Genomic DNA, 72089 nt, shown 5'->3' with positions numbered 1-72089 from the left:
AGCCGAGCGGGTCTTCCTTGTCCCTTGACTTTGATTTATCTCCTATTGGGGCCCACACTTGATCATAAATCCATTTCGCCCTCCCGGGTACATCACTACCACTCGATACTGGCACCCATTCAGGCTTATACAAATTTTATTCTGAAAATTATTTCCGATCAGACCGCTTCAAGTGTCATTACTCTCACCTCACGACGCTCACCAATCTCAAGCCCTTTTCCTTGGACATCCAAGTCCCGGGGCATTCCCAGCCTTCTATTTAACAATTTTTACTAATTAATTTCTTGAAATCAACCTTTGGCCTTCCCGGACCACCCAAGGTTCTTTCCAAATAACCAAAAATTATTTATTTTCTATCACCATTAAATACGGGGTATTACATTCCATCCCCCTTAAAAGAATTTCGTCCTCAAAATTCACTTTACCTTATAAAACTGCCCAAGATGACTACATTCCCAAGCAAATCACCGAATTCCCATACTCGAGAATCCCATAGCCCAACCATTGCTTACCTTTCCCTTGGGCTATCCCCACCTTGAGGTTTTGCTTAGGTTGCTAATCCTCTCACTCTTGAGGATATTCATCACTGATGCCACTTTTGGCTTCCACCAAATCCCATAACTAGCCGCTAGTCATGACACATGACTACTACAATAATGTCTATCCTCTTGATGGATTTCAACTTCCTTTAAACATCACTTTGTAGTCAACTTCCCATTTTCCACATCCAAGACATGACAATGCCAATCAAACTCGATAAAACTGCATCACTGATCAGTCAACAACGATTTTACGCCGATCAGACATGGCAAAGTTTCCCTTACCAATCACACATGGCCACGATTTTACACTGATCAAACATAGCAACGTCCTAGCACTGATCAATCATAGCAATGCCACTTCTGATGCTCATCAGGTAAGCTAATACCCATGCATCCATAGCATTTCGTAGTCAATCACATACATCCATAGCTTGAATCGATCCCCATGGAAACATCTTATTACCGATCGATTATAACTATGCTCGCACTATATGGGAAGCAACCATCACATGGTCTACTACCTTGACCAGTTGACCTTCACTTATCGCCATAACTTAAGCATCACCCTTATACCCATACATCTAATGGGGACTTTCATGCTTCAGCCAATAACATGTACTACCCGAGTCCACACCTCGAGCTTAACGATGCATGCGCCATAACACTCTCCCAACTAGGGATTCATTCCATATTCAACAAAATATACTGAGGCTTTTCTTATTGGCCGATACCACTCGCCAACTAGGGTCACTTACCCATATTTGGAACTCTCGTCGGGCAACCCCTCTTAAATGGGTTTGCACCCATACCTCAGTTTTCCACCTTCATGACCCATATTGAAAAAAATATGCTGATGAAACTGAAAGACTTACCTACTTATACATCGAGTTCACTTTCACAGTGAAAACGTTGTCGGATCGACGATCGAACAGCTGAGTACATGGCATAAATCGGTGATTTAGAAAGGTGTTCCTGAGAGAAAATTGAGAGAGAGGGCAAAATTGGTAGGAGAACTTTCGGCTCCCACCATCGACCCCATCCCATTTATATTTGACTCAATCTGCACGGGTCAACCTTCTCTCTTAGTAAGTGGATCCGACCCGGTCTGCTTGCCTTCTCTTTTTTTTTAAAATAGATATTATTATTATTATTATTATTATTATTATTATTATTATTATTATTATTATTATTATTATTATTTAGAGATGGATTTTCTCCCGTCTCTTCCATCTCTAAATCTGTCTAAAAAAATTTCATCTCAAAAATCCGTCTCTAAACTATTGTTTTATTGTAGTGTTATTTCGTCACAATAAGTATGTTGTCAGAATTTTCATACCTATTGTAAAAAATTAGTTTATTAGAACAAGTCTAAATTCTTGTAGTAAAAGTGTTCACCATCTTACTGTGATTAGCATTGTCGAAATCTTTAGGGGCTAAATTGAACATGTCTTTAACCTATTATCCATAAATAAATGGACAGTCCTTAGAATTCTCAAAAAAAAAATATGATTAATCGATTATAAACTAACACGTGGGTTACTACTTTTAATTAGTATGAAATATTAATGTTAAAGAATAATGAGTCATATGCCAATATTCATAAGATGAATATAGTAGATATGTGGGTAAATGTTACTTAAACATCTACTGAATGTGACACGAGTCGCATAGGTAGCACCATTTTTTTTTTGTTGATTCATATAAGAAAATTATTTATATATTTATTATTGCATGTCTATAATTTTTTTATTTAACATTTTTTTGAATTGATTTAAAGGTCTTTTAATTATTTAATCATCTGAAGTCTTAGATTAATTAACTTTTAATTTAATTATTTTTTAATATTTGATTTCCCCATTTTAAGTCCTCAAAATTTAAAATATAGTGTATGTTTAGTATATATTTTACTTATAGAGTTTTATAATATTAAAATGTAGTGTATATATTATTAATATTACTAATTAAAATTTAGTGTGTGTTTTATAAAATTTTATATTTAGTTTATATTTTTTAATATATTTTATATGTTTTTATTTATATATTTAAATAAACTTTTAATAGACTTTAAATTAAATAATTATATTTAATTTCTATTTAAAGACGGATTTAGAGACGATAAAAAATTTGTCTCAAATTTGAGACGAATATTTTTCGTCTCTAATTGGAGACGATTTTTTTTGTCTTTAATGACGGATTTTGAGACGAATTTTTTCCCTTCTCAAATTAGAGACTAATTTAGAGATGGAAAAAAAATTATCTTTAATTAGAGGTGAAAAAAAATCCGTCTCAAAATTTAGAGACGAATTTTTCCTGTCTCTAAATCCGTCTCTAATTTGAGATAGATTTTTTTTGTCTCTAAATCTGTCTCAAAAAAGTTGTCTCAAAATCTGTCTCTAATTTGAGACAAAAAAATTCATCTCTAAACAATTGTTTTCTTGTAGTGTATCATCATATATGTTAAAGCAAGATCAAAACCTCAAATGATACATAATTGCTAATTCTTAATTTATAAAATAGAAATCGTACCATTATTTGATATGACATCTTCAAAACAAAATACATAGAGACTTATCTCTCAGTAGTAACAACTAAATACCTCAAATATAGTCAAAAGATATTCTAAAGATCACCTACGTAAACAACAACTATATCTCGATAACCTCTTTTCCCTTAGCATCGCTGTTTTCACTTGGAACATTTGAATATTTCAGGGACATAATCCAAATTAGATATTGAATAATCTAAGTGAGACTTCAAAATATTTTCATGAATATATGCAAGACTATGAACAAATTGACATATCCTAACATGTCCTAGTCCAAGAGAATCACGTACAATGCTTAACCCATACCACGAGAAAAGAACAATCTCTCTAAAGGCAACATAATCACATCGACACATTGACATAACATAATCCTACCTTAAAAGGGACAACATTAACGCATCTCCCTGACATCTCGGGAATAATCGTTATCACTTCCATCACAGGAGGGTCAATATCAACGCAAGAACCTAGCACATCACAATCACGTTAAGGATTACGTTCCCACTCAAAAGCAATCCAAAAACACTACCAATTTCCAATACACATGCCAATGCCATAACGACAACATGTAATGATGCACCACATAAACGATATTTCAATGCACATGTAAATAAATATTTGGATGAACCATGCATATGAAATCAACCTATCACAGGTCAAACTATTTGTATTAAAAAAAATCAAGTGTAGGGTTTAACCATTCACAATAAACCAAGTTTTAGGTAGGAACATTCACCTTAAGCGAAACTCAAAACACCTCAAATCTCGTGCCCAACCTCGATTCTCGTGCCAATCCTCAAATAATTATACGATTACTCAATTTTGAGCCCTGAACATCATATTTAATCAAAAAAGTATCAACATATATTTTCCCATAATTTTCTCTTATTTTCTTCCTATTTTTTCCTCAATAATTCCAAAATAAATACTTCCTCATGCATTTTCTCAAATTTTCCTCCACCAAAATTCATAAAATAATATTCTAAAAATATCAAAATTAATTTTGAAGAAAAACAGTACCTCATGCACCCTTACGCGCCACCCACGCGCTCTACGCGTATTGGCCAGCATGTGCACCTCAAGCGCCAATCATCTTCTTAGGCGAGCCTCTCATCATGGACAACTAGAAAATTTCCCCAATCACACCACCTTGAAGATCTCTTCAAGTTGATCATGATGGTTTCTTCCTTTTCTCGAAAAACCCACCGAAAAACCCTCGATCAAACGGCCAAAGCCTCAACTTCTGTTGAGTTCAATTTTTCGGCCAAGCCCTATATCTTACTCATTTTCACTCCAAAACGCTCAAACTTTCTAGAATCTCTCCTCTTGATACAAGGAACAAAATCCCTCTAACCAATCTCTCAAAAACACTCCAAAACATGAGTAATTTGAAGTAGAAAATGTTTGAAACCCTAAGCCTTATTTATAGCAAAATTCGGCTGTCCCTTGGCCAGGCTTGGTCTCTAAGTTTCCTAGGCCATGATGGACCTACCCCTGGCACCCTATGACCATCCCATCGCCGAAATTCTTGACCTTCAATGGCAGCAATGCGGTGACCAAGTTTGTAGGTTTCACACTATAACTTTTGAAACGTACACTTTGGCCCCTTCAACTTTTCCCAATTGCATTTCGGCACTTTCCTTGAAGCCTCTGAGTTTTCCAACAATTCCATTAAGACCCATGAGTTCCAAACTCTTCATTTCACTCCCAAAGATTTAAAAAAAATATCTTTTTGACCACTCTCGACCAAGATTAATAATTTACACTTAGGCTTGAATATATGTAAGATTACGTTTTGATCACGAATCCCTTTGTTTCATCCCGAAATCATCTCAGGGTTGATTCTTACATAAAATCGGAGCCTTCTCGAGGTTCGATTGACTTTTTAGAAGTCTTTTACGATCATTCAATTTTTTAGGCTGAATCATAACTGTAACGAAAACTATCTCTGTTTTGATTTCTTTTAATGTTATAAATTTTGTCTCGAGATGCTCGTCAATGTCATACCCTTTTCTTTAGACATCTAAGTTTTTGGGTCCTCCATTCCATTGATTCAAAAATTAATTAACTAAATTCTTAAATTAACTTTCAATTCCTTGAACTTACTCAACACCACGCAATACGAGGTATTACAAGAAGGATAGTGTTAGAACGGGTAGGTGCTATGGCACACACCAAGAGGGGGGGTGAATTGGTTATTTTAAAAATTTAATTGATAGAACTTAAAATAAAAACTTTTTGATACAGATTGAGGTTTTAGAGTTTTAAAACGTAAACCATAAAAATGACAAATGAACAAAGATAAATATGAGAACCGAGTGAGGAATAAAGAAATGCTTGGAAAGATAAATATATTAAAGAACACAAGCATAAGAAAACACAAGGATTTATAGTGGTTCAGCTTAACCAAGCCTAATCCACTACCTTAGCTCCTCACTAAGGATTTTTCAAACCATCCACTAAAACCCCCTACTTAAACCAAGTAGGTCCTCTAGTCCAAGACTAGGAATTACAACCTCTTGCTTATACAAGGAAGCCCTCTAGCACCTAGCTAGGAATTACAGCCACTTGCTTTAACGAGCAAGTCTTCTAGCACAAAGCTAGGAAAATAAGAGTGATACAAATGTAAACAAGATGCTAAGAGTTGGCACTCTTAGTTGCAAGTTCTCTCACAATAAAAACAAGGCTTGAATGAATTAATACAAGTTAAAATCAAAGCCTTGAAGAGAGAAAAAATTGAAGCACAATCACTGTAAATACAAACGAGAGTAACAGTAAGCTCAAATTAATTCATTCCCGTCCATTAGCCTTCTCTTGATCTCCTTGATATGTATATATAAGCTTCCCACAAGATTGAAGAGAAATGAAGCCGTTTGTGACCGTTGGAGAATGAGAAACTAGCCGTTGGAGATTGAAAAACTAGCCGTTGTAATTTTCTATGAAACACATAGTCGACAGATCAAATAGGTTAGTCGACTGTTTTATCAAATAAAACTAGCCATAGTTGACAGACAGAAAAGCATAGTCGACTATCTTATAACACAAAAATCTCATAGTCGACAGATCAAAAATTACAAAGAAAATTTTGAAATTCATGAACAAACATAGTCGACAGATGAAATAGCATAGTCGACTATCCTTTCACAATAGTCGACAGACGCAAAAATAGTCGACAGATGCAAGATATAGTCGACAGACTGAACAAGCATAGTCGACTATCCTTATGCATAGTCGACAGCACTAAACAACATAGTCGACTATCTTCTTGGAAAATCTAGAAACTTGACAGATAACATTAGAAGCACACTTGATTAATACAAAAGATCACCACATATTTACATTAGTTTAAGTAAATGTCCTCATTTTGTTTAATTTATATTTTACCTTCCATTTACTTTAATACATAAATGTAAATAAGAAAGTACCCCCTATTTGGATTCAATAAAAATATCAAAAAAATCAAAATCCTTGAGAATAAAAAAGTAGAATTTGGATTTTAGTAGGAACTTAGGATTTTGCGATTTTACCACCTCCAAGATATGCACTTTTCATTTCTTGAAAAATTCGTTAAAAATCATTTTATCACCTATGAATGTTAGTTATTGAATTACCGGGAGTTAGTTTTCTAAAAAGAAAACATTTTCATATATGTCTCCTTATAAGGTGCTAGTTTTCCAGACTTAGAAAAATATTGAAACGATATCAAAATGAGTTTCAAGACATGATGCATGAACTAAAGGATTTTTCATACGATTAAGTTTCAAGCCAAAACCTTTCATGCATGCTTCAAAATATGAAAAACTTAAATTGAAAACCTTTCATTTGAATTTCTAGTTGGTCTTTTGCCTTAGAACAATTTTAGCTCTATGTTGACCAACGACTTCAAAGCTAATTCGAAAAACATTTTAGGAGATTTTATCATAATACATGTTTATTCACATCTCCATGTATAAGAATATATAAATCATTTGGTTTTCATTTTAACAAAGTATTTGAAATTGATTTTTGTTGAAAACCATAAACTTGACTCATGACTTGGGGATAAAACACGATATTGTTTTTCATCATCAAAACTAAACACAAGGGTAGAACATCAGATAGTTCAAGAGTTGGCTCCGCTATTTCTTTGGTAATTTCGATAGATTTTTATTATAGAAGGTTCAAATCCAAAAGACACCTTACCTAATGCAAACTTGTATGTTTGCTCTTCGTGGTGTGTTAGTTTATTTGTTTTATCACACTTATACTTATGTGGGGGAATGTTGTGGGTCTGTGTCTGACTGTGTGCTCCAGTGTCCCACATTGGCTGTGTAAAGGAAATGGAGTGGGTATTTATACTCCTCTCTCCCACTTGAGGTTTGGCCCTAAGGGGCACCTAGATTTTGCAAGTGAGCGAACCCCTAGGCCTTCGCGCATCGCCGCTGCTGTCGTCAGTTTGGTCAGTCAAGCGGTTGGGTCAGGTCGAATGTCGATTATATATATTTTTATATGATGAAAATTAAAAAATAATTATCTATTTTATTTTTTATTTTCCTTTCTTCCCTCTGAAGTTTTCCAGTGACGGTCTGTTTTATGAACATATACAGGATTTCAAGTAGACCTTTGTTAATTTTTATGCTACTTCAGTTGCTTCAAGTGTCAGGAATTTATGTCGGCGTTCAATGCAAGCTTGAATCTAGCGGTTGTTCGGTGCCTTCGATTCAACTATATGAGGTTGGTCGAGCTGTGCACTTTGTATTGCCCACTTTAGAGTTTCTTCTTGTGTTCTATTTTCCCTAGAGTTCTATATTCCATACGAGAGCAAGGGCTTCCCAGAGTTCTGCCAGATCCAATCATTCGTGGTCACTGTTCGTCGAAGCTAACTATTGTATCTTGCGTGGACAGTCACAGGAGTTTGCGTGCATGCACGCAATAACTAATTAATTAAGAAGAAATTATATGGTAAGAAGGTGATCGTAGTCACACACACACACACACACACATATAAACATCAAATTAATTAAACACACACACACACACACCTCTTTCCATCCATAAAAGGATCAATGAATAAAAAATATCGCGTTGGCCTCCTGGGATACTTAGCTTTGAGCACTGAACCATCAAGAAGTACTCCTGAGAATATTGAAATCGTGCTGGCCAAGTTTGTCATTGTTATTTCATCCATTGGCATACAATGCATTATTAATATTGAAGGTATATAGTTTAATTAAAGAAATTAAGAGCTATATAATCAATTAAGGTTGATATGCCTTGCAAACTTGGAGCGTCATGGGACCTAAAATAGTAGCGAGACATGGACATGAAGCCCAAAGGACCTACAGGTTGCAGGAGATCAAGGAAACAAGCCGAAGGATCAAAGCTAAAATCAGCCGGGACCATGTAGAGAGGGCTCACTCGGTTATGACCGAGTGGGTGTGACACTACTTCGATTTTTCAGGCATAACTCTGGCGTACAAGCTCCAATTGGGGTGATTTAAAATTCTATAGAAATCCAAGAGAATTATCTACAATTTTAATTTTTTGAGTTTTGAGAGATCCCGGCCGCATCAAGGCTGAAATCAGCCAGGACCAAGTAGAGAGGGCCCACTCAGTCATGACCGAGTGGGTGTGACACTACTTCAATTTTTTGGGCATAACTCTGGTGTCCGAGCTCTGATTGAGGTGATTTAAAATTATATAGAATTCCAATAGAATTATCTATAACTTTAATGTTATGAGTTTTGAGAGATCCCAGTCGCATTAAGGTTGAAATCAGTCGGGACCAAGTAGAGAGGGCCCACTCAGGTCATAACCGAGTGGGTGTGACACTACTTCAGTTTTTCGGGCATAACTCTCATGTCTGAGCTCCAATTGAGGTGATTCAAACTTCTATGGAGAGCTAAGAGGATTAACTACAACTTGCATGTTTTGAGTTTTGAGAGATATGGTCTGAATTAAGGTGGAAATATGGATTAAAGTTAAGGCATGGGAACCACTCAAGATTGAACCTAGAGGAAACACAAAAGAAAACGTCGAAGCCAAGTGGGAAAAGACCCACTCGGTCATGACCGAGTGGTTTGGGCCAAGTCTCTCCTCTTTTTGTGACCCCACTCAGTCATGACCGAGTGGGTATCATTTGCACCCTGCGAATGGGCTCCGAGACTCTAATATGTGTCAAGACTCCAAATTGCGCCGAGACTCCAAAATAGGCTGAGACTCCATTATGCGCCGAGGGTCCAAAATGCGTCGAAAGTCCAAAAGGTGATGAGAGACCTTCGGGATGGGCAGCAAGACCCCCAAGATGGGCCACAACTCTCGGAATGGGTCGCAAGACTCTTGGGAGGGCCGCCACGTGTCCTCCTCTCCTTCTTCTATAAATAGGAGGCCACACCTTCTACTTCAAGTATGCCCACACTCACACTTTAAATACATTTTTACGCTCTCGTTCTCAAGAACTAACTTAAGCATCAGAGGGATTACGCGGGGCACCCACCTGAGCCCCTAATCATGTGTTCATCTTCTAGGCCTCTCGGTCAATAAACCCACTTGTTCATCAAAGGCCACTCAGTTGTCAAGGGTCACTCGTTCATCAAGGCCACTCAGTCATCTTGGGGCACTCGGTTATCTTAGAGCACCAGGTCATCTTAGGGCACCTGGTCATCGGACCCACCTGATCATCAAACCCACTCGTTCATCAGATCCACTCGTTCATCAAGGGTCACTCGTTCATCAAACTCTCAGCGTGTTAGTGACGAGACTCTCAGCCCACGATGATAAGACTCTTAGTGCATGGTGGTGACAAGACTCTCAAAACGCTCACAAGTGTCTCGAAGCTCCCGTGATCAACCACGCACCTAACATTCTCCCACGAAAAAAAAATAGATTTTTGGCAACAACAATTGGCACCGTCTGTGGGAAGAAGGACAAGAAATCAACTTAAGAATGGAAAATGCCCATGGACATCGACGAATTCTCTCTCAAGGTATAGAAACATGCCTACCTCCATGGAACTCTCAACAACAAGGATCGCACCCGCTTCCTCGGGACTCTCACCCTTAGGGAACGCCTCCATCTATTGCAGACTCTAGCCCCCAGCGGCACCTCCGCCTCCTCCCAACTCTCAGCCACAGGAAGGTGCCCTCTCTGCATCCTCAAATCTATAAGTGAGGTACCAGCCAGCCCCACCTTTGCTTAAATCGGCTCACAAGCGTACCCCACCGATCAAGCCGGGACTTCACGATCGCCACCGAGCATGGTCCCGTGGGATGAGTATAAAGCATTAAGATAGCAGCATGTCAAGGGTATACAAGCACTCTGAGACATGGCAGGGATACTCCAAGGCATGATGCCTAGAGGGACACTGCCCGACACCTTGATAAAGTTTATACCAGAATCTATGTCGTTACCTGAATCTCATCTTGATACGGGAGCTGATTCCTATCAGGTAGCCATTCCTAATTCTCATTCTTTGTCCTCTCTTTGTCGGGAAGGTAGGCCAAAATCATCCCCACCAAGAAGGAAACCCCACACTATGCTGAAAAGAAGTGAGATCCCAAGAATGGAAAATAGGGCTAGGAGCCCACAAAGACGGAGATATCAGGAAACTATGGCCAGTATGCCAACAAGATCAGATAACCAAGTAGCAGCAACTATACGAGATGACATGAAAAGTGTAGTTGAAGAAGTACTTGAACGAAAGAAATTGATCCTAGCCATGGAGGAGCAACATCGCAGAAAATGTCTGTTTACTACAGATATATTAGAGAAACCACTGCCTAAAAAATTCAAGATGCCCCAAATCACCCCTTATTCCAGCAAGGATGATCCATATGATCACATTCAAAACTATAAGTCATTGATGATATTGCACGAATGGGACGATGACATAATGTGCCGAGCCTTCTCCTTAACTCTATTAGGGCATGCCCGAACATGGTTTAACAGTTTACCTGAGGCCTCTATCTCTTCATTCGGTCAGCTCATAACAGAATTTGTTAAGGCATTTATGATTAATAGTCGAAGAAAAAAGGAAGCCACATACTTGCTCAGTATTCGATAGGGGAACAAAGAAACTCTATGTTAGTATGTGGATAGATTTTGGAACGCCACCCTCGAAATTCATGATTTGCTAATTGCAATGGCAGTGTCTGCTATGTTACACGGAACACGGCTAACTCCCCTACAAGAATCATTATCTTTGGACCCACCAACATCCATAGCATATTTGTTTGCTAGAGTAAATAAATACGTGCTCCATACAGAAGTTATGAGAGCTGTAGGTGGGAAGGAGGTCAGAGAGTGAAAAAGAAAGGAATGTGATGTTGAAGAAGACTCTAGATAGGTTAGGGGATCAGATATACCTCAGCCCCAGTTCCACCATTACACCAAACTACTCCAACGTCGGTCGGCCATACTTCCATCCATTGAAGGGTCAGGTCTCATTAGACTCCCGAAAAAGGTTGGCCATCCCATGGGAAAAAATAAGGAAGAATATTATAGATATCAAATGACACGTGGTTATTCCATTGACCAGTGCCGAGAATTAAAAAATTAGATTGAAATACTCGTCTGAGAAGGGCATCTGCAAAGATATGTACGGAATGAGGGGCAAGAAAGGTAAAACCCAAGACAAGCTTCACCTCATTACCGGGCTATGAGCAGGGTAACGAGTTTGAATGTATTTTCATCTCATTGTCGGGCCATGAGCAGGGTAATGGACTTGATTGTATTTTTCCCTCATTGCTGGGCCATGAATGGGACAATGAGCTTGAGTGTAGTTTCACCTCGTTGCCAGGCTTTAAGCAAGACAAAGGGCTTGAGTTTGTTTTTCCCTCGTTGCCGGGCAGTGAACGGGGCAACGGGCTTGAGTTTGTTTTTATTTCCTGGAAGCAAAACATAGCAAACAAACTTTCATAAAGTAATGTGTAATGAAAACACTGATAATTTTTGAATGGTTTAGTAAATAAGTGAGTACATCACTGTTTCATTTTGGGGTTTTATTATTGCCTCTAATCACGAAATACACAGGTCATGCACAATTTCAAACAGTTTAGTTTCTCGATCTTTAACATAGGCTCTCTTGAATGTGTCTGAATTTTGCTCCCAATTTTCTCTTTGAGGGCATTAATGGTGGCTGACTGCCTTCTTCTAAGGGTATGTCTTTTTGTGGCTTGTCTTGGCAATGGATAAAATCTCTTCGCTCTTTTTTGCTTTTGTGGATGACACATAGCAAGTGCGTGCATTCTTTTGATCCCCTCGAACCTATCCCACCCCTACGAGCTTGGGGAACTTCATCAATAAGTAACAGGATGACACCACGGCCCTTGTTGAGTAATAGGTGGCCCAAAATCATGTTGTATGCGGTTGAAGGGGCTTTGACCACCATAAAGTTTGCCCGTCAAGTCACACTTTGGGGGTTTATGCCCAATGTGATTGGTAACTGAATGGACCCTGCCACTGGGACAGTCTCCCTAGTGAAGCTGTATAGGGGGAGGACACTTTCCTTAATCTATCATGAGATGTATGCATTTTCTTAAAGTAGTTCCAATAGATCAAATTAACAGAACTGCCGCTATCCAACAAGATTCTATTGATGGAGTATTTGGAAACAACTGCAGAAATTACCATTGGATCATCATTTGGGTGTATTATATCACCTCTATCGGCAGGAGTGAATGTAATTGGCTCTTCGTCTTCTCTGTGGGAGGTCTCTTGTGGCCTAAGGAAGCTTAGAGGCCTTTGCAGTGTTCACACTGCAACTTTGTTTTATTACACTTTTTCCCTTTGAAACTTCTAATTACATTTTGCTCATTTCCTTGAAGCCCCTGATTTTCCCAACAATTCCATTAAGACCCACAAGTTCTAAAATTCTCATTTCATCCCCAAAAATTCAGGAATAACGTCATTTTGATCTCTCTCGGGCAAAATTAAGAATTTACACTTAGGCCCAAATGTATGATTCGACTGTGAATCCTTTTGTTTCAACCTGAAACCACTTTAGGGTTGTTCTACTTACAAAATCAAAGTCTCCTCATTTCTCCGTTGACTTTTCGGAAGTCTCCTATGACCATTCAGTTTTTTAGTCTGAATCACAGTTGTATCGAAAACTGATTCTAATCTGACTTTTCTTGATGTAAAAAATCATGCCTTGAAAAGCTCATTAAGACCATATCATCTTTCTTAGATATATAGGCTACATGGAATTCCCTAGAGTTGATTCGGTTACTCATCACGGTGAGAAATTCCATTATAGCCCCAAACTTTTGGGAAATTCTACTTACACCTCAAATAAAATTACACTTAAAATCTTATGAAATTTGCGAGTGTTACATTAGGGAACGTCATACATAAAGGATTTATGTCTGATGGCATTTATTATTTCTCTCTATCTTTTCAACGCTATTTTCCATTTTCCTTTGTTGGTGCTCATATCTCTGTTACAAACTGGCATTGCCATCTTAATCATGCCTCTTATGGTACTGTTCAACATGTGCTTCACAATAATAATTTACTAGTTGGTTCCAATAAGAGACAAAAAAAATTGTCCTGAGTGTGAGATGGCTAAAAGCCACAGTTTACCTTTTTCTACTTCAATTCATTTTATTGTTGCCAAAATACAACAATCTATTTTTAATTTCAGATAGACGCAAGAGTCTCAGGAGTCGTGCCTTCACCGATGAGGATCTTAACGAGCAACTGGATCCAGTAGAGGTCCGGATCTGATAATCCAACAGAGCTGATGATCTGGTGGGCTGGTGATCTAGTGGCCCAATGATCTGGTAGGCTGATGATCTGATGACCCAAAATGACCGAGTGACCTGAGGGCGACGAGTGGCCCAAAATGACCGAGTGACCTGAGGGCGACGAGGGGCCCAAAATGACCGAGTGGCCTGAGGGTGACGAGTGGCCCGAGGATGACGAGTGGTCTTAGTGACCGAGTGGCCTGAGGATGACGAGTGGCCTTGGTGACTGAGTGGCCTAAGGATGACGAGTGGCCTTGGTGACCGAGTGGCCTGAGAGTGACGAGTGGCCTTGGTGATTGAGTGGCCTGAGGGTGACGAATGGCCTTGCTGACCAAGTGGCCTACAAAACGACAGCACCATTAGGACGCGGGTGGGGGTCCCCGCGCAAAACCTTTGATGCCTAAGTCAGATCTCGAGAAAATACGAAATGATGCTTTAATCACTGAAAATTGCGTACCTCGTGAACAAGAAGGGACCTTGTATTTATAGTGGAGGGTGAGGGAGGCCTCGCGATATTCTCGGCAAGAATCTTGTGGCTCATTTCGGAGATTTTGTGGCCCATTCCGAGGATTCTGAAGGTCATTCAGCTGACGAGAAAGGGGGCCACTTGGTTGGATCGGGCGAATCGTAAAAAAGGGAAACCTGGGGGGTCACTCGGCATGACCGAGTGACCCCCCACTTGGTTGCTCCCCCGAGTGGGATCTCTGGACCTAACCAAGTGGACCCACTCGGCTAGGCCGAGTTAGGGGCAAGGGGCCACTCGGCATAATCGAGTGGACCCCCACTTGGTTGTGCCGAGCGGGGGTGTGGCCGCTCTACTGCCAAGTGGCCTGCACTCGGCTAATTGAGTGGCATCCCAAGCTTGAAAATTGGGGCCCACGCTTGATTAGATATCCGCTTCACCTTCCCGGGTACATCACATTCTATTTTAAAATCTTTTGAATTAATTTATTCTAATGTTTGGTGTGACACCCCGCTTCCACTTACAAGTGCCACTCATGAACAATCATCCGAAGTGTTCTCCTGCCCGATCATTTGTGAAAGGCAGACTATGTTTCAACACGAAACGCTCTAGGTGGGAACTAGGTTTCGTCCTTCCCTTCCCTCAACCCCATAACTGACTAGTAAAATTGGGCTTTAGAAATTCCACACTCGAGAAAATAATTTCCATTTAATATGCCCAAAATCTCATTATTTAATAATATATCTTCTTCTTTCCCAAGAATTCCACCAGGATCCATATGATTCAAAATTTCCAAACAACCCATTGATTTTCCCAATTTCAAGGAAAAAAACTCATAAATTTTAATTTTCCAAAAATTCAGCATTTATCTCAAAAAATGCCCAAAAATCCCTTTATTTCTAAAATTCCTCTGGGACCCAAAATTAATCCAAAAATCCCAGATCTTTTCTAAGTTTTAAGGAAAATAGGTTGGCGGGGCCTGCTGGTGCGCCCGGGGCCGGCACGAGGCCCAGCGGGGTACTGGCAGTGAGCTGCACGCGCTCGCACTCCCGCCCGCAAGCCCCCACCCCCGCGTAGGTCCCCGAGCTGGACTTTGCCTGCTGCCCGCTGTGGCCCCAGCTACTGCCACCCGCGTTCACCATTTTTTTTTTAACCTAAATTTTTCTAGATTTAAAATACTACATTGAACATAAAAATCTTCAACTTTTCCTCCATTTCCACCACCAAAATTAAACATCAAACATACATCAAGATTTCCTTTTCATTCCACAAATGAGGCTTACACAACCCTCTTGATGCTTACACAACAATCATCAAATAAAATACACTCCATGCCCTTAAATTTCAACAAACCATTGCTAACAAAAATAAATTACAATACATGCTTGAGGCTTCCACAAGCCATAAACTAACAAAAATCCAACAAAAGCTTCCAAACTTCAAGCTTGCAACTTCTTTTTATCTCTTGGCACATAAAGACCTACAAAGTGAGGGTGAAAACCTCATGAGCCATAAAGCTCAGTAAGGGTGCAATGTATGTAAATATGAATATAAACATAATTATGTATGCCAAGTGCATGCAAATGAGGCAAGGTCCTTCCATCCTCACAACCCACCAAGGTTTGAGGCATCAACCTACCACTTCCCACAACACTAGTCCTCCATATAGCCATAGGTACACTAGAACTCATATTTTACAAATGTTAACCCTTACATACAAATGCTACATACAAATTTTATAAAACATATTTACCAGCTTGCAAGGCCACCTCCACATAGGGCCATCCCTTACCTTTTTTCTCCTTAGAGCTTCAAGGCTTAACCTTTCAAGACTCCATTTGATTCCAACTCTCCACTTGATAGAAACTAGAAAAGAAATGAAGAAGCTAAGGCACCATTCCAAAAGAATAAAGGAAGTAAACTTTGCAACCCATTTCAAGAAAGAACTCTTACCTTTTTATTTCTTCTCCATGGATTTATTTTGGAGAATAAATCTCCACCATCCATCTCATCTCCCTTTATAAATATCTCCACATTTGGCAATCCATGCCAATATTCAAGAATCAACTATGGCCCTTAGATCAAATCCCTTTCCAAGACCAAATTTCAACCATTGGATCTTTTTGAATTTCTCATTTCTTTCTCATTTATTTTAATGAGACTATTTTCCATCATAAATGTTTGACAACTTTTTATTTTATTTTCCATTTAAATAAATCTCACATTTTCACACATTAAATAAGAGACTAATTTCCATTTTCTTTTGAATTTCTTTATTTCTCCCATAATCATTCCTTCCATAAATGCTAGAATGACTATTTCTCATTTCTTTTTGATTTAATTAAATCATTCATTTCTTTTGGATAAGAGCTTGCCAAGTGTCACTTTTAAATACCTCCCTTGGCTTCCAAGCTTTAATCCAAGCCATCGATGTAACCGGGTGTTACGAGAATAGGAAAGGAAGTAAGAAAACTTCCAAAAATACCCTTGAGGAGGTGATGAATCCTTGAGATTGAGGGTGCCCTATGAGAGGGGTATTTTGATAATTTGGATAGTAAAGTTAAATAAACGGTATTTTGATAAATTGGAAATAATTCTTATGTGGAATTAGGTGAATAAGTGAATAAAATCCCAATTTGGTATTTATGTGGAGATATATGGGATTAATAAATTCACAAAGGATATTTAGGTAATTTTGGAATTAATTCCATAAAGGAATTTAATTATGGAATATTGGGAAAATGGTGGATGTTCTATTATTTGAGAAAATAATTAATTTTCCCTAAAATGGTGAATTAATGTGGTAATGCCACATGGAGGACCAAGATAAAGAATTGGAAGCCAAGTTTGTGTCTTAGAGTGACACTTGGCATAATCTTGGAAATTTGAGAGAAAAATATATATTAGAAATGTGGGGGCATATATATATATATATATATGGAATTATGAGTTGGAGAATGATTTAAATAAATGCAAAAGAAATGATTTTAGTCTTTCAAGCATTTAATGAGAAGCATAATGGTGTTGGATTAAAAGAAAAATCCAAAAGAAAAGTAAATGGTCACCATTAATGCTTGAAATTATGGTGAATTAAATAAATCTAATGAAAAATGGGAAAATGGTCACCCATTAATGTTTTGGAAAATTGTGGGATTTATTTAAATGTGAAAGAAAGTGATTATGTCATTCAAAGTGCTCTCTCATGTGATCGGGGAAAATGACCAAATTAAATAAATGGAAAAGAAATTCTATTTTTGGGATTTCAAGACAAGATCAAGGGTGGAGATCTAAGAAGACCAAATGGCATGGATTGTGCTTCTTGTGTTTTCTCCAAGAGAGAAGTCTTGTTTATTAAAATGGATGATTGAGATTTAGTTTTCCCTTAAGCACATGGATTGTGCCTTTAGTGAATGGCTAGGATGCATTCTTGAAATATGGAAAACTTGTATAAAATGGCAAGTAAGGAAGTCTTCTCTTCCTTTGGCCATTTGGAGAAAGAAATGAAGAAGGAAGGAAAGAAAGAGAGAGAAAGAAGTCTTCCATGGAGGGAAAAGTGAAGAAGAATAAGAAGAATAAATCAAGATGGGAGAAAATGAAGATGGAAGCTCTCTTGAAATGAAGATTTAAAGGTTCAAGAATGAGGTTGTTCTTATGTCAAAGGAGAAAAGGGAAAGTGCAAGCTTGTGGTTGGAAGCTCTTGGTGTATATTTCTTTGTTTGTTGTAAATTATGGCTTAAAGAAGCCTAGGCATGTGCTTATTTTATTTGTGACCTTATGGCTAGGAAAGCCCATTTGTTGTATTTAATCATGTGTGGTATTTATACTTGGAGGTTGTTATGTGAGCACCAATAGGATGTGTAAGGCTCATGTGTGAAATGGAAGGAAATTTTGATGTATGTTGTGTAATATTCAAAGAGGTGGTTTAAGTCTTAATTTTGGAAAAATAGAGGCAAAAATGGAAGGAATGTGAAGCATATTTATTAATTTTAATTTCTGAAAAATATGGGTTTTAAAGCCCAAGAAAAAAAAAAGAAAGAAGTGAAGATGCAGCAGTTGCAGCAGTAGGGGGTAGCAGCCCCGCGCGTGGGCAGGCATGCGCAGCCAGCCCGCGCAGCCAGCAACCAGTGGGGCCCCGCGCGAGCCCCGGGGCGTGTTGTGGGCCCTGCTAGCCAAATGTTTTTAAAAATTCTGAAAATTAGGGGATTTGGGGGCATTTCTTAATTAATTTTGGGCTCCAGAGGAATTTTCAAAATGAAGGGATTTTTCGGGCCTTTTTCTGGAGAAAATGCCGAAATTTTGGAAATTTGAAAATTTGAATTTTTCCTCCAAATTTGGTAATCAATCAATGGATTGATTTTAATGGTGATTTATGGAGCCTGGTAAAATTTTTTGTCAGAAAAAGAATTTAAAATAATTGAGAAAATGGCGATTAGGCGTTTGAATGAGATTTTCTTTATAGCCAATGCGGTGTGGTTAAAGCCCAATTCTGCTAGTGAATCCTGGGGTTCAGGGAAGGGAAGGACGAGCCTAGTTCCCACCTAGGGCGTTTCATTTTGAAACATGGTTCACCCTTCACCACAGGCCGGACAAGTGAACAATTTGGGTAATTGTTCACGAGTAACACCCGTAAGTGGGAGCGGGGCGTTACAGTTAGGTATCAGAGCGATGGTTAGCGCATCAAGTGGAGGATGCTTGGAAAAATTTGGTCGAAGGTTGATATGAAGACCTTGGCAGTAGAACCACAAGTGACTGAGGACCCTAGGAGTCGGGTCGGGGCATTGAGGCTTGTGGCAATGTGAATGGAGTGCTCAGATATTCCTGCTATAGGAAGGGGAAAATATCATGGTTTGAGATGTCATTCCGTAAGAGATATACGGGTCGAGCAATGGAAGGTCAAATGCCGAAGTGTGGGTATTGGTATCGAGGACCCGAATGTGGAAATTTGGGGGTTCATGAAGCATCCTATGGATAAGAGTTCTTAGTGGTTGAAGTGTTGAGGCTTGTGTGGGGGCACGAAGCTGAATCATGACAAGAGTCATGAAAGGGCCTGGAGGGCTTGAGGTATATCTAATTCGGGAAGGGGTTAACAGAGTATCCCTATATTGGGAATATGGTCAAGCCCGTATGAGAGAATGGAGTGGTTCCCGTAGAGGTAATGTGCTAAGGGTTGTGTGCTCGAATTTGGGTGAGCTAAGTCTGAAATTAGCTCGAAGCCCAAACAAGGGAATCGTCAACAGGTTCTGTGATAAGCTCCAGGAAGAGAGTAAGATAATGTTGCTTCCAACGAGGCTCTAGGTGGAGCGAGCATGTGAAGCATATGCCTGTCATAGCTAGGGTAGGCATGACGTTAGTAGCTTGCAGAAAGACACCGATGGGAGTCGGGTGTGCGTTATGCATGAGGGATGCATATGGTGCCATGTGATTGTATCGTTATGACGATCCTTGAGGGGACATGCCTAGGGTGTGAATGGACCCTAGTTGGTTTCAAGATGAAACATGATATATCCTAAGAAGGGATAGGTGTGTGGCAAATGGACCCTAGCGGGTGTTTATATGAGATGGAAATCCCAAGTGAGTCAAGATGGAATCCAGGGGAATCCAGGATTGGGATAAAGGAGTTGGGCTTGTATAGATATACGTGTGGGAGCCATGGGATTAGAAGTCCTAATTGCGAAAGGCCAAGTGACCGTTCATGTGATTGATGGATGAGGGGCCAATCTAAACTCCTATTGACGCTTGGGGTCAGGCAGGACGCCTAAAGTCGAGGGATGAGAGGTGAATAGACCCTCATATGATGCCTGGGGTCGAGATGACGCCTAAGGTTATGAGACCCTTGATGGGAGACGCGGAGGTCACCCAATGAAGGGTATGAGTGGTGTGTGGGCCGAGGGTAGTGAATTGTGGCAACAGGACATCCGTGGGCTATGCGCGCGCAAGAAATGCCATCTTTGGGTGCCCAGGGGGCAGGGGCATGGTAAGCAATGTGGAGGCCCCGAATTTTAGTTCCAAGTCATAGAAGCCCGAGCGAGGCGTGCGGGAGGGCCAGGCCGGGCGTAGTGACTGAATGCATTCATGAGTGTGCAAGAAGAGACGAGAGGTCTCAATTTACCTGGAGGGTAATGGTAAGTGCTCTATGGTTATGGGTATTGGAGCTTGAGGTAAGCTCAACATGTCAGTTGTGGATTGAGAGATCATTGATAATCAGGCTCTAGGATGAGCTGGGAGGCAAAATGAATCATGATGGATTTGGATCTATTGTCATGGAAAGTTGGAGCTTTCAAATGTTGAGTGAGAGCCGTGAGGTATGATCTTGTGGGGTAAGATCATGAGGCCTCAAGATGTGAAGTGGTTTGAGAATCTCTTAAGCGATAAGAGATGCAGAGTCCGGAGTAGCGAGGCTTATGGTATAAGTTTGAGGTTATCAAGGCAAGGATAACCAAGTAAGATGGCTTTGGTAAGATGGTGGTGGAACCATCGTAGCTTAGGAAAGCTTTAAGTAGCTTTGATGCTATGGGTGCAAGGCTCGTTGTAACGGATCTGATGCTATAGACCGTGTAGCAGAGGACTAATTAGTTGGCTCGCGTTGAGGGCAAGTGGCCCATGAGCCTAAGCAATTTAGTGAACTGCAGGTGACGGTCAGGAACCAAAGAGCGGGAGCAGCACCTTAGAAAATTTGATCGTGTGAGACCGAGAATCTCTTGTAAGGGATAGGACATCTAGAGTAGTCCTAAGGAGGAATCGCGGAGCGCATTAAGGATCCGATAGATTGTTGTCGAGTAGGAAGCCTGGTAAGGATAATGGCTGCAAGCGTGGCTAGGTAGTCATGCCGGGTTCGATATCAAAGGTGTGACTGGAAGGCTGAATGTCACACTACGGGGTGCGAAACAGATCAGAGTGGGACCTGAGCCATGCTGTTGGAAACTGTTGTTGGGCCAGTGTAAGGGAGCAACACGATAATAATGATTGGGTGTTGACTCTCCGAAGCACAGGGAAATACGATGGGGAACCAGTGTTGGGCTAGTGTATGAAAGTGACACATGATTGGATGTTAACTCTCTGAAGCACAGGGCAACACGATGGGGAACCAATGTTGGGCCAGTGTATGGGAGTGACACGATGATGGTGACCAGGTGTTGGCTCGCCTAAAGCACAAGGCAACACAGTGACTATGTAGATGGTCAGGGACAGGAGATCTATGAGATGTTTGAGAAAGAAACTTGGGAAAAGAAACGGGTCTAGCTTGGGAATAACACTACGGTTGACGCCTATCAGTGACGAGTCTAATGCTAGGGACCACTGGATGCAAACGATTAGTCCACAGGAGGGACTGCAGCCCTCTACGTGGAGTAACCTGTCTGTAGTATAGATGATTAGACGTCGAAGACCTAGGGTATGCTGTAGGTTATGCCTGAGCTAGACCTAAACTTTCGTGAGGGTTGAAGTATGGTGGTAGTGCTTTCTGTGTCAGGGCAGCAAGAAGGTTTGCTAATTGAGGGGGTGATATCTTATGGTGTGATAACAAGAGGTGTGGTGATGCTCCTTGCTAAAGGATGCTAACGTGGTTGTGGTTAATATGATCGAAGTTGATCGGGTAAATTGAGATGGTTGACCCTGTGTGATCTTGAGGTGATGTAAGAAGATGGGTCGATTGGTGGAGTCGCTAAATGGCTCGAAAATGATAAGTGAGTGCCGTGGAGGGCAAGACTACGAGTTGAAAGCTAACCATGAGATGGGGGTATTGAAGCGTGTGAAGGATTCAAGTAAAGGGATCTCTAATCTAGTGAAGTGAGTTGTGGCAGGCTGAACACGTGGCTAAGGCATGGTTTAGAATCCGTGAAGGCTCGCAATGGCACGGTCTGGTGTTAGTCTTGGTTGTGTCGATGCGAAATGAGAAAATATCCTCATGTGGCACTAGAGGGGTTTCCAGTTGATGACACATGATTAGTTGCCAGGTGGTAGCACCTGATGGCAATGATTGGAATGTGAGGCTCGAGGACTGTGATGTAAAGCCTTATTAGGTGCCGTGTATGCCCTTAATATAAAGGTTCAATGGGTCCTGGTGGTTAGACCAGGTGAATTTTAATAAAGAGATCCAAGGTGATAAAAGATGGTTGGTCAGGACAAAATTGTGCCGCTTGAAGGAGTGTTACTCCATAGCAAGGGTTATAAACGGTAGTGTTGAAATGTGGTCAGGGTAGAACTTGAGATGTTCTCCCAAGAGGAGTTGAGCATGAGGTAACAGTGTGGGATGAACTTCCTAAGGCGCTACAACTTTATCAGGAAAGATCACCCGAGGAAAAGCCAGCTAAATGGTGAGTGCCTGAGTAGGAAGGTGAGTCCTACGTCATCAAGTGGAAGAGTGAATTCCATATGAGTGGTAGGGGTGATTCCCAGTGGGTGGAGTTTAAATCGAAGTCATAGTCGATGATTGCAAGTGTAGTGCCTGGAGGAAGGTTGTGTTAGTGGTGAGCCAGGCGATCCGGCTAGAATCAATCGAGTTGGTTAGATGGAAGATGAGGGCGAATTTAAGATGTCGCCAATGGGTGACAAGAGCTCGAATGAAGAGCTTATGGGACGAGATTGATTTCCAGGAATGGTGTTAAGGTGATGAAATCACCTAATGGCTGTGAGTGATACAGCTAGAGGGATGCCTTGGAGTGTGGGCAATTGATGAGATTTAACCTAGTGTCCAAGGTTAATGGTTGTGAAAGGAAATCGGCTAGTGAAGCTTTTGTGGTGTTAGAGCCCATGTGGTTGCTCACCGAGTGGTGTGAGCTGGTTGTAGCAAAGTGGTATGAGGAAGGCGGCCTAAGAGTGGGGTCGTGCTGGTCGCGATGACCAGTGAGATTCAAGGAGCAGCGAGTCTTTTGAGATGACATGGTGGTGTCATTGTCGCTGTCAGGGAAAAGATGTTGTCAGGAAGGTCAAAGGTAATCATGGTGCATGGTAGGACCTTAAAGTCGAGTGTGAATGGCCATGAAGGTTGGTGCCTACAAAATTTGAGATGCAACGACCATGGGGGAGAAATTCGTTGCTGTCGTGGTGTTGTCCTTGCCGAGGAGGACAAAGGGAACCATTATGTATGGTTGAAGTCAGGTGTCTATTGCGGGTTGAGAATGAACCTGATTTAGGATGGCTGAAAGTTTCGTGTCTCTAGGGTAAGAGGCTCTGTTGAGAAATGGTGAGATTTGAAAGGTCCCAATGAAATTGAAGCTGGGCAAGTAAATTTGGCTAGAAGGCCGCTACAAGAGTGGGGGTGTAACCATGATAGCTTGTTGTGGTGCGAGCCAAAAGCATGAGTCATCCTACAGGTGTGATGCAATAAGTGATTGTGCAGATGGTAATAAGCCAATCACTTATGCCACGCACCGTGGGTGATGATGAGGGTCGATTAATAGTTCCGCGACCTTAAGCGCAATGGTAGGATCCTTGACTCGCGGTAGGGTTTAGTAGCCAAGGTAAGGTCTAGCATGGGGCATGATTGTAAAAGCTGAATTGGGTGAAGTATGGGAAGGGGTTGCTCAGTGAAGAGTTCCCTGGTATGGGTATGAGACCCTTACTAGCGTGTGATACGGCTAGTAAGTATCCTTGTGTGCTTAATGCGAAGAACTTCTGGTTGGGAGAAGGATGTGGCCCGAGCATGGTTAAGCTCAAGGTGAGATTGTAATGGGGCGTGCATCGCCAAGCTCGAATTGGACTAGGTAATGCACGTATGGTTGAAATGTGTAATTACCTGGCATGATGTTGGGTATGTTGATTATGCATAATTATATCGATAAATGAGGGTTGGCTGGTCAAGGTAGAAGACCGTGTATGAAATGGTTGAAGTTGGCAAGGTGGGCCAAATGGGTGCTTGGCGAGCGATTGTCGAACCACTCCAGAATTAGAGATCTATATGTCTCTTCTCTAGTTTGCAGCAAAGTGCACCCTAGGTCATCTCTCACAAGGAGCCTCACTTTCCTCTATGAACAAGAAGAACCAATATAACCAACAGTTTGTTTGGGGGGGGGGGTTTGACAGAAAACTAATTAACAAAACAAAAAAACAAGGATGGATGAAAATCAATAAATGGAATGCAACCGGCTGTGTATTTGTCCCCTCTATGAAATCTTCCTCGTCCACTCTATAAATCTTAGCTTGTTAGGTGTTTTAATCTCTGGATATCAAACTTAAAGCATCCCCAACAACCGTCCAAGGATTAGAATGATTGGAATAACAAAATGAATATAGAAACCTCTTATAAACAAAATGCAACCATCCACTCTCTATTCAACCTATCCTGACCTATGCAAGAACAACCGTTCAAGCACATAATATTCATTTCCGAGATGTTATACCAACCGGCTATAACATTCTGTTCTCTTAAGCATTTAACAGAAAATGAAACCATGCAAATTCACACAAACCTGCCATGAACTCCATGCATTCACAAATCTGCTCAAACTAAACCACATGGAAATGAATAAGAAACAAACAACAAACTAAGTTTTTGTAGCTCATCCGGGACTTAGATTCCACATGGATTCAAGATACACAACCGGTTACAAATGCTCTAGCCTATCATTACAGCAAGGAAGACAAAATGGAACAAAATGAAGAAAACAGAAAAAATGCTAGAACAACAAAAACGGCCAGAGAATCCTCTCTCTTTTCTCCTCTTTTCCCCCTCCATGAAATAAGTGCTAAGAGGCCTTAAATACATGGCTAAGAAATGAAGAGCTAGGAAGGCTAGGGTTGGGCCTAGCCCAACAGAAAATAAGTGAGCCCAGAAGATAGCAAAATTGAGCAGCCCAAGTCTGCTCCTTGAAAGTGAGCCCAAGCTCCTTTAGTTGAGCCACTTCTCTAGCCCATCCAATATTCCCTAAAGCCTGGATCCATAGAAGTAAGATAAAAAATAGTGTAAGGATGGTTTGAAGTATAATAAAATAGAAACAATGAAAGATTAGCAAAAATTACTTCAAATGGTGTAATAAGATTGAGGTGAAATGCCAAAATATAGCATAAATATGCATGCTATCAGTGCTTCCCATGTAGTGCTAGCACAATAAGTTGATCGGTAATGAGAGGTTGCCATGAGGATCAACTTAAGCTATGCATGCATGTGATAAATGGCGATATGCCATGATGAATGGGTGTCAGAGTGTCTTGTGGGCACTAGAAGTGACATTGCGGTGGATGATCAGTGCTAAGACGTTGCTGGTTGGACCAGCGTAAAATCGTGGCCGTGTGTGTTTGGCAGTGTGAAACGTTGCCGTGTGTGATCGGCGTAAAATCGTGGTAGACTGATCAGTAACGCAATGTTAGTGAGAGTTTGTTCGATCGATGGGGAAAATGGGAAGTGGATAGCAAAGTGATGCTTCGAGGTAGAGAAAAATTCATCTGGAGATGGACAGCGTTGCAGTGAGCGAGACCAGCGACCAATGGTGTGATTTGGTAAGAGGCCAAAGTGAAATTTGGTTGGAAAATGTCCTCGAGAGTTGGGGGGACCAAAAAGCCTAAACGAAGCCTCGAGGTGGGTATAGCCCGAGGTAAATGTGAGAAATGAATAGGCTATGAGACTCTCGAGCACGAGAATTTGCCATGTAGCCCAAGAATGTGATTGTCTTGGGCAGAAGATTATGGTAAGACGAATTTCGAGGATGAAATTCTTTTAAAGGGGGTGGAATGTAACACCCGGTGTAACCTGGTGTTAAGAGAATAGGAAAGGAAGTAAGAAAACTTCCAAAAATACCCTTGAGGAGGTGATGAATCCTTGAGATTGAGGGTGCCCTATGAGAGGGGTATTTTGGTAATTTGGATAGTAAAGTTCAATAAAGAGTATTTTGATAAATTGGAAATAATTCCTATGTGGAATTAGGTGAATAAGTGAATAAAATCCCAATTTGGTATTTATGTGAAGATATATGGGATTAATAAATTCACAAAGGATATTTTGATAATTTTGGAATTAATTCCACAAAAGAATTTAATTATGGAATATTGGGAAAATGGTGAATATTCTATTATTTGAGAAAATAATTAATTTTTCCTAAAATGGTGAATTAATGTGGTAATGCCACATGGAGGACCAAGATAAAGAATTGGAAGCCAAGTTTGTGTCTTAGAGTGACACTTGGCATAATCTTGGAAATTTGAGAGAAAAATATATATTAGAAATGTGGGGGTATATATATATATATGTGGAATTATGAGTTGGAGAATGATTTAAATAAATGCAAAAGAAATGATTTTAGTCTTTCAAGCATTTAATGAGAAGCATAATGGTGTTAGATTAAAAGAAAAGTCCAAAAGAAAAGTAAATGGTCACCATTAATGCTTGAAATTATGGTGAATTAAATAAATCTTATGAAAAATGGGAAAATGGTCACCCATTAATGCTTTGGAAAATTTTGGGATTTATTTAAATGTGAAAGAAAGTGATTATGTCATTCAAAGTGGTCTCTCATGTGATGGGGGAAAATGACTAAATTAAATAAATGGAAAAGAAATTCTATTTTTGGGATTTCAAGACAAGATCAAGGGTGGAGATCTAAGAAGACCAAATGGCATGGATTGTGTAACATCCCGTTTGAGCGATAGGAAGGACCGGAACAACTTACCCTGATGGGCCTACACGAACTTCCTAGGGGGGTCACCCATCCCTGGATTACCCCAGGTCAAGCACGCTTAACTTGGGAGTTCTTTGCCAACATTCAGCCCAAAAGGTATCCAGCTGGTGTTGTTTCCTTTCTTACACTATCCTCGATATATATTAACTTCTCTGGGCTCTCGGGGTATTACATTCTCCCCCCCTTAAGCACATGACGTCCTCGTCATGCGACCTTACAACCGATCCCAGATCTCTCCCCCCTTGCATGGCCGATGTGGGATTCGCCTAAGGTGCCTACACGCACCCCCCATAGGGGCCTCACGCCCCCCTCGAGACTCAACCTCCTCGCTGAGGTTTGCCCCACCTCCGCGCTCAGAGGCTCGGGGGTCGGCTCTGATACCATTTGTAACATCCCGTTCGAGCGATAGGAAGGACCGGAACAACTTACCCTGATGGGCCTACACGAACTTCCCAGAGGGGTCACCCATCCCTAGATTACCCCAGGTCAAGCACGCTTAACTTGGGAGTTCTTTACCAACATTCAGCCCAAAAGGTATCCAGCTGATGTTGTTTCCTTTCTTACACTATCCTCGATATATATTAACTTAACTGGGCTCTCGGGGTATTACAGATTGTGCTTCTTGTGTTTTCTCCGAGAGAGAAGTCTTGTTTATTAAAATGGATGGTTGAGATTTAGTTTTCCCTTAAGCACATGGATTGTGCCTTTAGTGAATGGCTAGGATGCATTCTTGAAATATGGAAAACTAGTATAAAATGGTAAGTAAGAAAGTCTTCTCTTCCTTTGGCCATTTGGAGAAAGAAATGAAGAAGGAAGGAAAGAAAGAGAGAGAAATAAGTATTCCATGGAGGGAAAAGTGAAGAAGAATAAGAAGAATAAATCAAGATGGGAGAAAATGAAGATGGAAGCTCTCTTGAAATGAAGATTTAAAGGTTCAAGAATGAGGTTGTTCAAGTCAAAGGAGAAAAGGGAAAGTGCAAGCTTGTGGTTGAAAGCTCTTGGTGTATATTTCTTTGTTTGTTGTAAATTATGGCTTAAAGAAGCCTAGGCATGTGCTTATTTTATTTGTGACCTTATGGCTAGGAAAGCCCATTTGTTGTATTTAATCATGTGTGGTATTTATACTTGGAGGTTGTTATGTGAGCACCAATAGGATGTGTAAGGCTCATGTGTGAAATGGAAGGAAATTTTGATGTATGTTGTGTAATATTCAAAGAGGTGGTTTAAGTCTTAATTTTGGAAAAATAGAGGCAAAAATGGAAGGAATGTGAAGCATATTTATTAATTTTAATTTCTGAAAAATATGGGTTTTAAAGCCCAAGAAAAAAAAAAAGAAGAAGTGAAGATGCAGCAGTTGCAGCAGTAGGGGGCAGCAGCCCCGCGCGCGAGCAGGCACGCGCAGCATGCGCAGCCAGCCCGCGCGGCCAGCACTCAGCGGGGCCCCGCGCGGTCCCCGGGGCGCGCTGTGGGCCCTATTGGCCAAATTTTTTAAAAAATTCTAAGATTTGGGGGCATTTCTTAATTGATTTTGGGCCCCGGAGGAATTTTCAAAATAAAGGGATTTTTCGGGCTTTTTTTTGGAGAAAATGCCGAAATTTTGGAAAATTAAAATTTTGAATTTTTCCTCCAAATTTGGTAATCAATCAATGGATTGATTTTAATGGTGATTTATGGAGCCTGGTAAAATTTTTGGTCGGAAAAAGAATTTAAAATAATTGAGAAAATGGCGATTTGACGTCTGAATGAGATTTTCTTTATAGCCAATGCGGTGTGGTTAAAGTCCAATTCTGCTAGTGAATTCTGGGGTTCAGGGAAGGGAAGGACGAGTCTAGTTCTCATCTAGGGCGTTTCTTTTTGAAACATGGTCCACCCTTCACCACAGGCCGGGCAAGTGGACAATTTGGATAATTGTTCACGAGTAACACCCATAAGTGGGAGCGGGGCATTACAATCGATGTGGCTCCACCACATTTATTCTCCATTTTAGGGAAAATGAATTTCTTCTCACATATAAAGGAATTATAATTAATTTGCCTCTTTGATAATTTAATTCCATCATGAAATTATACTCCAAATTACCAAAATGCCCTTAGGGATTAACAATCTCATCAATCTCCACACAAATGCACAAATGAGAATAATTCCCAACACATTCTCATTCCCACAAAGGAATAATTTTTAAATTTTCCAATTACGGTATATTGGGTCTCATTACCCAATTTACTAAAATACCCATCCCTGATGGCACCTTTATTCCCATAGATCCACTTATCTCAAGGGCACATTTTCAAAAATTTCTATCAATCTTCCATATTTTCTAACACAAATAACACCGGGTGTTACATTTGGGGGCCAAGCTTGGTTGTTTCTAGTTATGGAGCTCGTTATTATGTTTGTTTTTTGGATGTCTTTACTAAATTCATTTGGGTGTTTCCTTTGAAATTAAAATCTAACGTTAAAACTATTTTCATTCAATTTCAAAAATATGTTGAAAGGCATTTTGATTTAAAAATTAAGGCTATTCAAACTGATTAGGAGGGGGAGGGGGGGGGGTGAGTATAGACGTTTGAATACTCATTTCAAAACATGTGGAATTCAACATCATTTAACTTGTCCTCACACACATGAACAAATGGGTTCTGTTGAACTTCACCATCGTCAAATTGTTGTAATGGGCTTAGCCTTGCTAGCTCACTCAACATTGTCAAAACCTTTTTGGGGATACGTCTTTTTAACTGCAATTTATATTATTAATTATTTTTCTTCCAAATCATTAGACAATGAATCACCTTTTGAAATGGCTTATATAATTAAAAAAATAGTTAAAAAAACCCAATTGTTTTTGGATGTGCCTGTTAACCAAATGTATTATAATATGAATTTATGATATTAATTTTGAAATTAACATTATAAATTAATTTATAATATCTTTTGCCCCAAATTCTTCCAATTAATTTCCTGATTCTTACAAAAAAAGAAATTTAAATTATATAAAATTCATAAAAATTCACACTTTATGTAAGAAAAATAGTACTAAGTTAAACTCGAAATTAAATAAAAAAAATGAATAAAAATATGTCTTATTAGAGATGGGGGACATTTGCCCAAACTCAAGAATAACTGGTGCAATTTAACCAAATTTTAGGAGTAGTGTATGAAATTATTTAGCCATATTTCTTTTGGAAATGCAAAAATTTCCAAGACCACGCATCTAAAATTCTTTCGTCACGACCGGTAATACATAATATCCTTGTATAATTCTTATTTTTGCACAAATAATTGAAAGGGCATGTTAATTGCCGAAAGACATTATGAAGAAGGCACCATCAGTAAGCAATTGTAATATCCCAAGAGTTGACATCATCTGGAATTGTTGTAGTAAAGAGATTTTGTTCAACGGAGAAGTTGAATCCCTGCTGCTGCTTTGAGTTGAGATAGCAGAGGCTTGGTTTCTGACTGGAATATGCTCCAAAACGGCCAGCCCCATTGCCCTTCACACTGATTCTGCAATTCAAACCATCCCTATAGAATTCCACTGCCTCTACGGCTCCTCCAGAATTGTACATGTCTATCAATCCAATGGGTGCAAATTGAATCTTCGGAGTGTAAATCTATTATTGTTAAAAAAAAAAAAAAAAAACAAAGGCTCTGTATAGTGTTATTGCTGTCACGTATAAAAAAAAAAAAAATTAAGATGTGGCGAGTGTAATAATAAGTACCTTAATTGGAGACACTGTGAATACATCGCACTGCAAGCTTTTCAGAGTGACCCCAAACCGTTGTTGCTTTGGTAATCGAGTCAGGGAGCCTGATGATGATATTAATTGGATATAAGCAGCCAGCCCCCATTGAATATTAATTGGATATATATATACACATAACTTTTAGAAAGTTAAACAATACAAAAGTAAGCAAGGGTGTGATCATTTGAAGAAGCGAGCTAGCCACTAGAAGATGCTCCTCACCTGCACTGAAGGAGAAGACTGCACAATGACCTGTCCATGACTCCTCCCCGCCCACCACCTCTTGTTCAAAATACTCTATATCAGCCGGGGAAACCTTCCCCGTTAACTCATCGACGCTTCCGCCCCCATTAATCACGTCCATGCACGGCCAGCTCCCGGCTCCTTGGCAATTGAAGACTCCAATAACCCCACTTAATTTATTCAGGTTCCAAATCTTCAGGAGACTATATATACCACCGACCAGTACATGCATGCACGCAGTAACTAATTAATTAAGAAGAAATTATATGGCAAGAAGGTGATTGTAGTCACACACACACACACATATATAAACACCAAATTAATTAAACACAAACACACACCTCTTTCCATCCATAACAGGATCAATGAATAAACAATCTCGCGTTGGCCTCCCAGGAGACTTAGCTCTGAGCACTGAACCATCGGGAAGTACAAGCCTCCTGAGTATCTTGAAATCGTGTTGGCCAGGTTTGTCGCTGTTATTTCAGCCATTAGCATACAATACAATATTAATACTGAAGATATATAGTTTAATTGAAGAAATTAAGAGCTGTATAATCAATTAAGGTATATATATATATATATATATTGGCGATAAAATCAAACCTGATCTGAGCGCCACAGTGACACTCAAGGAAACAAGATTGCTCAGTCAAAACAAAGGAGATTGCAATTGATATTTCGGGATAACAGTCGCATTGTGATATTGTTTTTGATTTTAAAATAGCTTATATAGGAGAAATTTATGGAGAGTTTGTATATAAATATTGTTTGTTGTATATACTTTAGATCGCCTTAAAATGAAAATCTGTTATTCATCTTTTCTCTCTTCCAATAAATTTTCATATGGTATCAAAGCCACCAAGACTCACGTCTAACCGATTCTCTTCAAGATGTCTACCTCCCCAAATTCCTCAACTTCAAATGTTGCCAAAACCAACCTTACCACCTTTAACCCATCTTTCTTCATCAACCCCACCAAACTCACACGTCTGAATACTCAACGTGGAAAGCCACCATGTTACCATACCTCAAAGGTCAGAAAGTCTACGGATATCTTGATGGCACCATTCTACAACCTGTTAAAACCATCACTACCTCTAATGGCTCTACAACCCCCAACCCATCCTATTATATTTAGGAAACTCAAGATAATCTTATCCTTAGCTACATAAATTCTTCTCTTTTTGATGAGATTCTTGCTTAGGTTGCTCACTGTAGCACGTCCGCTAAAGTCTAGATGACTCTCAGCTCTACTTTTGCATCACAATCACGTTCCAAAGCAGTACATGTTCGCTCTCAACTCTCTACTCTGCAGAAAGGTAATCAATATGCAACTAATTACTTCATTACAATCAAACGTCTCACGGACAAATTGGCCATTGCTGGTCAAGCTTTGAAGTGTGACGACATTATCACATAATTGCTCGTTAGGCTCGGTCTAGAATATGATTATCTTGTTTCCATGTATCTCACCGTGATAACTCTCTCACCTTGGAAGAAATTTATTCCATGCTTTTGACATGTGAAGCTCGCATTTAGCATAATAATCAAATTTATCCTTGCTCGTGACTTTGGCCAATGTTGCCACTCAATAGCAACCCTTTTTCAAAAGGAAGGGGTCATTGCTATTTATTAGCTCCTCAAGGTAGGTGGCGTACTCCATTCACTGGAAACCATGGAGGTGGTCGCTACAATACCAGTGTGTGGTGCCAACTGTGTGAGAAGCCTAGCCACACCTCTTCCCGTTATTGGAAGCGCTTTGATCCTTATTTCCAAACCCTATCACCATGCCCAAATCCTCAAGCAAACCTAGCCTCCAACCACTCTTGGCAACACTCGATTGAACATGGGTGGCATCCCGACACTGGTGCAACACATCATCTAACCAACAACATAGGTAATTTTAATATCTGAAGTGATGATTTTTCTTGCACTAATCAAATTCAAATTGGTGATGGTATAGGTTTGAAAATAACTCATATTGAAATTACTTCTTTATCTTTCTCGTCTTCATCTCTTTTTCTTGATAAAATTATTATCGTACCCCAAATTACAAAAAACCTACTGTCTATTCAAAAATTTGCTCAAGATAATAATGTTTATTTTGAGTTTCACAATTCCTTTTTTCTTCTTAAGGATTACTCAGGGAACGCCCTACATAAAAGATCTATGTCTGATGGCCTTTATTGCTTTTCTTCATCTCTTCAACGTTGTTTTCCATTTGCCTTTGTTGGTGCTTAGATCTTTGTTACAGACTGGCGTTGCAGTCTTGGTCATGCCTTTTATGGTATTGTTTGACATGTGCTTCACAATAATAATTTACTAATTGGTTCCAATAAGAGACAAAATATTTGTCCTAAGTGTGAGATGGCTAAACGCCACAACTTACCTTTTTCTACTTCAATTCATTATGTTTTAAAACCCCTTGAATTAATTTATTTCGATGTCTGGGGACCAAGCTTGGTTGTTTCTAGTTATGGATCTCATTAATATGTTTGTTTTTTGGATGCCTTTACTAAATTCCTTTGGGTGTTTCCTTTGAAATTAAAATCTAATGTTGAAACTATTTTCATTCAATTTCAGAAATATGTTGAAAGGCATTTTGATTTAAAAATTAAGGCCATTCAAATTGATTGGGGGGTGAGTGTAGACATTTGAATACTTATTTCAAAACCTGTGGAATTCAACATCATTTAGCTTGTCCTCACACGCATGAACAAATGTGTTCCGTTGAACTTCACCATCATCAAATTGTTGAAGTGGGCTTAGCCTTGCTAGCTCACTCAACTTTGCTAAAACCTTTTTGGGAAGACACCTTTTTAACTACAACTTATATTATTAATCATCTTCCTTCCAAATCATTATACAACAATTCACTTTTTGAAATGGCTTATAATAAAAAAAAACCCAACTCTTTGTTTATGTGTGTTTTTAGATGTGTCTGTTAGCCAAACTTGCATGCTTAGAACAAACATAAAATTGATTTTCGATCTAAAACTTTTATTTTTCTTGGTTATAGTCTATCACACTAGGGCTACAAATGTCTCAACTTGGCCACATGAAAATTATATGTCTCACGCCATGTCATTTTTTATGAGTCTTTGTTTCCATACCAACAAGAGTTCTCTAAATCTAATCCTCCCGAACTAACAATTTTTTCATTACCATCATCCTTATGTCCACCAAGTGCTCAAACTAATCATGTAGGTCCACACATATGTTTCAATGACCAGCTACAAATTGACCAATTCAATCCACCATATCAAGTGCCTTCGGATATCCAGTCTACTCTATATATTATGCTCGGGTGTTACTCATGTACTAGCAACAGATCTCACTCAAAATTCAAATGATGCTACTACAACTTCCCACCAACCAAATCCTCCACATTCCCATGATATTCAAATGCCACACCGCATGCTTGCCCGATCACAAACACAATCCCTTAAGCCAAAAGCTCCCTATGTTGGTATAGCCCAATACCTACTACCTCAATGTTTACTTACTAATCATGTCTCATCTCTTGCAGAACCTACTTGTTTTTCTGAGGCCACCAAACATCACCACTTCCGTGAAGCCATGGATGTTGAGTTTAATGATCTTGTTAACAATGGTACTGGGGATCGTGTCCCACCAAAGCCAAGTAATAACCTTATTGGAAACAAGTAGGTGTTCTGAATTAAAAGACATGCAGATGGCAGTGTTGAACATTTTAAAGCGTGACTAGTGGCGAAAGGTTATCATCAGCAACCTAGCGTGGACTACATAAAGACCTTTAGTCCTGTGGTTAAGCCAATGACTATACGGTTGTTATTACTTTAGCTATTACATGTCAATGGCACATTCGATAGATTAACATCCAGAACGCATTTCTACATGGACACCTACAAGAAGGAGTTTATATGTAACAACCTTAGGGGTATGTTCATCTTGATTTTCCAAATCACGTGTGCCACTTAAAGAAGAGCTTATACAGTCTTAAACAGGCTCTCCAAGCTTGGTTTTCTAGATTGATCGAAAAATTATAGTAAATGGTATTCATTAGTTCAAAGGAAGATACCTCTTTATTCATACTTCAAAAAAATGGCTTCTCTATTTTCATATTTATATATGTTGATGATATAATCATCACCGGGACCTCTTTCGATGAAATTGACTTCAGCAACTTAGAGATACTTTTCTCGTAAAAGATTTAGGCAATCTATCATTTTTTCTCGATGTAGAAGCTTTGTTCGATGGCCATGATCTTTTTTTATCATAGAGAAAATATGTGGCTGACCTATTACACTGAGTTAACATGCATGAAGGGAAGCCATGCTTAACTCCTATGAGTACCACTTGCAATTTATCTAAGTTTGAAGGTCATAACCTTTCTGACCCTCAACTTTATAGAAGCACGGTTGGCGTGCATTACATTATTTGGGCTTCACTTGTCCAAATATTGCTTTTGCAGTCCATTGTGTTAGCAAATTCATGTATCAACCCAAAGACACTCATTGGCAAGTTGTCAAACGAATCCTTCGGTATCTAAATTCTACGGTGGGCTATGGACTTCATTTACAAAGTATATCAACTCATTCTCTTCAAAGGTATAGTGATGTTGACTGGGCAGGTGACAAAGATGATAGACGTAGTGTTGGGGTATACTGCATTTTCCATGGATCCAATCTTCTCAGTTGGAGCTGCAAACAACAACAAACTGTTGCTCGAAGCAGCATTGAATCAGAATATAAATCCTTCTCCAACACAGCGGTAGAGTTGCATTGGATTCAATCAATTTTTCATGATCTGCGGCTTCCCTTAGTGACAAGTCCAAAATTGTGGTGCAACAATATTGGAGCTACTTATTTGTCCTTTAATCTAGTATTCCATGCCAAAACTAAATATATTGAAATTGATTTTCACTATGTTTGGAATCAAGTATTTGCTAAAAAGCTTCAAGTCTCCTTTTATCCACTAAGGATTAGCTTGGGGATTTATTAACAAAATCACTTTCATTCGTTCATTTTCAGCTACTATGAGACAACCTTCATGTTCAAGATCTTCCCATTCGGTTGAGGGGTGCATATTAGCGATAAAATCAAACTTGGTCCTAACGCCACATCGACACTCAAGGAAACAAGATTGCTCTGTCAAAACAGAGGAGATTGCAATTGATATTTTAGGCTAACAATCGTGTTGTGATATTGTTTTTTATTTTAAAATAGCTTATGTATAGGAGGAATTTATGGAGAGTTTGTATATAAATATTATTTTTTGTATACACTTTAGATCACTTTAAAATGAAAATGAAAATATGTTATTCATCTTTTCTCTCTTCCACTAAATTTTCACAATATATATATATATATTGTTGATTTTATGTGATTCAAAATGTTTTCTCAATTTTATGTTGATTCATTAAATCTGTTTATATGCTGATTACATGAAATTTATGAGCTGCATTTGTTATTTATTTTATATTGAATTTAAATGTTGTTATCATTCTATTGATATGTTTATGGGTGATTAATGCTCAAAAATGCCAAAAATTTGTTATGTTTTTATTACCTCCTAACCCATTTGATCGACTTAAAATCTCCAGAATTGCTTGTTGCAGCTCAAAAGAAGGAAAAGAGATGAAAGAATGACTCATACTCTCCAAAAGCATGATTGAAAGAGGAATAAAAAGTCAAGAAATAAAGGTGTCCTAATGAAAGTCAAAGCAATTCGAATAACTCTCCAAAGGTATTCAAATATGGAGCAAAACAGAAGAAAGCTGCTCAACCATTCGAATAAATCATTCAGACATTCGAATATGTAAGATATCGGATTGTGCATATTCGAATGAGATCCAAGTCATTCGAATGAGCCGAGCATAAGAAGAAATTCGGATGAGCATAATCGTTTGGAAGCAGTAAAGACATATTCGAATGAGATCCAAGTCATTCGAATGAGCCGAGCATAAGAAGAAATTCGGATGAGCATAATCGTTTGGAAGCAGTGAAGACATATTCGAATGAGATCCAAGTCATTCGAATGAAGTTGAAGAAGAAAGGAAATCTATTCGAATGAAGGCTGAGTAATTCGAATGAGAAGCAACCCAAGGAACTCCATATTCGAATGCTTTCCAGGTCATCCGAATGCAATGAAGAAGTCAAGAGAAAAATTAGAAATTCATTCGAATGAAAGTACTGTTGCATTCGAATGACCGAGAAAATCGCCGTGTAAGGAACAGTAAATCATGAAATTCATTCGAATAGGGATAAAATTCATTCGAATGAGCCGGTCAGCCAAAAGAAACTCAGCAAGCATTCGAATGTCTCTGCTAGTCATTCGAATGAGCAGCCGAACAAAAATTCTGACATGCGCAAATACACGCGGTGGCTCTACGGTAAATTCAACCAACTTTTAAACAACTTTTCAACAAATGGTCCCCACTTCCATCCGCCAAAAAGCTTAAAAAGGGACCAACATTCTTTGGAATCAGAAGTTGACGAGTGCAGAAGATACTAAGAAAACAATACAAGAAAGAAGAAGATCATTTTGAAAGGAGGGATTTCTTTTTTTCCTTTTGTCTGTTTCTCCTATTTTTGTTCTTGTCTGTATTTCTTTCTTTGATATAGCACTTGAGTTACACTAGTTGTTCTTGCAAAAAAATCTTAGCTCTGTATTACAAGTTCATTTTAATTTCTGCTTCATGTTGTAGTTCGTTTTCAGCAATCAATACAGCAGTAGTTTACCAAGTTCTTATCTGTTGTCTCAGTTATTTCTTTTACGAATCATGTATTCATCTGTAGAGATTAGTTTTAGTCGTGCACTTCCTATGAAGATGTGTGGCTAATTCGATTCTTGGGTTAAGGCAAAGATGGTGCCCAAAGCCACTGATGAATCAATATAACAGAACTTCATATGTCAAAGTAACAAAAGCAAAAGCAGTTTGGGAAATATTATTAATGAAAACCTCAGGCTTGGATTGGTTCGTACGCCTAACCTAGAGTCTCCATGCCATGTATGGAGGCTGCTTGACCTGGAAACGTTCTCATACCCAAGCCCCGAGCACTTATTTTGTCAAAACATTATTTATACACTGATTTATGATAGCTTCTTACCATAGAGTCTCCATGTCATGTATGGAGGTTGCTTGAACAAAGAGTTATCATCATCTCAGTAGTACATTTAATGGTTGAAAACCCAAGCTCTTGAGCTGCTAGTTACATCACAGAAAGCCATATGGTGAATCAGTTGGGTTTGGCACCAGATTTGTCTTGACCCAAGATCTATCCATTTCCAGATTACAGTAGTATCACATTTAGTTTGATCTCATTTCATTATTCTGTTAATCAAAAGAACTGGTGTGGTTATCTCCTTCCATGAGTAATCTCCCTGTGAGTCGACCCGGTCTTGCCCGGAAAAATTACATATAAATTTTCTGCTACAATCACACTCGTGCACTGGCGAGTCTAAACGCCTCATCCTGTCTGTGAACATAATTAGTTGCTAAATCAGCTGAATTGGTGAAAGAAAAATACAAAAAGTGACAAATGCAGGGTGAGTGATGCAGCAAATTTTGGCGCCGTTGCCGGGGAGGTTAAGGTAAGCCAAATAATCATCCCTAGTCCTTTTTCTTTTTACTTCTGTTCTTTAATTTCTCTTCTCTGTCTGTTTGGTCTGGTGTATGAGACTTAGATCCGGTAGAGTGGTTGAGCAAGTGTTACATTCAGAAAGTACTCCATCTGATTTTGAGTTTTCATTACCACACTCATTTATGGCTCAACCAAACAACATGTCTGAACATGGGAGTGACCATGGCGATCCTGATCCTGTTGATCAGGAATTGATTAGACCTCTTAGAGAGTACCTTCACCCTCCAAGGCAGACAACACCCTCGTGTATCATCCTTCCCATAAATCACCATAGGTTCAATTTCAAACCTGGCACAATCCAATTGTTGCCTACATTTCATGGTATGGATTCTGAAAATCCATACACTCATATGAAGGAATTCGAGGAAGTGTGTAGCACTTGCATGGATCATACAGTAAATGAGGATGTTGTAAGGTTAAAACTTTTCCCATTCTCACTAAAAGATAAGGCGAAAATGTGGTTAGGCACTCTCCTACCTAGATCTATAGGAACTTGGAGAGAAATGCAAGCAACTTTTCTGAAAAAATATTTTCCTGCCAACAGAACCGCTACTCTCCAAAGACAAATCATGAACTTCGCCTGTAAATCAACTGAAAATTTTGCCCAAGCATGGGAAAGATTCAAAGATCTTCTCCACACTTGTCCGCACCATGCCTTTGAGCAATGGCGAGTGGTCAGTTTTTTTTATGACTCACTCACGCCCCAATTAAAAATGTTGGTTTCTACAATGTGTAATGGAGAATTCTATGAGAAAACTCCAGAAGAAGCGTTTCACTTCTTTGACACATTGGCTGAAAACACAAGAAATTGGGAAGCTGGCCCTACATCTTCATTTGATCTAAGGGAAAATCCACAACCGAGAGGTAGATACCAGTTAAGTGAGAATGATGATCTAAATGCAAGACTAACTGCCTTAACAAAAAAAGTTGAAAATCTGGAGCCCAAGAAGGTACAATCTGTTAAACAAGTGGAAGTGAAATGTGCTGTATGTGAAACAATGGATCATGCAACTGAAGAATGCCCTACTCTACCTGCTTTCAAGGAAGTATTGTATGGGCAGACTAACAACAATAATTCACACAATTTTGAGGGAAGACAGAATCAAAATCAAAGTGGAACCTATTACGGGAACAATCAAAACTACAACTCCTACCATCCCAATAATAGGAATCACCCCAATTTTTCATGGAGACATGATGCTGGGAGTCATTCTCAAAACTCCTTCCCTGCACATCAACAATCCTTCCAACAGAATCAAGGTTCTTCATCCAATACCTACCAACCTCCTCATAGGAGATCTTTTGAAGACACCTTGCATCAGTTCATTCAAAATCAAACGGGCATCAACAATCAGGTTGCCCAGCTTACAAAGAGTCAAGAGCAAACAAATAGAGCCGTGGAGGATATGAGAAGCCAAATAACAAAGTTGACCCAAACACTAAGTGTGAGAGAACCTGGAAGATTCCCTTCACAAACCAACCCTAACCCAGTTAGGCAAACAAATCAGGTGGAATCTTCTAGTGGTGAAAGTAATGCACATGAACAAGTCCAATCTGTAACTATCCTAAGAAGTGGAAAGGTGATTGAAAAACCAAATGATCTTAGGATAAGCCAAACTGTTGTTGAGAAAGAGAAAGCAGAAGGACAGGAGCCAATCTTAGAAAAAAATGAAAACAATGAAGAAAAAAACAAGCAAAAACAAAAAGAAGATGGAAAAGGTAAGAACATTGAAAGAGAAATTCAATATCACCCTAAACCTCCTTTTCCTCAAAGACTGAGTGTTACAAAAAAAGAACAACAAAATGCTGACATATATGAGGTGTTTAAACAAGTAAGGATCAATATTCCACTCTTGGATGCGATCAAACAAACACCCTCATATGCAAAATTCCTAAAAGATCTTTGCACCGTAAAGAGAAAAGTGAACGTGCATGGAAAAGCATTTCTGACTGAGCAAGTGAGCTCCATTTTGCAATTTAAGACTCCTCCCAAATACAAGGACCCAGGTTGTCCAACCATCTCATGCATAATAGGAAGCCAAAAGGTTGACCAGGCGCTCTTAGATTTAGGAGCAAGTGTCAACCTATTGCCTTATAGTGTCTATCAACAGTTGGGTTTGGGAGAACTTAAGCCTACCAGAGTCACTCTGCAGCTGGCAGACAGATCGGTCAAAGTTCCTAAGGGTATTGTGGAAGATGTCTTAGTTCAGGTGGATAAATTCTACTTCCCAGTAGACTTCATAGTTCTAGACACTCAACCCCATCATGGTCCACAACCACCAGTTCCAGTCATCTTGGGAAGACCATTCCTAGCAACTTCCAATGCAATCATTAACTGTAGGAATGGAGTTTTGAAACTGTCGTTTGGAAACATGACTGTGGAGATGAATATTTTCAGAATTTCCAAACAACAGAACACTGAAAGTGAGATAGAAGAGGTAGATTTGATTCAAACTCTGTCTGAAGAGTATTTTGAGAAAGAATTTGTCACTCAAACTGTGAAAGGAGATAGTCATTTGGAAGATATCAAAAAGGAAAGTGAGATGCCTTTGACTCAATGGATTCCTAAACTAGAACCTGTAGAACCTTTGCATAAACCATCAACCTCTGTGAGTCATCCACTCATTCCTGAAAAGAAGCCACTGCCAAATGAGTTGAAGTATGCTTTTCTAGGAGAAGGAGAAACATACCCAGTAGTCATTTCTTCCAGCCTGACTACCCAACAAGAAGTGCAGTTGATGGAAGTGCTGAGAGCACACAAGAAGGCTTTAGGTTGGACCATATCAGACTTACATGGAATTAGCCCTCTAATTTGCACCCATAGGATCTTCTTAGAAGAAAATTCAAAACCAGTGAGGCAAATGCAGAGAAGGCTAAATCCCAATATGAAAGAAGTGGTTCGAAAAGAGGTGCTCAAATTGCTGGATGCAGGTATTATTTATCCAATATCTGATTCAAAATGGGTTAGTCCAACTCAGGTCGTTCCTAAACGGTCCGGAGTTACTGTGGTGAAAAATGAGAAGAATGAGTTAGTCCCAATCCGCCTCCAAACAGGTTGGCGTGTGTGCATAGACTATAGAAAACTCAACTCCATGACTAGAAAGGACCATTTTCCCCTCCCGTTTCTAGATCAAACACTTGAAAGGATAGCAGGACAAGCATTCTACTGCTTTTTGGATGGATATTCAGGATATAATCAGATTGATGTAGCACTAGAAGATCAAGAGAAAACAACCTTCACCTGCCCTTTTGGGACATTTGCATATAAACGTATGCCATTTGGGTTGTGTAATGCTCCTGCCACCTTTCAAAGGTGCATGATGAGTATCTTCAGTGAAATGGCTGAACATATTGTGGAGGTGTTTATGGATGACTTCTCCGTTTATGGAAGTAGTTTTGACTTGTGTTTAAAGAATTTGGAGAAGGTTTTGATTCGTTGTGAGGAGACTCATCTTGTGCTCAATTGGGAAAAATGCCACTTTATGGTTAACCAAGGCATTGTCTTAGGACACATAGTCTCATCTAGGGGTCTAGAAGTAGACAAGGCCAAAGTTGAAGCCATTCAGAAGCTTCCAGCCCCTAGAAATGTCAAGGACATTAGATCTTTTCTTGGTCACGCTGGCTTTTACAGGAGATTTATTGCCTCATTTAGCACAATAGCAAGACCTTTGTGTTGTCTGTTGTCTCAGGACGTTCCATTCGAGTGGACCCCAAATTGTCAAAGTGCCTTTGAGAAGCTTAAACATGCGCTTATCACTGCTCCCATCATACAACCTCCTGATTGGACTTTACCTTTTGAACTAATGTGTGATGCGAGTGATTATGCCATAGGGGCTGTGTTAGGACAAAGCAAAGAGAAGAAGCCCCATGTCATTCACTATGCTAGCAGAACCTTAAATGAGGCCCAGAGAAATTACACTACCACAGAAAAAGAATTGTTGGCTGTGGTGTTTGCATTGGATAAATTTAGGTCATACCTGATAGGTTCAAAGGTGATTGTGTACACAGATCACGCTGCTTTGAAATACCTGCTCACTAAGCAAAACACCAAGCCACGCCTCATTAGGTGGATTCTGCTCCTCCAAGAGTTCCACATAGAAATCAAGGATAAAAAAGGAGTAGAAAATGTTGTAGCAGACCATCTGTCTAGAATCCCAGGTCAGGATCTTACTGAGGGTTCCATTCCTGATAACTTTCCTGATGAACATCTTCTTCATGTGAGTACATTGACTTCTGCCCCTTGGTACGCTGACATAGCTAATTATTTAGCTGTAGGTACAGTTCCCAGTCATTGGACTAAGCCAGATAGACAAAAGTTTTTCAGGAAGGTCAGAACATTTTTCTGGGATGAACCATATCTGTTTAAATATTGTGCTGATCAAATTGTGAGAAGATGCATTCCAGAATATGAGCAACATAGTGTTATGAACTTCTGTCACACCCTTGCTTGTGGAGGTCATTTCTCTACCCGGAAAACCATAGCAAAAATCCTACAAAGTGGATTTTACTGGCCTACCATGTTTAGAGAAGTACACCAGTTTTGCTTGTCATGTGATAGATGCCAGAGGTTAGGAAGTCTGACAAAAAAGAGTATGATGCCTTTGCAGCCCATTCTGGTTCTTGAAATTTTCGATTGTTGGGGAATAGATTTTATGGGCCCTTTTGTTAACTCGCTTGGTCATGAATACATCCTTCTTGCTGTAGACTATGTTTCCAAGTGGGTTGAGGCAATTCCAACAAGGACAAATGATCACAGGATAGTGGTAAAATTTTTCAAAGAAAACATTTTCAGTAGGTTTGGAATGCCTCGTGCCATCATCAGTGATGGGGGTTCTCATTTCTGTAACAAGCCAGTGGCGGAACTAATGAAAAAATACGGGGTAGTTCATAAAGTCTCAACCCCATACCACCCTCAGACAAATGGCCAGGCAGAATTGGCAAATAGGGAGATCAAGCGCATTTTAGAAAAGACTGTCAACTCCAACCGAAAGGATTGGTCTTTGAGGTTGATTGATGCTCTTTGGGCCTATAGGACTGCACATAAAACCATATTGGGCATGTCTCCCTATCGACTGGTTTATGGAAAACCATGTCATCTGCCAGTAGAGGTTGAGCACAAAGCTTACTGGGCCATCAGGAAGATGAATGAAAGTTTAGAAGAGGTGGGACTCAACAGAAAGTTGCAACTGAATGAGCTTGAGGAACTTAGAAACGAGGCATTTGAGAATGCCAAGTTTTCTAAGATGCACATGAAGAAATTACATGACCAGCATATTAACAGAAAAATTCTTTGTATAGGTCAACATGTGTTACTTTACGATTCAAGGCTCCATCTGTTTCCTGGTAAACTCAAGTCAAGGTGGACAGGGCCCTTCAAAATTCGTTCCATCTCAGCTTATGGTATATGTGATATTGAAAATCTTCAATCTGGTCAAATTCTCAAAGTGAATGGACAACGCCTGAAACCATACTATGAATTTTTGAATAAACAGGAAGAGAGCATGGATCTTACAGATCCACCCATTGGGTAGTGGTTAATAATAATAATAAAAATATATATATATATATAATAATTTAATTGGTGTTCTGTTTTCATAACCTGTTATCACCCTTTATTTTGATTTAAAGTACTGAAGTAAGCTCACGGATCCACCCATGCAATGAAGGCTACCAGCAACATCCAAGTAAGCAATTGGACCTTTGTGTTCAAATTCATTTCTGAAGATCTCCAGGTATTCCTTATATCCTCGTTTTTAAGAATTGTTCAAAGCAAGTTGGGTGGGATAAAGGTATGCCTAAACTGTTGTGTGGGTTTGAATTTTGTGTTTAGGTGTTTGGAAATGTAAAAAAAAAAAAAAAAAAAAAAAAAAAAAAAAAAAAAAAAAAAAATTTCGTTGCTGTTATTCGAATTCTGTATCCGGATGGAGCTTGGTCATTCGAATGAGTTGTAAACAATTCGAATGACCGGTGAGCTGTTAAAAGAAAGCAAGAAAGCATTCGAATAGCCTCTGTTATATTCGAATATGTTCAAAATTCATTCGAATGAAAGTACTGTTGCATTCGAATGACCGGCCAAATTCCTTCTCAAATGAAATTACTGTTTAAAATTCATTCGAATGAATTTCTCCATACTCAAAATTCATTCGAATGAATCTGCTATTTCTTAAAAAAAATTGAAGCCAGCATTCGAATATCCTCAAGTCCATTCGAATAACCTACCTTTCATCCGAATCCATTTCTAACATCCGAATATAGTTTCGATTAGTTAATTTGCGCAATATAAAAAAAAAAAAAATTAAAATTAAAAAAAAAAAATAAAAAAAAAATAAAAAAATTAAAAAAATTAAAAAAAAAATTAAATTAAAAAAAAAATAAATAAATAAAAGTGTGTTCAAGGTTATTCGAATGAAGATTTTTTTCATTCGAATGATCATTCTATTCAATTCCCTCTTTGAGAGTGTTCTGTCAGATTCATTCGAATGACACTCATAGTCATTCGAATGAACAAGAAATCCATTCGAATGAAAGTACTGTTGCATTCGAATGAGTGGCTCAAATCCTTCGATAAGCCAAGTTACTGTTTAAAATTCATTCGAATGAATTTTTCCACATTCGAATGAGGCGTCTGGCCCTTTAAAAGCTTTCAGCGAACATTCGCATTCTCTCTCTCTCATTCGAATCCTCTTCTACCCATTGTTCTAAGACCCGAGCTATCATTCGAATTGCTTAACCTCCATTCGAATCTTCCTCCATCATTCGTATAACCCCAGTATCATTCGAATGATGCTCCTCTTAACCGCATAACCGTCCCTGAAATCCGAATCGACGCTTCCCCCCGTTAAAGATCGAAACCCCTCCTTAAGCGGTGCGATTATTCATTTCATCCACCCAAACCTTTCCTATAAATCTTGTTACATTGTTCTAACTACCCTAATTCATCATCCATTTCATCCACCCGAAGATCGATCCGGTTTCGTACAAGGAAGAACAGTCCGCTCGCATTCGAATAGGGGGCCGTCTCATTCGAATATTCTGGGAAGAGAACAGCCGAGAGGTAAGAGTTGTTCCCATCGTTTAAATTCGAGTTTAATTGATTGGATGAAGGAGTTGTTGTGAAGAGGGGGTAAAGGAGTTCAGCGTGTCAAAGAGAGGATTGGTTGGGAAATTGAAAGAAGAAGAAAAGAGAGGAATCTGTTTGAGCCTGCCAACTGTTCGATAAAATCCCCGAACCAACTCCCTAGACCAAACACTCCTCAAATCAACATGTCTCCAAAGCAAAAACGCCCCAAGGTCGTAGGAGAAAGCTCTAGGGCCTCGAAGAGGCAGAAAGGAAAAGAACCCGCTACCATCCCAACCATTGATTTGAACCCTCCCTATTCCAATATCAGGTTCATTAGCCCCGCGGCTGAAAAGAACTATGTTGAGGGGTATGCTAAGAGGCCAGTACTTTGTGAGAGGGGGATTATGCTTGAACAATTTGAAGAACCACCCTGTGATTTGTTGTCATTAATTACTGCCAAAGGATGGCAAACTTGGGTTAAGTTTCAACACAAGGCCATAGTTCCCTTAGTCAAAGAATTTTACTCAAATATAACCAGTGACAGAGATGACTCGGGGAATAGGTGCTTGATCACTGAAGTGAGAAAGGTGAAAATAGAGTTGAAGCCCTCTGATATTGCTGAAACATTCCAAATCCCAAGAGAGGCATCACCAAGAGACATTGAGGAGGCAAGTGCAGACTTAGGAAAGGAAAACTTGGCTAGGTTGATGACAGAGGCAGATGATGTTTTATGGTTGGCTCCTACCCTCCCAAAGAAGAATTTGTCCCCTAAATGCATCATCTTACATAGGCTTCTTTGTTCTCATTTCATGCCCCACGCATTCACTGGCAGTGTCTCGGTTAAGCAAGCCACATTCATGGGAAAGATGATCCTGGGAGTACACATAGACTTGGCCAAGCACATTTTTGATACCATCGACTTAGTGGCCAAGAATGCACAAGGGGGCGGAGGACTACCCTTTGGAGGGTTGATCACCTATTTTGTACTAAGGCACGGGGTAAAAGAAAAGGCAACTTTTGAAGTCATCAAGCCAATGGAAAGGATCAGCCCAGCATCTACCCGAAGGAGCAGTGGGCAGTTAAAAAGGCTTGAAGCAGCAACACCTGAGAAGGGAGAGGCATCAGGCAGGCAGGTTGAAGCACAAGAAGAACCAACTCAAGAACTGCCACAACATGAAGATCAGGAAGAGAGACAAGAGGAGGGTCACACTATCAGAGGCTTATATGAGATAGTCAAGGAAATGCACGATAGGCAAGTAAAGCATGAAGCCCTAGTAGAGCAATCACTGAAGAAGATCCAAGAGAGACAGGAGGCCATTTATGAAGATCTACATTGGAGGCAGAGAGTCATCTATTCAGGAATAATGACCATGAATGAACGTTACACTGAGATGGATAAGAGAGTAGGTCAACTTCTGAGCACACCAATAGAAGAGCTTCCTCAAAAGTCTTCAAAGGACAAGTTGGCCGATGCTGAGACTTGCATACAGAAGACCATTGACATGTGGCGAGAGGAAGAGGGTGCACCTTCTACATCAGGGGCACAGCCGCAGCCGGAGCATGCAGCACCTTCTCACCCTACCATTCCATCTTCTACCTCTATTCCTCCTGCTAATCCTTCATCAAAGACCCCCTCTGGAAACTCCACTGAGGAGAACTCTACTTCTGACGATGCCACGGATGGCACTGAGTAGTCATAGGATTTGATGCTTCATGTTTAATTTCTGTACCTATGAACTACAAAGTTTAATCACATTTTCATTTGTCAATAAAATTGACTTTGCTTACTCTATGCTTCAAATTATTGTGCTCGATGCTTTAGATTCACAACTAGGTTACTTGAATGATAATCTTTTATTTGAGAACAGAACTGTATGAGCTTTAGAACCAGGACCAGGACTACTTAGGGTGCTTTATTTCTGTTCATTTGTTGAATGGCATACAACATGTGAAGTAATCAGCAAATTGCCCAAAATTCTCAAATTAAGTGGAGATTTGTTACCAAAGTAAGTGTTAGAGCTTCATGACATTTTATTCTGAGTGAAATAACATCTATTCATGCAATGAAATATTTTGTTGATTCTCTTGTCTTTCAATAGCTTCAAAACAACATTTTGCCTTGAGTGTCTTTAATGATTGCGGCTAATTTTAACTGACTCTAAGCTTGAAACCAGTTGAATGAATAAGGCTGATTTATGAAATATCATAGGGGGATCATTTTCCTATTACTTGAGCCAATCAACCTATTGTTTTGATCAGTTTCCACTTATAGCCCATTAAAACTCTGTCCCAGTTGCATCATTCCCTCTGTCCCAGTTGCATCATTCCCTCTGTCCAAGTCATAGCATCATTCCCTCGGGAATTACTCAGTAGTTTACTCAAAAAAAAAAAAAAAAAAAAAAAAAATCGTCTGGGAATCTGACGTTAAAAGACCACTTTACCATTTAAGATAAATGGTTGTCTCTAGGTCTGGGACATTAAAAACACCCCCCGTAGCCATTGAGGGTGAAGCAATGGAAGCTTGTTCACTATCAGTTGGAATAGCAGTTAGATTCAGGTTCGGATACGACCAACTGGATTTAGGTGCCCTGATATGATTTCAGCTATTGATGCATGAATGCATCACATGTACAGTTTATTTTCTCTGATGCCAAAAAAAAAAAATTCCCGGGACCTAATAACTCTCTTGATTTCCATCATCCCCTTTGCTATACCACATTACCATATGACCCCATTTCTTCCCAGAAAGATCCCTCTTTGTTTTATCAATCATGCAATTTCAGGATATAATTTCAAGAGTAAGGAGACTTAGTTAATTTTAAATGCTATTCATTGAGATGCTATTCTGATCATGAAGCTATGTCAAGTCCTTTCCTTCCTTAATAGCATTTTTGATGATTGATGATACCTCTTCGAACTTGATTTACATCCACTCCAAATTGAGGTACATCCTTGAGAGCAACTTTGAGTGAACATTTTATTGAAGAGAAACATATCCAGTGAAACTTGCAATCAAAGCTTAGAGAATTGAATGCAATATGCTGATTGATTTAACTTAATATGCCTGATACAAAAGTTCAAATAATAAACATTCCTTTGATTGTCCGAAGTCCCTATGCTACTGACCATACATTTTTGCTTCACATACGAGATTTGCACTATCAATGAATTTGTGAATGTTGAAGCATGCGTGCATTTAATTTGATTGCTAAGGGACTAGCAATGTTTAAGTTGGGGGGTGTGATTAATGCTCAAAAATGCCAAAAATTTGTTATGTTTTTATTACCTCCTAACCCATTTGATCGACTTAAAATCTCCAGAATTGCTTGTTGCAGCTCAAAAGAAGGAAAAGAGATGAAAGAATGACTCATACTCTCCAAAAGCATGATTGAAAGAGGAATAAAAAGTCAAGAAATAAAGGTGTCCTAATGAAAGTCAAAGCAATTCGAATAACTCTCCAAAGGTATTCAAATATGGAGCAAAACAGAAGAAAGCTGCTCAACCATTCGAATAAATCATTCAGACATTCGAATATGTAAGATATCGGATTGTGCATATTCGAATGAGATCCAAGTCATTCGAATGAGCCGAGCATAAGAAGAAATTCGGATGAGCATAATCGTTTGGAAGCAGTAAAGACATATTCGAATGAGATCCAAGTCATTCGAATGAGCCGAGCATAAGAAGAAATTCGGATGAGCATAATCGTTTGGAAGCAGTGAAGACATATTCGAATGAGATCCAAGTCATTCGAATGAAGTTGAAGAAGAAAGGAAATCTATTCGAATGAAGGCTGAGTAATTCGAATGAGAAGCAACCCAAGGAACTCCATATTCGAATGCTTTCCAGGTCATCCGAATGCAATGAAGAAGTCAAGAGAAAAATTAGAAATTCATTCGAATGAAAGTACTGTTGCATTCGAATGACCGAGAAAATCGCCGTGTAAGGAACAGTAAATCATGAAATTCATTCGAATAGGGATAAAATTCATTCGAATGAGCCGGTCAGCCAAAAGAAACTCAGCAAGCATTCGAATGTCTCTGCTAGTCATTCGAATGAGCAGCCAAACAAAAATTCTGACATGCGCAAATACACGCGGTGGCTCTACGGTAAATTCAACCAACTTTTAAACAACTTTTCAACAAATGGTCCCCACTTCCATCCGCCAAAAAGCTTAAAAAGGGACCAACATTCTTTGGAATCAGAAGTTGACGAGTGCAGAAGATACTAAGAAAACAATACAAGAAAGAAGAAGATCATTTTGAAAGGAGGGATTTCTTTTTTTCCTTTTGTCTGTTTCTCCTATTTTTGTTCTTGTCTGTATTTCTTTCTTTGATATAGCACTTGAGTTACACTAGTTGTTCTTGCAAAAAAATCTTAGCTCTGTATTACAAGTTCATTTTAATTTCTGCTTCATGTTGTAGTTCGTTTTCAGCAATCAATACAGCAGTAGTTTACCAAGTTCTTATCTGTTGTCTCAGTTATTTCTTTTACGAATCATGTATTCATCTGTAGAGATTAGTTTTAGTCGTGCACTTCCTATGAAGATGTGTGGCTAATTCGATTCTTGGGTTAAGGCAAAGATGGTGCCCAAAGCCACTGATGAATCAATATAACAGAACTTCATATGTCAAAGTAACAAAAGCAAAAGCAGTTTGGGAAATATTATTAATGAAAACCTCAGGCTTGGATTGGTTCGTACGCCTAACCTAGAGTCTCCATGCCATGTATGGAGGCTGCTTGACCTGGAAACGTTCTCATACCCAAGCCCCGAGCACTTATTTTGTCAAAACATTATTTATACACTGATTTATGATAGCTTCTTACCATAGAGTCTCCATGTCATGTATGGAGGTTGCTTGAACAAAGAGTTATCATCATCTCAGTAGTACATTTAATGGTTGAAAACCCAAGCTCTTGAGCTGCTAGTTACATCACAGAAAGCCATATGGTGAATCAGTTGGGTTTGGCACCAGATTTGTCTTGACCCAAGATCTATCCATTTCCAGATTACAGTAGTATCACATTTAGTTTGATCTCATTTCATTATTCTGTTAATCAAAAGAACTGGTGTGGTTATCTCCTTCCATGAGTAATCTCCCTGTGAGTCGACCCGGTCTTGCCCGGAAAAATTACATATAAATTTTCTGCTACAATCACACTCGTGCACTGGCGAGTCTAAACGCCTCATCCTGTCTGTGAACATAATTAGTTGCTAAATCAGCTGAATTGGTGAAAGAAAAATACAAAAAGTGACAAATGCAGGGTGAGTGATGCAGCAATGGGCCATTGGTTATTGTTGGGCTGTTGAGTTTCTATGGGCTGAGCCCATATTCATTTTGTGTTGCTCTTTGCGTTGCTGGTTGAGCCCATTTGTTGGTCCATGTTGGCGTTGCTATAAAAGGGCAATCTGATGCCCTAATCTCCAGAATGTTCTGATTTTCTTCTCGTGCTATCTCTTTGAAACCCTAAGTCAGCGATTCTTGAAGCGAGACACATCTCGTGAATCCTTCGTTCTGATCTCTATTTCGATCGGTTGGTTGGTTGTTTCCATGGTAAGATCAGTTGGTAAGTCAGTGTATTGCTTAATCTCTATGTTGTTTTAAATGCCTGAGGCATGAAAGGTTGATTGACTGATAGAATGGTTACTTAGTCTTGATCGCGAGATCGATAAAGAACATATCTACTCTTGTTCTTGTTTTAGTTTCTGTTGTTGCCAAAATACAACAATCTATTTTTAATTGCTGATAGATGCAAGAGTCTTGGGAGTCGTGTCTTTGCTGATGAGAATCTTGACAAGCAATTGGATCTGGTAAAGGTCCAGATCTGATAATCTGATAGAGCTGATGATCTGGTGGCCCAAAATGATCTGGTGGCCTAAAATGATCGAGTGGCCTTGGTGACGAGTGGCCTTGGTGACCGAGTGGCCTGAAGATGACGAGTGGCCTTAGTGACGAGTGGCCTGAAGATGATGAGTGGCCTTGGTGACCGAGTGGCCTTAGTGACGAGTGGCCTTGGTGACCAAGTGGCCTACAAAACAAGAGCACCGTTAGGACGCGGGTGGGGGTCCCCGCGCAAACCCTTCGATGCTTGAGTCAGATCTCGAGAGAAAATGAGAAAATTGTACTTCAATTACTCAAAATTGAGTCCCTTGAGATGAAGGCGGGGTCTCATATTTATAGTGGAGGAGAGAGAGAGGCCTCGCGGTATTTTCGACGAGATTCTCATGGCCCATTCCGGGAATTTCGGGGCCCATTTGGCTGGCGAGATGGGAGGGGACTCGGTTGGATCGCTAATCCCGAAGGGTCACTCGACATGGCCGAGTTTAAGGAAGAGGGGCCACTCGCATGACCGAGTGGCCCTCCACTCGGCATAACCGAGTGGACCCCCACTCGGTTATGCCGAGTTGGGGGGTAGCCACTCAACTATGCCGAGTGGAGGACTACTCAGTTATGCCGAGTGGGGCTGTCCACTCGGTCCAACCGAGTGGGCACCCACTCGGCCTAACCGAGTGGGTCTTCTTCGATCTCCCATCTTCGCTTTAACTCATCGAAATTGGGGCCCACACTTGATTATATATCTGCTTCGTCTCCCCGGGTATATCAATTGCTCCCTACATTTTTACGTGAGAGGTCGAGTAAAAGAGTATAAGATCCCAGGAAATTTTGGTGTAATCTTCTGCCGTGTTTTACTTATCTTAGGAAGATCATTTACGCATATTTGTTCTTCATCTTCTGCATTAGTCCGATAGATTCGGCTTTTTTATCTTTTGAGCTCCTATAAATAGGGCTCCAAGTCTTCATTTAATTTTCATAAGGATCAACTGTGGTGCTTCAAAACTCAAATTTCTCTCAGGTCTCAGCGCGTTTTCTGGGCCACGTCTTCATTTTCACCATTGGGCGAGTGCTCACTGGGCCACTCGGTCATGACCGAGTGGCCATGACATGCGACTGGGGGCTACTCAGTCATGACCGAGTGGCCTTATTTACTCGGTCATGACCAAGTGACCCCCCACTTGGTCATGACCGAGTGGTCCCAGTCTCTCAATGCCTTTAAATGCCTTCAAACGCTTGACTCAGCCTTCAGTTGCTCCTTCTTTGCCTTGTACTGATATTCTTTGCCTTTATGTGCAGGTATTTTGCTTGCTGTGATCGTCCGCCTTTCCTAACGTAACAAGGTAACGGCTCTGAACATTTTTAATATGTCGAGGAGAAGACCGGCATCACCCCCCGGCCCTGTGCACATTCCTGCCACTTCGAGCTCTCGGCTTCAATATAGGGCTTTTGAGCAGGTTTATGATGCTACCCCTTCTGGATTTATGGTGAGGTACCCTCGCCTCGATGAGCCGGACCCTTCCCAGGTAGATGAAGGCTCCCTTGGCGTTCACTTTGCTTCCTTTGAGGTGGGACTCCGTTTTCCTCTTCCGCCCTTTGCCATAGCGTGGTTGCGCCACTACAAGATCGTTCTGGCTCAACTTCACCCTAATGGTTGGGCCCAGATGGTCGGTTTCTCTATGCTTTTCCATTAGAGGGATGTTGTCCTTTCCTTGATGCTCTTCAGTTGCTTATACCGATTACAAAGAGCTAGCAAAGACTGCGCCCTCTATACACTCCAGAAGGTGTCGGGTTTCGAGCTGTTCAGCGCTCTTCCTAACAAGATCAATCGGTTTGAAAAGCGATAGGTGGTGATAGAACCTCCGCTCAGTTGGGATGCTCCTCTATACTAGAACTATCAGGATGCTAGCCAAGGATTTCCCCCATGCAAGGAAGTTCGGGGCGTATATCGTCGTTTAGTAGGAATGTTAATGGCGCTAAGTCCTGTCGAGTTGATGAGCCTCCTGACTTTGGAAAATTTCAGAATCGCAAGTTGGGGGTCGTGACGCCAACTGTTCCTCCTCAGTCTTCTTCACTATCCAATCAAGAAATGGAAGGAGTCGAGGAGGAGGAGATGGAAATGCCTGAATCATCTTCCCATCCTTCTTTCAATCCTCAGGAGGAAAACACTCCTGGGGGTAGAATATCTTTCGCCATTGCTTTCCTTTCTCCATTATTGCATTATTTTTCCACATTAAATGCTTTATATTGATTTTTGCAGAAATGGCTGGATTGGGTAGGCTGATGGAGTTGTGTAGACACCACCGTGAGGAGGAGGCACGTGTTGCGACAGCGACCGGGGTTTCTACTCATGGAGCTGAGGGATCTACAAGCTCTCGCCCTCCTCGGTCACGTAGGCCTGCTAGCGTTTCTCCCACTGGGTGGAAAGGCGACGTCGTCCGAGAAGCGACCACTCGAGTGATGAAGTTCCTTCTCATACGGAAAGTCCATCATCAATTCCTCTCTCTCATAAAGAGGCCGTCGACATCCCATCTCCTACTCCAAATTATTGAGGGGGGCGAAGTTCGTCTTCTCGGTTTGTTGGTGACATGGCCCGGGTGGAAGAAGAATGTCGCCATCCTATAATTCCTAATAGGAAGGATCGTCGTCGTCTTGAAGGCGAGAAATCATTAAGGCCACCTCTTATACTTCCCATTCCAGGCGATGTGAGACATACCATGATTCTCGGAGATAGTACAAAATTTAGTGGTCGGGACTTTAAATTTTTCCCAAGGGTATTAGAGACAGACTCCATTATTGAACCAGGGATTGCCGCTCGTCTCATTTATTCCACCATTCTCCCTCAAGAGGAACGGTAATTTATTGGCGGTAACTATACCCAGACTAGGGATGAAGCAGAGCAGCTCCTGGTGCAAAGGATCCAAGGAATCGTTGCCTCCAATGCTAGGAACAGGGCCTATCGTGAGCAAGTAGAGGTCCTAATGTCAGACTGGAGGAAACGCCAATCTTCCTAGAACGAAGAGCGTCAAGAGCTAAAGGGTCATGCTCGTCGGGCGGAGCTCGAGAAGAAGAATGCAGAGGCAGAGATTGGGCATATGCATGATCGGCTGTCCGAGGTTTCTGTTGATACCTCGGGCCTACAAGGGGAAATTCAAGATTTACACTCTAAGCTAGAAGCTGAAGAGCACAAGAATGTTGGGTTGATGGCGCAACATGAAGCACTTTTGCAGGAACACTCTTTATGCCTATCAAAACTAAAGATAAGCTGTAAGGATGCTCGGGCTATTCGGGCTAAAGCAGTGAAGGAATATCGTCTCTCAACCGATTGTCAAGATAGGAAGGGAAAATATGCTTCAGGCTTTCTGAAATATGGATTTTATCTGGCCCATGCCCATTTAGAATCTTAGCATCTGGGAGAGACTTTTCCTTACTCCCGAGGTTGAGGAGTCTCATCAAGTAGATTGGCGTCAGTATGAGCCTATGAGTCCTTCTTCTTACTTGGACTCTTACTTAGTCGATGATTTGGAAAATTTGACGGGCCCCTGAAATCCGTTTCCTTTCAATCGTGGGGAAGAAGGCATGGCGGTCGACCCCGGAGCCATTAAAGAAGATCCTAGCGCAGCTACTAAAGATGTCCCTCACACGGCCGAGGTTGAAGAAGGGGAACTTCCCACAGTGCCTCCTGAGATTCCTGTTGTGTCGTTTGGGTTTACTAAGCATTCCTCTCGCAAGTCTCGCTCCCGCGAGTAGACCCTCATTGTAGTTTGCTTTTCGCTGTTGCTCTCTCTTTTTTTTTTTTTTTTTTTTGTAAGAAGAGCTATTGCTTTATCAATGAATATTTTCTTCTTTGCCCTACCCAACGTGCTCTGCTCTTTATTTCTTGATTTATTCTTTTATTGCTCACTTTAGTGATACGAGGCCAAGACTTTTCTTTCACTATTAAATCATGCACGATGTGGCAAGCTTGAGCGTATTTTTCCTCGTTGCCGGGTTGTAAGCGAGACAACGGGTGTGATTGCATTTCATCTCATTGCTGAGTTGTAGGTGGGGCAACGGGCTCGATCTAATTTTATCTCGTTGCCGGGCCATAGGCGGGACAACGGGCTCGATCTCGTTTTATCTCGTTGCCGGGCCATAGGCAGGGTAACGGGCTCGATAGTATTTTACCTCATTGCCGGGCCATAGGGGAGGTAATGGGCTTGATTGCGTTTTACCCCGTTGTTGGGCCATAGGTGGGGCAACGGGCTCGATCGCATTTTACTGCGTTGTCGGGCCATAGGCGGGGCAACGGGCTGAATCGCGTTTTACCCCATTGCCGGGCCATAGGCGGGGCAACGGGCTCGATCGCATTTTACCCCGTTGCCGAGCCATAAGCGAGGCAACGGGCTCAATCGCGTTTTACCCCGTTGTCGGGCCATAGGTGGGGTAACAGGCTCGATTGCATTTTACCCCGTTGCCGAGCCATAGGCAGGGCAACGGGATCGATCGCATTTTACCTCGTTGTCGGGCCATAGGCTGGGTAACGGGCTCGATCGTGTTTTACCCTGTTGCCGGGTCATAGGCGGGGCAACGGGCTCGATCGCGTTTTACCCCATTGCCGGGCCATAGGCGGGGCAACGGGCTCGATCGCGTTTTACCCCATTGCCGGGCCATAGGCGGGGCAACGGGCTCGATCGCGTTTTACCCCATTGTCGGGCCATAGGCAGGGCAACAGGCTAGATCGCGTTTTACCTCGTTGCCGGGCCATAGGCGGGGCAATGGGCTCGATCGCGTTTTACCCCGTTGCCGGGCAATAGGCGGGGCAACGGGCTCGATCGCGTTTTACCCCGTTGTCGGGCAATAGGCGGGGCAACGGGCTTGATCGTGTGTGAGCTCCCTTTCCGTAAATGTAAATAAAGTGACATCCATGCGCACACAAGCATTTTTACGTGGTTCGGCAAAATGTGCCTACGTCCATGGTCCTTTTTAGGACTTATATTACTGTAGATATTTTCTCAGGTACATCGTTTGTATACAACTTCAGATAGTTCAAATTCCATGTTTTCCCCACGGTATCTCCTGAACGAGTTTGCAAAATGCAAGTGTTGGGTCCAATCAGCTTTAGAATGTGGTATGGCCCTTCCCAATTTGCTCGTAACTTTCCATCATCCCTTAGTGCGTTGGTTACAACAGATCTTCGAAGTACTAAATCTCCTTCTTTCATGGGTCTGTTCTTAACCCGAGAATTGAAATAACTGGCGACTCTTCTCTGATATGCAGCTATCTTCATGGCAGCGTTATCCCTCTGCTCTTCAATCAGATCCAAATTTTCTCGCAATGCTTCAGAATTCCTCGCACCATCCTCTTCCTCATATGCCATCAGTCTTGGGGACTTAGCTGAAATTTCAATGGAAATTAAGGCCTCTGTCCCATATACAAGATTGAACAAAGTTTCTCCAGTAGCGACTCGACTAGTCATTCGATAAGCCCATAAAATAGTGGATAGCTCGTCGGCTTATGTGCCCCTGGCTCCTTCAAGTCGAGCTTTTAGGCCATGGAATATGGTTCGGTTACTGACCTCAGCTTGTCCATTAGCTTGGGGGTACGCCACTGAAGCGAATCTTAGTTGGATCCTTAGGTTGTCATAAAATTTCCTAAAGGAGTCACAATCAAATTGCTTCCCATGATCCGTAACGATAATCCTTGGTATTCCAAACCGGCACACAATGTCTTTCCATACCATTACCTCTACCTTTCGTGTTGTAATGGTGGCCAATGCTTCATCTTCAATCCATTTGGTGAAATAGTCTGTAGCCACTATTAAAAATTTTCTTTGTCCGGGTGCTTGAGGGAAAGGTCCCAGAATATCCAAACCCCACTGAGCGAATGGTATAGGCTAGAACGCAGGTTGCAACTGGGATATTGGGGCAGATTGGACTGAAGCATGTCGTTGGAATTTGTCACATGATTTGACTTTCTTTAGCGCGTCTGACCTTAGTGTGGGCCAAAAGAAACCAGTTCTCAAAATTTTGGTTGCTAGGGCTCTTGCTCCCAAGTGTTCTCCACAGATTCCACTATGAGCTTCTACTAGGATATATTCGGCCTCTTGAGGGCCTAAACATTTGAGAAGAGGTGTAGTGTAAGCTCGCTTATATAATATCCCATCTATGATGGTAAACCTTGAAGCCCGCATCTTAAGTCTTCTTGTTTCTTGTGGATCATCTGGTAATTCATTGTTAGTGAGATAACGATAGAAAGGCGATCTCCAGTCTGTTCCTCCCTCAACACATGATACCTCTTTTTCTTCAAGGCTTGGATGGTGTAGCATCTCCACAAATACTGCTCTTCCTATTATCTCTCTAGTGGATGCTAATTTAGATAAAGCATCTGCATGTCTATTGAGTGATCTGTTTATTTGTGTTAATTGAAAACTCTGAAATGTCTGTGCCAGGTCTTTTACTTTGCGCAAGTATTGAGCCATCATCTACTCTCTGGTTTCATATTGTCCCTGAAACTGCTGCACAATCAACTGAGAATCACTATGAGCAACCAATCGTGCTACTTCCAATTTTCTTGCTATCCTCATTCCAGCGATTAATGCTTCATATTCAGCTACGTTGTTGGTACTTGGGAAAGCAAATCGCAGAGAATACTCTAACGTTTCTCCCTCAGGAGATACGAGTACTATCCCAGCACCACTTCCCTGTGAACCAGATACTCCATCAACAAACAACAACCATTTTGCCTGCTTATTTCCTGTTACCTTACTAGAGTGTGTACATTCCACAATAAAGTCAGCCAGCGCCTGTCCTTTTATAGCTTGTCAAGGTTGATATTGGATATCATATTCACTTAACTCAATGGACCATTTGGTAAGGCGACCGGAACATTCTGGCTTTTGCAAAATACTTCGTAAGGGCTGATCTGTAAGTATGATGATCGAATGAGCCTGGAAGTATGGCCTCAACTTTTTGGATGCGTTTAACAGTGCTAATGCCATTTTTTCTGCCACGGGATAACGTGTCTCGGGGCCTTGTAATACCTTGCTGACATAATATATTGGTTGATCTACCTGTCACTCTTTCCTGATTAATACTGCGCTTATGGCTTCATCACTTATCCCCAAATATAAGTACAACGTCTCTCCAGTTTCTGGTTGTGTTAACAGGGGAACTTCTTTCAAATACTCCTTTAACGGTTCAAATGACTTTTGGCATTGTTCCATCCACTCAAACTTTTTTCTTGCTCTTAATGTTCGCAAAAAGAGTAGCTCTCTTTCAACTGACTTGGAGAGAAAACATCCGAGAGCTTCCATTCGCCCTGTTAATCGCTGAACTTCCTTAGTTGATGCTGGTGGTTCCATATCCAATATTACTTGAATTTTCTCAGGGTTCGCCTCGATTCCTCTTTGTGTGATCATGTATCCCAAGAATTTTCAAGACTGCACTCCAAAGGCACACTTCGCTGGATTTAACTGCATCTTATACTGTCTAAAGACTCCAAGCACCTGTGCTAGCTTTTGTACATTGGATTCATCCTCTCGACTTTTCACGATCATGTCGTCAACATATGCTTCCATTGTGTCGCCCAACAATTTTTTAAAGACTTTATTCACCATGCGTTAATAAGTGGCTCCGGCGTTCTTGAGTCCAAAAGGCATGACTTGGTAGTAGTTGTAATACCCGGTATTACATGGTATTGAAAATAAATAGATTTTTATTAATTTGGCAGGGCCTCGGGTGGTCCGGGAAGGCCAAAAGTCAATTTCGAGTAATTTATTAACAATTTGCCGAATTGGCGGCTGGGAGTGCCTCGGGACTTGGATGTCCAGGGAAAAAGGCAAGAGATTGATGAGCGTCTCGAGATGAGATTAATGATGCTGGAAGCGGTCCGACCGGGAATAATTTTCAGAATAAATTCTGTATAAGCTCGAGTGGGTGCCAATACCGAATAGTCAGAGGAGACCTCCTGGAAGCTGAGGGGACCCTAGGGGTGGTTCGATTTTCTGAGTAAGGTAACCCTTAAGTGTTTTCGGGTCAAATTAAGGTCCCGTGCAGTCGTAGGGACGAAATTGACTTTGGCGAGTAAAAGTCAATAATTAATTTTGGAAAATTAATGTTTTGGTGGCTTTGGGGTAATTAATTAAAACTTGGAGGGTTCAAGTGTAATTATAAAATCCCTCAAGTGTAAATATTAATTTCTTAATTGAAATTATGAGATATGGGGGTTAATGTGTAAATTACTCATATATATATATATATATATAAAGTGGCAGGCGAAGGAAGCTTCCTTGAAGCTTCGTGCATCCCTCTGCCATTTGAAATGGCCGATGAGAATGGGAAAGAGAGAGATCGCGAGAGCGTGAAGAAGAGCTCGAGAGAGAGCTTTGCCGAGAGAGTGAAAGCTTGTGAGAGAGGAGAGAGAGAGAGAGAGAGAGAGAGAAAGCTGATGGCCATTCGGCCATGGCAGAAGCTGCCATAGCCAGCGAAGAAGAAAACAGCCGCAGTGGGTGAGGCTTCAATGGCTGGCCATGGAGCTGGTCGAAGCAGCCGATGGCGATCGCGGCGTGCGGCAGCTGATGCGACGCGTGGGTGGAGATCGGAGTCGATTGAAGTGTCGGCAATGGCGGCTGGAAGCTGCGAGGTCAGCCATGGCGGCGGCTGGAAGCGGCGTCGTGTGAGCAGGGGAGGCCGGAGTAGGCTGCGGTGGTGGCCGGCGGTCGTGTTGCAGCGAGGAACGGTCGGCGGGAGCGAGTGGGCTGGCGGCCAGCGGCCATGCGCAGTGAAGAAGATGAAGGAACAGTGGCTGCGCGCGGGAGAAGAAATCCAAGGAAGAAGAAAGGGAAAAATAAAAGAAAAGAAAAAATTAGAAAATAAGAAAATCTGGAAAAATAGGGGAAAAATCCCGAAAAATTCCAGAAAATTGGGAAAAGTCTTGGAAATTATATTGAGGCTTATAGAGCTTACCGGAAGCTCGAGAATGGGATTTCGGGCATGTGATGGTAGCTCGGGAGGCAACGTCGGTGTGGTCGTTTCTGAATTTCGTTTCTGAATTTCGTTTCCATATTGTCCGAGGTAAATTAATATTTCTTCCCAAATTATTTACATTAAGCGAGTTAATGTAGAATAATTAATTATTGGATTAAACCCTGTGTTGGGGTTATTTGAAATCTTGTTGATGGATGATTTTGGCGATGTGCGGTGTAGTTGAGGGCATTGGTTAAATGCCGGATGTTAATGGAGTTGGGATTTTGTGTGTTTTGCATCTAGGTTTGACCGGGGAGGCGGTGATCCTAGAGGAACTAGAGGTTCGGGCTGGAATTCGGGCCGAGGCAGAGATGAGGCTTCGAGCCAGGTAAGGGATGGCCCCATGTGGAGGTGGCCTTGCAAGTTAGTAAATGTGTTTGATAATGTTTTTATGTTACATTGGCATGTAGTGGTTATATCTTGTGTGATGCAAGACCTAGTGGACCTATGGCCATATGGAGGACTAGTGTGGTAGGGGCTGATAGGTTGATGCCTCAAACCCTAGTGGGTTGTGAGGATAAGTGGGCCTAGCCTCATTTGCATGCATTTGGCATACATAAACTTGATTATATTCATATTTACATGCATTGCACCCTTACTGAGTCTTTATGACTCATGAGGTTTTACCTCATGTGTAGATGATGCAAGTCCAGATGCCAGCAGGGATGGTACTGAGAGGCTGTTGAGGCAAATAGCTTGTTGCCTGTGACGAGTAGTTATGGAATCTCCTTTATTCTTTTATTTGTATTCATGTAATTGAATGTAAACGATATTGAGCACTAGATGTATTTAATTGTTGAAATCATCGTAGTGTGATAAATGATTGTGAGATTGTTCGTGGCATATGGCTTACTTGGAGAAGCCAAGTTTCGGACCAAGTCAAGATTTGCAAGGTATGTTCTCATAAATCCCCAATACTCAGCGAAGTGTTTGTATGCTAGCTTGTGCCTGGGTCACCTCTGGCTTGCTATGGGGCGAGCTGAAGAAAGGTGAAGCTCACTCGGGTTTCGGGTCTCAGTCTGCTGTGTCTTCTTAATTGAGTTAGGACCGATTCCTGAGTGGAGCAAAGGGAAGGACGAAGCTTAGTTCCCACCTAGGGCGTTTCTCTTGAAACATAGTCCAACCCTTCAGCTGTGGTTTGATAGGTGAGTAATCTGGTCGATTATTTACCAGTGGCACCCGTAAGTGGGAGCGGGTCGTTACAGTAGTATGCCCCCTTTTCAGTGATGAATGACGTCTTCTCTTGGTCTGGAGGGTACATCATTATTTGGTGGTATCCTGAGAAAGCATCCAAAAAGCTCAGAAACTGATATCCAGACGTTTCGTCCACAAGACGGTCGATCCGTGGTAGCGGGTATGAGTTTTGGGGGCATACCTTATTGAGATTGGTGAAATCCACACAGACACGCCATTTTCCATTAGGTTTAGGGATCATAACAACATTGGCCAACCACTCTGGATATAATACTTCTCGAATGAAGCCCGCCTTTAGCAATTTGTCAACTTCCTCTTCCAATGCGTGTAGCCTATTAGGGGCAATGTTTCGCTTCTTTTGTCGGACCGACTTGAACTGGGGATCCACATTCAAGTGGTGGCATATTACTTCTGGACTGATTCCTGGCATATCTTTTGGTTTCCAAGCAAATACGTCTGAATTTTCTCGCAGGCACCTTGCAATTTCTTCTTTTATGTGTTTCGGAAGCTGGGACCCCACATATGCTACTTTCTCAGAATCTGATTCACTTAGATGTATTGCTTCCAGTTCTTCAACAGGTTGGGGTTTACGTGCGGCTCCTTCCTCCAAGGTTTTATGTATGGCTTTCTCAGCTATAGATAAGGTTTCTTCAGCTCTTTTCCCTTTTGTAGACAACACATAACAAGTTCGTGCTTTCTTTTGATCTCCTCGGACTTGTCCCACTCCGGCGGGTGTGGGGAATTTCATCAATAGATAGCATGAGGATACCACGGCCCTTAGATCATTGAGTAACGGGCGTCCCAAAATCATATTATACGCCGCCAGGAGGTTTTAACCACCATAAAATTCGCTTGTCGAGTTACGAGTTGGGGGTCTACACCTAACGTGATAGGTAACTGAATAGATCCTGCAACTGGAACTGCTTCTCCAGTGAAGCTATATAGGGGTGAGGACACTTTCTTCAATCGATCATGAGATAGATGCATTTGTTCAAAACAGTTCCAGTAGATCAAGTTGACAGAACTGCCACTATCTACCAAAATTCTACTGATGGGGTGCTTGGCCACGACTGCTGAAATAACAATGGGATCATCATGCGAGAGTATTATATCACCTCAATCGGTTGGGGCGAAGGTGATTGGCTCTTCATCATCTCTTACCTCCATTACTGAGTTAACTTGATAGGCTTGACGGGCATATGCCTTTCGAGAGGCTGATGTGTCCCCACCTAGGGTTTCCCCACCTGAAATAACGTGAATGGCCTGTTGAGTTGGCTCATTGTCTACATGAGTGTCTTGCCAACGATCTCTTCCTCTCTCTTGTTGCCTCTGGTTTGGCCTTTCATGCCCATCATGTATGTCTTCCCTTTGCCGAGGTTCCCTGTTTTCTTCTTCCTCGTTTCTCACATATCTTTGCAAGTGCCCCTCACGAATGAGCATCTCAATCTAATTCTTCAATTCTCTGCTGTGATCAGTGGAATGTTCCCGAGTTCGATGATATCTGCAATACTCTTCTTGATTTTTTCCCATAGGTCGGCCAACTCTGCGGGGTAGTTTAAGGAGTCCTTCTCCCTCTACTGGGGCTAATATAGTTGATCGGGGCTGTAAAAGCCGAGTATAATGATCAAAGTGAGGTTTAGGTACATCTGGTCTTCTAATTCTTTCCTGTCATCGAATAAACTCTTCTTCCCCTTCGCGCTCTTTTCTCTTCCTTTCTTTGTCTTCATTCCCCACCACATTCCTCATAATTTCAGTGTGGAGGATATACCGGTTTGCTCGGATAAATAAATCGGCCAAGGACGTTGGAGGGTCTAAAGAAAGTGATTCTTGGAGAGAGGCAAGTCGTGTCCCCTGGAGCATAGCCGATACTGCCACTTGAGCCGACAAGTCAGGGACTTCAAGAGTGGCATTACGAAATCTATCCACAAATTGACGTAAGGATTCCTTATTCTTTTGTCGTATGCTGAGCAAATATGTGGCATCCTTTTTTCTTCGATTGTTAATCACAAAAGCCTTGATAAATTCTGTTCTAAGCTGCCCAAATGATGAAATAGAGGCTTTTGGAAGGCTGTTAAACCATGTTCGAGCATGTCCTAATAGTGTTAAGGAAAACGTTCGGCACATTCGTCGTCGTCCCATCCGTGCAATATCATCAGTGACTCATAATTCTGAACATGATCATATGGGTCGTCTTTCCTTGAGTAGAGGGTGATTTGTGGCATTTTGAATTTTTGAGGCAGAGGTCTCTCCAATATATCTGCAGTAAAAGGACATTTTCTACGCTAATGCTCTTTTGTTGCAAGGATTAACTTTTTTCGCTCAAGCACCTATTCTACTACTCTTTTCATGTCATCACGCATACTAGCTGTTGTCTGATTGTCATGTCTTGTCGGTGTACTGGCCACTGTTTCATGATACCTCCGCCTTTGAGGGCTTCTGGTCCTGTTTTCCATCCTTGGGTTTTCATTTCTTTGGGGCACGAAATGAGGGTTCTTTCTTGGTGGTAGCGATCTGGGTCTGTCCTCCCGTCGAGGCGTAGACCGGGAATGAGAATCGGGAGTAGCTTCTTGATAGAAATTAGCTCCCACCTCGGGCTGAGGTTCAGGTGGTGGCATAAACTTTTTCAGAGTATCAGGTAACACCCCTCCAGGTATCATACTTTGGAGTACACCAGCCATGTCTCGAAGTGCTTGCATGCTCTCAACATGTTGTTGCCTCAATGCTTCATACTCTTCCCATGGGACCGTACGTGGTGGCTGTCGTGAGGTCCCAGCTTGATCAGTAGGGAACAATCCTGAGCCGATGTTAAGTGGAGGTGGGATTGGTTGGTTCCCCATCTGCTGGTTTGGAGAAACGGAGCGATCACCTCCTTGTGTTTGAGAATTATGAGGGGGAGGAGAAGCTCCTTGTTGTTGAGAGTTCTATGATGGCGGGCGTGTTTCAACGCCTTGAGAGAGAGTTCGTCGGTGTCCATGGGTGTTTGCCATTCTTAAGTTGACTTTTTGTCTTGCGTTTCCCACAGACGGTGCCAATTGTTGTTGCCAAAATACAACAATCTATTTTAATTGCGAATGGATGTAAGAGTCTTGGGAGTCGTGTCTTTGCTGATAAGAATCTTGACAAGCAATTGGATCTAGTAAAGGTTCAAATCTGATAATCTGGTGGGCTGATGATCTGGTGGCCCAAAATGACCGAGTGGCCTTGGTGATGAGTGGCCTTGGTGACCAAGTGGCCTTGATGACGAGTGGCCTTGGTGACGAGTGGCCTTGATGATGAGTGGCCTGAAAATGATGAGTGACCTTGGTGACTGAGTGGCCTTAGTGACGAGTGGCCTTGGTGACTAAGTGGCCTGAAGATGACGAGTGGCCTTGGTGATCGAGTGGCCTTAGTGACGAGTGGCCTTGGTGACCAAGTGGCCTATAAAACGAGAGCACCGTTAGGACGCGGGTGGGGGTCCCCGCGCAAACCCTCCGATGCTTGAGTCAAATCTCAAGAGAAAATGAGAAAATTGTACTTCAATTACTCAAAATTGCGTCCCTTGAGATGAAGGCGGGGTCTCATATTTATAGTGGAGGAGAGAGAAAGGCCTCGCGATATTTTCGGCGAGATTCTCGTGGCCCATTCCGGGAATTTCGGGGCCCATTTCGCTGGCGAGACGGGGGGGACTCGGTTGGATCGCTAATCCCGAAAGGTCACTCGGCATGGCCGAGTTTAAAGAGAAGGGGCCACTCGGCATGACCGAGTGGCCCTCCACTCGGCATAACCGAGTGGACCCCCACTCGATTGTGCCGAGTGGGGGAGGTAGGCCGAGTGGATCCCCACTCGGTTGTGCCGAGTGGGGGTTAGCCACTCGGTTGCCGAGTAGGGCTTTTCACTCGGTCCAACCGAGTGGGCACCCACTCGGCCCAACCGAGTAGGTCTTCTTCGATCTCCCATCTTCGCTTTAACTCATCGAAATTGGGGCCCACACTTAATCATATATCTGCTTCGTCTCCCCGGGTATATCAGTTTTTGTTTTTTAGTTGTATTACAATCTGGTTTTCTTTTCTGTTTTATGATCTTGTAATCAATTGTAAACTTGAGATCTAATGGATTGACTAGAGGCGAACTCTCTGCCGTGAGTAGGATCTATAGATCCGAACACGTATATCGCTGTGTCTTTGTGTGTGTGAGTGAGTTGTGGTTTAAAGCTTTCGATTTTTTTATTTATTGTGCTTGATCTGTGTTTAGCCGAGATAATAGGTCGGTTAAAACCTACATATATATATATATATACATATATAGTACCAATTAAAACGTATTAACTTATTGATGATTGAAAACTAGCTACTCTGTCAGCGGCTACTAATTAATTAATTAATATTCTTAATTACCTGACGTAGACGGGGCATCCTCCAACTGCTCGAGCAACCGCATGAAACTCAGCTGCATTATGGCGGCTCTGAAAGTTGTTCATGCATGGAATTGAATAATTAGACTTAAAAACGTAGAAATTAGAAATTTAAAAATTAAAAACAAGACTGAGATCGAGGGGTCTGGCCTTGTCGTCAAAACATACATAAAACATGTCCCAATCGGGAACCATGACTTCACCAAAAAATATGCTGTTATAAGCCACAGCAGCTATATGCAATGTCTGAGTTTCTGGATTTCTTGGGTAGTAGTCATCCGATGCCCGCGTAATCGCACTTCTTTTAGAGCTGCAATTCCAAATATATGCATGCATGCACCAAATTAATTAATTGATTAAAAAGAAAACAGATGGCTATTTTAATTAATAATTTTATGTACCCTCTGGATATATATGATCAAAGAGGAGCAAAATCTAGTGTTAAGTGGATGCTAGCTATTTAATCGTGTTAACTAATTAACAATAGTGCTTATATAAGACCTGTAGACCGAATCGGTGTTATGACCCATGCAGCAGATGATGCTATTGTCTTTGAAGTTAGTGGCTATGGACTTTTCAAGTGCCTGTTGGAAGTGTGTGGTTAAGAACACTCGGCCTCCGGTGCCTGCTGCTATGGTTTCCAGTAGATTCTGCACGTCAACCTTCACCCCGTCCACCTCCTGTGACACCAGATACTTGTGGAGATCGTCATAAAATTCTTCTGCTTTGGTTGGATCAATTGCACCAACGCCGTATTTCTCCATGCAATCCATAGATAGATCTCTCATATTTGCCAGATTCCCCGGCGACTGCACTGGGTACTTCAACTCTGGATTGTACTTCTTGGTGGACGGAGCCTCCGGGTGAAGCCCACCCCAATATCCCATTAATGCGTGCCACACGTACACATACCTAACAACAGCCACGACGACAACGATAAATCAAGTTGGATTAATTAATTAATTAATTAAATCCTAACTAGCAAGTAGTGTAGGGCAGTTACAATACATTAATTATATATATATATATATACACTTTGGAATAAAACTAATTACTTGAGCCCAAATGTCCTTTTTATATCAGAAACAAAATCCTTGAGCCCATTCGCTGTTTCCCGGAACTTCTTGTTTTCTTCTATGCTGACTAATCTGCCACCAAACCTGATCAGATTCTCAAGCAAATTAATTAATACGTACAATCAGAGGGTAGGGTAGGTATGTATATATGGGCGTGTGTTTTCCCTCTTCTCTCTCTCTCTCTCTCTCTCTCTCTCTCTCTCTCTCTCTATATATATATATATATATTAATTTAATTTGTTGAACTTAAGAAATTAAATACATATATATGAACTCACTGTGATCCTTCCACTTTAGGCTCCCCTTCCTTTTGGAACTCATTACTTGTATCTTGCCATCCATCGTCGATTATCAAAAATCTTGCTGGAGTGCCTCCATCCGATAAGCTGACACAAAAACAGAGATATAGAGACAGTCAGAGCTGATTGCTCCATTTTGACAACAACCCAAGTCTAAATTTATAAGGCAAAAAAGAAAAGAATTAATGAAAAGCGAAAATGTCATGTATACATATATTACGCACATAACAGGGGACAAACGTCAAAACCTTTTGAGGCCATCTCTGATTCCTGAAGGATTAACGTCCGTATAGAAAGCATCCCAAGTGCACCAACCAAAGCAATCTAGTATTCCAGGCGTCTATAGATATATAGATGTATATAACATAGAAGAATAATATTTAATGGATCAGCTTAATTAATTTCCAGTGGAAGGTTAAATGCCTAACTAGTTAAGCTAGCACGCACACACACCCACACGCATGTATATTTATAGGTGGAGGAAGCTCAGTATATATATATATATATATATATATGCATAGCCCGTCTATCTAACGTGCCTGTTTGCTCTCTCGGACTGCAAAGGTCCCACTGTACTTCTCCAAAATCCTGCAAATCATATGTCAGAAACCGATTAGAGTGCAAACATGTTAATTAGCAAAATTTAAAGGATCTTAATTGGGGTTCCAAGGAGGCATAATTCTCCACTAAAACCCCCATCTCCAGCTACTTGGGACCCAAAGAGAATTTTTGGCAGCCATAACGCCACAACAACTGTTAAGGTAAATGAAATTAACTAATCAATTAACATTGAAGGAAGGAACTCAAAATTCTACTAGAAAGGCAACCTACTTCATAGATTCCGTCATCAGATCAAATGGGTTGTTTCCATTATTCACAAAAACTGCTTTTAGAGACTCTGATGCAACTACAGCGGGATCACCTATATATAGAATGGATAAGCAGCCCATTTCATTAGACCATTTCAGTCAAATAAGAATGTATAGCACAACACACTCAAATATACATTACAACACACCAAGTGAACGGGAAGGGAGTTAAAAGTCTTTGTCAGAGTACTGTAACCACTGCTGGCTATTTTTGCACGGTCAACATTAAAATTAAAATTTATATATGTGGTCTTTTTGACATTGCTTCCAATTTCAAGTTTAATTCACCTAGCTAGCTAACACAAGCTATATGAATGCTGCATGTATGGAAATTATTTATGGCCAAATCATGCATTGAGCTAGGGATCTCCTCTTGGGGATTTGCTAGCTGTACCATGCACCAAGTAGAAAAGGAATATTATTATCATCTGCAGATAGGAGAGATTGCAAGACAGAACTAAACCTTGGTATGGAACTATAGATCATCCAACCACACACACACACACACACACACATATATATATATTAATTGAAGACAGATGGATGCTAATTACCACTTTCAACACAAATTTCAAGTTCATTAGCGGAGTTCCCCTGCAGGCTGCTTCTGAATTGACCATCTAAGACGGGCAAGAATAGGACATAGGACACAGATCCTCTGGGCTCCCTTGCTTCCAGCAATAACATCTGGGTTTCCACAGGAATGTCACTCCCTTTATTTCCCACTCGAGGAATCATCCAAAAAATCTTGAATCTAAACAAACACAGGAATCTGGTATCCCTGCATCCATCCATCCATCCAATCCATCAATCCATCAACACCACACCACACTAAACCACCCCACCACACGCACCTAATTACTAAATTTCCCATTAATTACTAGGATGGATTGATGAATCGATATAGTACTTACTGCGTAAGGGTGCCGAGCTTGAAAACGAGGCGGGAGCTGGAATGAGGGGAATTAGTAGCACCAACAAAAGCGGAAGAATCGGTGCATGGCGTAAGAAGGACATTGTCTGGTACTCCCATCAGTACAGCGTTCTTGCCGTTGAATCTCAGGGCTCCATCTTTAATGAGGGGTTTCGCATTCAGGAACATGGACTGTCTCCATGCTCCTCCTGCTGCACTAGTAGCCGCCTTATTACTATTATTATGATTGGCAAAGCACAGCAGAGGCAGCTGCAGCGAGAATGACAAGTACTTGCAGGCATTATTATTACTATTATTATTCAGCTGCAGACTTCTCATCGGATTCGGAGATGGAGCTGATGCAATCATAGCCGCCATGGCCATGCTGCCGCGTGCTGCTTCTTCCGATCAATGGCGGGGCTTCAAATATAGTCGTAGGATAGGATGTTCCTGTTGGTTGGTTGGTTGGGTTGTAGTGACCGGAAACCGTAGTAACCTAACCGAAAGCATTTATATATAATATATTAACATTATATATGTAACTATAAAATACGATGAAAGCCAGCTAGCACTACACCTACAGGAGTGAGTGGTAATCAGATGTCCTCAAAATGATAAGGGGCAAAGCGTTCAGAGTTGTTTGTTTCCTTTCCCCATCCCCTACGGGAATAATGTGTCCTCTCATTTTTGTCGGGACATTTCTACCCTTCTCATATTGTTTCTTAATTCTTGGTGGTCCTCCTCTCTTTTAGTTTTTTCTCCCTCTATCCAGATTGTACCCCATTGCAAAGCTGAGTCTATATTTTAAACAAAATCTTTAAATAAATTAAATTAAATAATTTTTATCAACTCAAGAATAAAGTTATCATAATTCATAATTAGAATAGTTATGTCTTTAATAAAATAATAAATTGTGTATTTATGTTAAATTAATATTTATTATGAAGACATTAAAAGTTAATTAGATGTTATGATTTTAAATAACCCATCTATTGTTGCTAGCCATCCCGAAGAAAGTTAACCATCCCCTCAATAAATTTTTTGCTTTGCTGTGAAGGGATGGAGAAGCATCAAAGCATTTAATGCTATGAAAGAAGTGACGAAAAGCAAAAGCATGCAAGATTAATCCCACTCTCAAAATTATCGACCGCCCAGCACAACTGTCTACAGTTTCCTTTGTCTCACAAAGAAGATTGTTGACCGTTTGTGTCAGCTTCTGTTACTTCTAGTATATTGCACTTAAGTTTCGCTATTAACTCTTAATAGCACTTTCATTAACTTGTAATGGAATTAACCGAAGCTCCCGTTAACTCTTAATGGCATGCTCCATTAACTTTTAATGGTCTCCCAAACATGTTGATCCATTTAGTTAACTATGAACAACAATTATCATCATTAACACTTAATGATGTGGAACATAATAACAACAAAAGTTCACTAATTCGAAATATTATTCAGTGTGTATGACTTTCTAGGTTCATAGTTATTTAGCAATCAGGACACATCAACTCCTAGATGCTGGTCAAACACTTTGACCTACTAAGAAGATCTCTCCAGCTCCCTAAAGCATTCTAAAAGATCCTAAGTATCCTCTAGGCAAGACTCAAGACAATTATAATGGTAATGAAGTCTATACTTTAAATGAACCTATTAAGATTTTTTGATTACTGTATACTATAATCCTTCTATTGACCAATATTCCAATCGAGTGAAAGTCATGGATTGATTAAACTCACAGGATTTGATGACTATGCCAAATCCAGTATGGTTTGATTGAGATAACACTTCAGAACTCTTTTCAACATCGGAAACTCCTTTCCAATCGAGCTTACCCTAGCTAGGGGTTTACCAATCACAACCAACTGAGACCACATAGGATGTTCACCATATAACGTCCTATTTCTCAAATATACAATGATGCTCAATATAAGTTAATATCGTACACGACAGTATGGAAATCCTTATCAACGAAAGTATAGGATCGAACTTGAAACGCTAAATAGCTATATAACTATAATTTTCACTATATAGTTGTGAAACATAAATCCTCAAATTTCAAAAAATAAACCTTTAGTATCAACACAACTTCCTTATACAATGTCCACAGTGTATCATTTGGGATATGTACATAATGATTAGGACAAAAACCTTCAAAAGGATAAAGACAAACCAAAGCTTCATAGTAGCTCATAGCATCGGTAATACAACACTTAAGGTATATGGATTGTACATCCCTCATCTGTCTAAATTTAAGAAAATGACAAAAAAGCTCCAAAGATACACAGTAACTCGGCTTATGCAAATTTTCATAGTACATGAAAAACAAATTAAACTTTGGCCACTTCCTTGCCCTTTCTTTTGCTAGTCTCCAGGGTACCTGGCACATTTGATATACCTAGAACTTAGGTTGCACGGAAACGAAAACGGGAGACGTTTCCGATAGGAAACGAAAACGCATAAACGACATTTTTCTAAAAAGGTAGGAAACGGAAATGCAGGATAAACTGTAAATTTAAAAAATATAAAGCTAAATAAATATAATTTTTAATATAAAAAATAAAAAAATTCTAATATAAACAATAAACATACAACACTATAATTGCATACAAAACTCACTTAAATTAAATATATACAACTATACAAGAAAACACTGTAATTGCATTTGCACATACAAGCCACAAAGAGGGAAGCAGCCAAGGAGATAACTTACAAGAGGGAAGTAAATGTCGAGCAGATGGCGACGAAGCAGAAGACGACACGACAGTGAGGGCGACGATGACACGATGGCAAGAAGGCACAAAGCGAGGCACTGAAAGTAGACGGGGAGGCACTGGAAGCAGACGACGAGAAGCACCGAAACGAACTAGATGGTGAGTGGGACGAACTAGACGGCGGTGAGAGCGACGAAGCAACTAGACCAGAAGCAGATGGCGGCAAGGGCGAGGGCGATCGA

At 40.7% G+C, this 72089-nt stretch overlaps 1 protein-coding gene across 3 annotated transcripts; it reads right to left on the bottom strand.

The window, feature by feature from the left end:
- Window positions 1-30011: 30011 nt before the first annotated feature.
- Window positions 30012-69646, bottom strand: LOC127795479 (probable galactinol--sucrose galactosyltransferase 2). 3 transcript variants are annotated; one of them, XM_052327172.1, is made up of 14 exons: window positions 69138-69645; window positions 68778-69004; window positions 68186-68276; window positions 67894-67942; window positions 67603-67694; window positions 67334-67441; window positions 67035-67139; window positions 66481-66891; window positions 66130-66289; window positions 65963-66030; window positions 31210-31344; window positions 30848-31071; window positions 30602-30690; window positions 30012-30493 (listed from the first exon to the last, which is right to left on the bottom strand). In XM_052327172.1, exons 1-14 carry the CDS (start codon window positions 69518-69520, stop codon window positions 30209-30211), a joined length of 2427 nt encoding a protein of 808 aa, XP_052183132.1. In that variant the 5' UTR covers window positions 69521-69645; the 3' UTR covers window positions 30012-30208. The 3 variants fall into 3 exon arrangements, with proteins under 3 accessions (XP_052183132.1, XP_052183133.1, XP_052183134.1); XM_052327173.1 differs by having other exon boundaries at window positions 66148-66289; window positions 69138-69644; XM_052327174.1 differs by lacking the exons at window positions 67603-67694; window positions 68186-68276 and having other exon boundaries at window positions 69138-69646.
- Window positions 69647-72089: the final 2443 nt, after the last annotated feature.

The sequence above is a fragment of the Diospyros lotus genome, chromosome 2, assembly GCF_014633365.1.
Source record: "Diospyros lotus cultivar Yz01 chromosome 2, ASM1463336v1, whole genome shotgun sequence".
In the NCBI taxonomy this organism is placed as follows: domain Eukaryota; kingdom Viridiplantae; phylum Streptophyta; class Magnoliopsida; order Ericales; family Ebenaceae; genus Diospyros; species Diospyros lotus.
Note: the sequence above shows the minus strand (reverse complement) of the source record. Positions and strands in the feature narration are given on the sequence as shown.

Coding starts and splice junctions, on each gene's coding strand:
- LOC127795479 (XM_052327172.1), bottom strand. CDS start 69,520: ATGGCCATGGCGGCTATGATTGCATCAGCTCCATCTCCGAATCCGATG. Junction 67,695..67,893: donor CAGTCCGAGAGAGCAAACAG/GCACGTTAGATA, acceptor ATATATCTATAG/ACGCCTGGAATACTAGATTG. Junction 67,442..67,602: donor ATCAGAGATGGCCTCAAAAG/GTTTTGACGTTT, acceptor TTTTTGTGTCAG/CTTATCGGATGGAGGCACTC.